Genomic DNA, 72,089 nt, shown 5'->3' with positions numbered 1-72,089 from the left:
GAGGACTTTGCAGTGAACATTACTTGAGATGGAGACATTAAAAACACGCAGACTGAACCGGAGTTTAGGAGCCAGATATGTTGTGACAGTCTGCGTTAGTGTGTGTGTGTTTCAATGTGTTCACTGTGAGGAAGAGGAAGGTGGTGTTGGTAGTGGGTGTGCTGGTGAGGGGAGAGTGGGGTGAGCTGGTAGAGAGGAGGAGGAGGAGGAGGAGGAGGAGAAAGAGGAGGAGGAGGTGAAGGAGGGAGTAATATGGGTGTCAGGGTGCTAGCAGTCTGTCGCCCAAGGCTGTGACATTACCGCACTTCTGCTCCGCTTCAAAAGAACCATATCTAACTGACGACTGCTGTGATGGCTTAGTGTGTGTGTGTGTGCAGCACATACTGTATGTGTGTGTCTAAATGATGCTCCCTGTGATCTGAAATTGGGATAATGCGCTGTGACACACTGCTGAGCGGAAGGCCTGAGACTGTATTACTCCACTAAACCACCACCCAGGGTGCGTGTGTGCATGTGTGTGTGTGTGTGCATGTAAAGCGTAACGCAGATTGATTGATTGATTGGCAGATAAACAGGTTGTGTACAGAAACCATAAGTGGATTCTCTATCGAGTTTTCAGTTTGAGTAAGCTGAGCAGATTTTAGTGTCAATGGACAGGCTGAGTGGTATTGAATGTTCAAAATCAGTTAGTTGCTCAGCTAATGAAAAACCTATAGTTCAGCTAACTGGTTGGATGTTTGTACAGCTAGGATAATGGAATGCAAATACACACAACAAATTAATGCTAAAATATCGGACTGAAAAATTGCAGTACCTCAAACAGCCACTTGGCACTAAAAGTGAGTCATTCTCCATGGACCTCCATGTTTAAATATCCAACATGACAGCATGTTTATAGCTGGGAAGTCTCTGTAGATAACTGTACTCATTATAGCAATTACACTTGTTTTATATATTAACTGCTGATTTATATCTCCAGTGGTTCACATTGGTTCGTATTTAGATTTACACGTCATGCATCAGACATGAATGTCCAGTGTGAAAGTCACCGTCATCTGAAACAGGACACTTCTGTACATCAACACTTTCACATGTGCCAACAACAGAAAATGTCACATCTGTGAGATGGTGATGCTGCCACAGATCACTGCAAGTCCATGATGACTTGAGTCAGATGTGTGTGTCCATGTGTGTGTGTGACCTGCCTGATAATGTGAACATAGCCTTGGTCTGAAGCAGTCATCTAACTGTCAAAGTGACTCACAACATTGTTTTCCTAAATCAAACACTGATTTCAAGAACTGACACTTGCTGCCTTCCACTCCTTAACAGGTGCCATTTTAACAAGATTATCAATTAACAAGATCAATTCAGCTTTAGCCTGACCTTTCTGAGTGTTCTTTTTGTTCAATTCATCCTTTGATGAATTTGGATTTTTTTTTTTAAAGTGTATCAGTGTCCTTTTACCATGATTTGTTTTTATTTGCTTGATCAGAAAGCCTTTCCTTTGCTAAGAAAAGTTTTGTAAACTGTCAATGAAGATATTCCTCTGGTTAACACAGTTCAAAAATGACATAACACACACTCAAACACACAGAGCGGCACCGGCAGGGCTATTAGCACTTCTAAGGCGCTTCCATGTCACTGTGCCATGCTGCTGCTAACAGCCATGACATGCTATCTGAGCACGCTTTCATCACGTGCATGTCTGTGTGTTTGCTTGTCTGCTGCGGGTGTGCAGATACAGTACAGTGCAGCAGTATGTTTGTGAATGTGGATGTCCAGTTACAATTGTGTAAGTGTGTGTGTGTGTGTGAGAGTGTGCTCTTTGCACTCATGAAAGAGTGGTAATTTCACGCGTGGTCAGACGGTTGCATTTCAGCTTTAGCCTGGAGTGTAGCAGGAACTCCTTAACTGTTCAATGACTTTAGCTTGAGGCAAGGTCCGCCTACACACACACACACACAGGCACACACCTATGAAATTACACCCATCTACTTGTTCTGCTTTCATACCCACACATACACACATGCACACGGGCGTTTGTTGCTGTAAGGTGTATGTAGTTGTTTTACGCCAGAAGGGAAGATCACTGCTTTGTCTGTTTGATAAAGCTACAACGTCCATCTCCTTCAAAGAGCGCTGCACTGATCTGATCTGATCTGATGCGAAGTGAGTGTGTTGATGGATTTGACGATTATGGTGCCCAGGGCCACGCTGTAAACCAGGAAGAGGAAAAGGAACGTGAATAACTTGATTAAAGAAGTTAAAAGGTGAGGAGTGTCCTATCAAGGAGGAAATCTACACCTGCTGATATAAATTCTCCACTGAAGCCACGACAGACACTGGCATCATTTAGGTTTTAAATAATAAGCTCTATTATTATTGCACTTTTCATCTGAGGTGTTTCTTTTGTGCTCGTTGTTATCGAAATAAATAACTAATAGAATAAAGTCTTTACACTGTAAAAATTCTTGTACAAAATTTGGGTTATATAAATACATTTCTAATTCTGGAGCCCATCTCCTTCACAAACAAATATTGATCACAGGAGAAAAGCCACTCCCACACACAAAGAGCCCAGGATGAGCCCGCACACGCATCCTTCAACAGCCTATTCTCACAGCCTTACAGTGTTTGTATCCAAATCAGGATAAATGAAGCATCCAACTAACTAAAAAAAACATGCACTTAAAGTAGTTGCCTGAGAATCATTAGGTTTGACTGAAATCTGATCTGGTTCCTTCTTCCTCCTGTGTCAGCAAATGTATTTATTGAGATAATTTAGCCATACAATTAAATGTCATAAAATGACCATATTACATAATATACATTATGTAAACAAATATTTTTTGGCAATATTGATTGCACAGAGGGTGAAATTCACACAAATATGATTATTCTTGTACATCTGGAAACAGTGGTGTATGTTTGCAGCTTTTGACTGGTTAATATGTGCTTTATTACACAATATGTGTAATATATGTGTAATATGTGTTTTCTTTTGTCCTTACTTATTCATTACTAGCTTGTAGTAGTGACAGACCTCTTCAATTTCAGCATCTCTTTAGGTTTTTCAGTGCACGTGTGTTTACTTTGGTGCTCCTAGGACCTCTAAGCAGAGCGTCTGCACACTTTGTGTTGATTATGAAATTTATGTCATATAGACCCTAGCAGATCCTACCCCACCACCACCTCACTGGACACTTCACTCACAACTAAGTGTGTCTGTCAGTAGTCCACTTCTGACCACTTCAATCATTTAATAGCAACAACAAGCTGCAGTGAATAAAACAAACAATATGAAGAGGATTATATTTTCTGTCATGGCCCGCTCAGTGTGACACCTCGGCTGCTGCCAGCTAATAACTCACGCCTGGCTGTGAAACCTCCCCTCTGTCACCACCACTTGTGGTACACTTGTCATACATTCTGCTGGGCTGTCTGATGAACTCACTGTGGGGTAAACCAGCTACCATGAACACTTGGTGAACATCTGACCTGAAGCTAACTATCTAGCACCGCTGCTCGACCCTTTGTTTCATTTCCTGCAGCTTTCCTCTGTTGTTGTTGTGTTGTTGTCTGTGCCACATCTGGCACCGGTGATCCAGTGATAGAGTAAATGAGTCCACATGTTGTGGATGGAACTGGAACACTATAAGAATAAAAAACAGTACATCCTATTGATTTACTACCATTTGAAATAAAGTTACAAATTTTGTTGAGGCTGGACACTGCAGATTCCTCCATGTTTCTAAAGTGCATGTTTAAGTTAATTCCAGAGCCTAAGCTACTTCCTGTGCTTGACAAGCCGCCGTACCTTTGCTAAGCTGGAGAGACTGTCAGTGAGTCAGTGGATGGGTCCAACGCTACTTAGCTAGAGGAAGAGGAGCCCTTCTGATCTCCCAGGATTACGATGTGTGTGTTTGTGAGAGTGCGTGTACATGTGCAAGTGTGTGAGTTCAGGCCCTGGATGGCTTAAGATGGACTGTATATTAGAGTGGAATGCTAAGAGTCTCCGGAGTTTCACACCTTCCTCCCCTCTAAAACGCACCCGGCTAATGAGAGAGAGAGAGAGAGAGAGATGTGAAGAGGGCGAAAGAGAACGAGATGGAAAACACAGACAGCCTGTCTCCCCATCTCTGACGTATTGACATGCAGGCCGTGTATGTGTGTGTAAGTGCATTTGTGCAGTAGTAGGCTGCTGGGTTAGAGGATAATTGCCAAACCGTTGGGACCTGAGCTCTGCCCAGCCTGTCAAAGCAGGCGTGACAAAACCTCCAATCAACCCTGCAGCAACCAGAGAGAGAGAGGGAGAAAAAGAGGGAGAGAGGGAGAGGGAGAGAGAGAGAGGGAGAGAGAGAGGGGGAGAGAGGGGGGAGAGAGAGGGGGGTAATAAAGGGCAGGCTCGTTTTACCATTTGTCTTTTTGTGAAAATGATATCATTCACATTCTCTGCATATATTTAGTGGCACATTATTTTATATGCAGATGCCGTAAAAACCTGCTCTATCTATCTATCTATCTATCTATCTATCTATCTATCTATCTATCTATCATGTCTGGTGGCTTTGGACCTTTCAACCAATTGCTGTCAAGGATGGATTGACAAACCGGCTGAAGAAGTGAGCCGTGATTGGACTGCAGGTGTCTTAATGAGATACGTACACACTCACCTGAATACTATACACACACACAATACATATTTTTGCATGTACAGGAAACATGTGACATTTTTTGGGGGGAATCTTGCAGAAATTATATGAAGCAGCACATCGAGCACAAGTGGATGAATACACTCATGAACACATATATGAAGACACACACGCACATAGCCTGTGGTAGTGACTGAGTCCTGTGGTTATTACTGTAGTGCCGCTAGGCTGATGGTTTAAGGCTAGCCACAGCTCCCTCTCTCTTGCTCTCTCTCTCTCTCTCTCTCTCTCACACACACACACACACAGTTACACGTGCATGTACATGCATACTGTATACACTCACAGGTTGTAAATGTCACCCACTCTCCAGGGATGCAGGCATTTTGCCTGACGTTGGGTTTCTTCCTAAAGTGCTGCAGGGGAAACCTAAGGAGGAGAGATGGAGAGGAAGCTCAGGATGGGTTTGGTGGTTTGGTTTGGTATGAAGAAAATGATTGCAGTGATACAGCTGAATACAAATGACTGATTTTTAACATAAGTGCTGATACTGAAGTGATAGTTGAGTGGGAAGAAAAAGCTAAGGATGAGATGGACAAAGCCAAACCATTTCTACACAACCCACACACAGGTAACTGATTTCAAACAAAGGTGAGGAAATGACACGCCAATGACTCTGCACAAACGTGACTCCTCATCATTTCCGTCTGTTAGAAATAAAGTAATAATAAAAGCTGATTTCACCAGCAGGATAACCCAGAGCTAAGTTTTTATTAGTTTCTGAACTGTAACACTGATTCCTTGGGGAGAGCAGACTGTGGAACCTGTGATCTTGACACTCGGTACGTCTACAGTAAGTGTGATGCAGTCCGCATTCAGTGTTAGATGAGATATCTAAATGTCACTTTTATGCTGTTACAGCCCTGCATGTGAAGCTAAATCGTGTTAACACTAAGTAGCTTACTTTATAGTGGAATATAAGTAAGTCAAAAAACTATGCAGAACCGCTCTGTTCAACATGTTCTCACAAAAAAAATGCACATATAGGCATAATAATACATCCGTCAGATGACGTCATGTTTATGCTAACAGACATATAGCACAACGTCATTTGATCACAGGGCTGATACAGTCCCAAAAATAGGAGGCAGAAGAAGAAACATGCAACACACCCTGGACTTTCACTCAGGCCCCCCGGCACCAGGAGCACCATTTAGTTTTTTGGATGAAATTCTGTGCTCAGGATGAATTATTTTACTGCGTGTTTGACTGACATGCAAACTCAGCCTTTTAGGTTCCCCCTTTTACAATAAAATTCATAGTGTGGCTGTCACCTTCTGAACGTGCGGGAGACAGCTCAGACATGGCAGACATGTTAAGAGGACGCAAATTCTAAAACATTACTGTAAATTCAGACGGAGGAATAAGAATGAGTTTGTTTTGGTCGAGTTGAGCGATCATATCATTGTGTGTGTGTGTGTGTGGACCGAGGTCACCTTCTCCCTCCTCCCACCCTGGGAGTATGTGTTCACAGGGTGTCTGTGCTGAGGGGATCTGGGGTGAATACAGAGTGGAGCCTCACTGGGAATAAGCTGTCAGATGAAACACAGAGGAACTACTGAGAGACACAAAAAGAGAGAAAGCGTGTGTGCAGGAGTGAATGTGTGTCCATGTCTGTGTGTGTGTTTAGGTGTGTAACCATATACAGTGGTATCCTTATGCTTATGGGCCTCTGTGTAATTGTGTCAAGTGTGTGTATGTGTTATCATGTTTCAGTATATGTGTTTTGCTTGTTTGTGAATGGATCCGTGTGTGAGGGTATGTGTGTGTGTGTGCGTGTGCGTGTGTGTGTGTGTGAGTGTGTGTCCAGGGGAGCTATAGTTGAAAGGGAAAGCCCTCACTCTCTACAGACTGACTTCGGATTCTCTCTGCCTTCCCATGAGTTCACTGCAGCGGCCTGCGCACTGGACTTTAAATCTACACACACACACACACACACACACAATCATGTAATATCTACCTCTTAAGCGTCTCTCTTGCACACTTTCAGCCTCTCCAGCTAAACCATGCACTCTTGAACCGTACTTTGAGCTTGTTTGAGTTCATTTGGTTTCAAGGAGCCTTTATATGCACACACACACACACACACTTCCAGAGGTCCAAACACAGACCTGCACATTAAAACAGCATGAGGAGGAGGAGGAGGAGGAGGATGAAGATGAAGTCTGTACACTCACTGCAAGATCTTATACAGGTGTGTAATTTTTCACTTCACCTTAAGACAAAGTCGAGGGTGTCGTATCGGATCAGTCATCAGCTGAAAACTGGACTTACTGTACTCGCCTGCCTCACATCACTACAAAAAATGTCAGATTTCTGGCTTCAAACTTGAGCTGTAAGTGAAATCTTAAAGAAAACTACGGTGTATACTTTTTATGATAAAAGTTAGACTGCACGCAGGATAAAGGGCGCGGTTTCAGTCTGGGGTTTATCTGTTTACTCCTCCCTCGTGGTATTCAAAAGAATTACATTGATCTGGCAACATGTTTTTTAATGATGATTCCTTCATGTTTTACAGATTATCTTGCTTTAATTTTAGTGCTGCCCAAAGTTATTTTTGTTTACTTCTTGTATGTAAATATAACCTGTGAACATGTACTGCCAACATCTACATTACAGGAGTGTGCTAATGCTAATGCTAACCCTGTTGAAATACAGTCTTTGCATGAATATGAAGGAAAGGACATGAAGGATGAATAAAGCTTTGAACTGAATTTTGTATTTATATTTTCCTACATGAGAGTCTGTGTGTTTTTTAAATGTATGTGATTTATTTTGTTTGTATTTAAAAGCGATTAATCATCGGTGAATTTGTACTTACAATGTAAAACATTCTGTGTGTCTCTATGAACAGAGACAACGGAGAACCTTCATGTTAGTAACTGTAAAATAATATCAGTGCTCAGAAAGTGAGGATCAACCTAATTTTGAGAAAGAAATATAAGCGAAAAGGAGGAAGCATTTTTGATAAATACATATAAATACAAATTTACAATCTACTATTAATATTAATACTAGCATTGCTATTATTTTGTGGACACTTTCTGTATGTTAGGACTATTATAATCACAACAACTTTACTTTTTCCTGATGCACATTTCACTCCTAATGTAATGTAATGTAATTGTCATTTGCATGCTATGACTGTAGATGTGCATCACCTACAAAATAAAAGTCATGATGCATCAAATTTTCTTAACACAACTATACACAATGGTGACTTCCTGTCCCTGCTATTCAGTTTCAATTTATTTGGTTGTGTGAGGGTTGAATTTGTGTGTCTCAGATATTCAGCGTGAGTGTGTCTGCAGGCACAGATTGCACTGCACCATCAGGAACTTGTTGGTTATTATCAGCGCATGCAGATGTGAGGAAGAGAAAGAGAAGTAATGATAATGGCACAGCGATGAGAAAAAATGTGTGCATGTGTCCCTCAGGTAAAAACAGGGGGAACATGGAATCAAATCTGAGCCAACATCCTGAGATTGTTCCTGTTGATAAATTGATATCATTAAATATAAATGGCGAGTGTTTCATTCCTGACGCCGCGGGCTCGGAGTGTCGAACAGGAATGCTTTGAATCCAAGGATGGAAATTTCCCCCAAATCATCAAATCTGACAACAAAGGAAAACTCAAATAGAGTGCCTTAATGAGTTAAACACACACTGCTACACACACCCACACACACACGTTCTTGATCTAATGAGTCTTTTAAACATCTTCCTTTTCCATCTGTCTCCTCACACACACACTTTTTGTATGATCAATCCACATCAAACAGTAGTTCATTTAAATATTCATATAAGGTGAAGATGGTTGGTCGGTCTCTCTCTCTCTCTCTCTCTCTCTCTCCAGGTGTATTAATAATTCCCCCTGTCTATCCACCACACAGAGTTGGAGGTTTTTCCCTTCAGACAAAGTTTCTAGAAGTTTCTATAAATTAATAAGAGTGTGTTCTCTGTGAAGCCGGCAGCTTTGAACCCAGCGTATTGATCTTGCAGGTGAGTCGGCTGTGCCGGATCACGACTTCAAACAGAATCCAATGTTCCTGTGGAGAAGCCGGCCCAGCCCAGAACAATACTCACATTACCCCTTCCATATGACTGGTCCAATCTGAGCGGCATGGAAGGGGTGGTGGTGGTGGTGGTGGTGGTGGGACAGACAGGAAGTAGCTGTGCGTGGTGCAGGAGGTTAAGATGGCCGAGAAGGGATTTGGATCATGATGATTTGTAGATGAGAGCAGGACGGTGAATAGATATTGGATGTGATGGAGATGTTGAATTAATCAGAGAGAACTGCCAGGTGGACAGACTCATACTGCTGCTACAGTATCTGTGTTAATGGATATCATGCAGTTTGGATTATTATGGATGGAACAGCTGTCAATGTGAGGCCTCAGTCTGCAATAATACTTCAGCCAAAATGAACTAATATTGTAGGTCAAAGGACATTTCTGAGGCTATAAAATAAAAAAAAGTATTACATGTTTATTTTCTCTTAAATAAATATACTTTTTAAATAATATTTAAAAGCTAGCTCACAACAATATTACCCATCATGCATTGTAAATTGTCTAATCTTCACTCATGTGGTTTATTTGTTAGATAGTGTCTTTAGCAAGCTGGCTACAATGCTAACATTGCCATCAGGCAGATCTCCAGTCAGCTAAGTAGATGCATAGACAGTTACATTAAACTATACACTTAAAAAAGTTAATTCAATCCATTAATTTGAAGTAATTACACTCAATATTCTGTTACTCCTGAACACAAGATAGTTATTATATAGCTAATAATTTTAGCAGATTCTTTTTACTACAGAACTATAACTATAAGTGTTGAAAAATGATAATAAAGACAATATGTGCTGCCAAATATTCATACACACATACACACATGCATCTGTGAATGTAATATTAATCCAGGTTAATTAAATGATATGTCATATATGATACTTTGCTGGAGCGTTTTGTTTCCAGTTTAATAAGCAACAGGTAACTAAGGTAGAATTTACTAAAGTAGAATTGTAATTATGAGATCTAAAAGTCACAACACAAGAAAAAAAGACACAAACATGCTATGATGTGAACAGTGTCAGTGTTCAGTCCTGGATGTGTGTGTGAGAGAGTCAGACAGCGGCTGTGTAAGTGCTGATTAGCGATTAGCAGGTCTTGAGGCTGACGGCAGAGCTGATCAGTATTTCCTCCGTGTCAGAGCTTTAGGGAACAAATCCCAACATTAACCCGGCTCTCATCTCAGCCTGCCAGCCATAGGCCGTACATCCAGCTACAACCGCAAGCTAAAGCGCGTGAATCCTCCTCAGACGGCGCCTCATTGTTGTCTCATTTGAAATCAAAACCACATTTGATCATAAGAGAGCATCTAATGTTGCTCTCAGCATCAAAGTTGATGGGCTGTGACAAGCCATATTTAATAACAAGTCTAAAGTTTGTCATAATCCGCCTGACAAAAATGACATTTAAGTAGTACCCCTTGAGGGAGAAGTAAGTGGATTCCTATAGTTCTATAAAAAGCATTAATCCCCTTATAAAGCAATAAGTAAAGCAAAATGTTCCTTTGAAAAGCTGATGTGTGTCTCGCAAGACACTCACTGACATACAGTTAGTCTAACTTTGGCTGTAAGTGCACATCATAAGGCGTCTGCACTAGCAGCAAGTGTAGAGACCTGAGAAGGCTAATATAAAGGCCAGAGACCCTGCTGCCGCCACAGTAGAATTTGCAATGCTAATTTATTTTTAAACTGAAGTACAGAAGAGTAGCTCAGAGAAATCTGACCACTGGAGGACTCTTCTGCAAAGCAGCACCATCTGCATGGACTGAATAAGTAATATAATTAGTGTTTGACCTCAGTCTGTGTTCCAGTTATTCACAGAAACCACCAACACAAAACTACTGAACTGAAATTTCTAATTCCATGAGAGTGGAAAATGTTACAGCATATTTTTTACTGCAATTATAATGGGCTTTCTGGATTTCAGTTTTCATGTTCATGATGGAGCAGGTGCATCATCCTAATAAACCACAGTGATGATTGGCTGCTGCCACCTGTGTGCCTATAGCAACACAAACTGAACTCACATTATAATGAACACAATAATTATTAATGTGCAGGATAGTCCCATACACTTCAATAGAATCCGTGCATGTGCTGCTGTCCTCCCTCATGCTTTTTCATATTAGGATGAGGCAGCACGTGTCACCACGGCAACTGAGAAAATAGAGGAGAAGCTTGTCTCTTGTACCATGAGGCTGATGTTGACTTATCTACACACAAGCAAACAGCATCTGAAATCCAGCCAAAATGTGAGGGGTTTCCGCAACAGATACAAGCCGCAACCTTTCAGTAAAAAAACAAACCAGAAAAAAACATTTCTTCCATTTCTGAGACTAAATTTTGTATCTATAGTGACGTGTACATCACATGACAGATCAGTGGATGCCAATTAAGATATGATATAAATATATATATAGCTCCAGTTTTCAAATATACCAGTGTCAAAGACTTTTTTTCTCTGTGTGTAAATGTTCCATTGAAAACCATTCGATTGTCTTCTGTCAGTGTAATTTTCTCAGACATTAAGAGTCTGATGTGGTCTGACAGCTTTGTGGCTGAAGTCTTATTGGTAGTGATGGGTGTCAGTCTTCACAGGAAGCCCCGCCCATGGAGGCCAGACCAAGTACAGCCAGTGGAGCTGCTGTCAGCCGCTCATCACTCAGTCCTTTTCATGTTTGCCTTTTTTCTGTTTGTGTGTGAAAAAAGTGTATTCCAGCACACACACACACACACACACACTGATAAGGCCCCTCTCGTCTTGAAGCTGCTTTTTTTTCTTCTTTTTGGCATTTGTGTGTTCTCTACACACACCGATCCGTCCACCAGCTCCTATGTTGTCAGCCAGGAGGGCAACATCAAAGAGACTCTAGCTGTGGGCAAGAGGAGCCAGGAGACAGTGGTGTGGGCCTGCAGAAGCAGCTGGAAAGCCAAGTGGCCACGGGGAGCCTGGAGAACGAGGTGGGCCTGGAGAACGAGGCAGGTCTGGAGAACACAGTGAGCCTGGGGATCTGTGTGCAGCAGACTGTGGAGTAGAAGTTCAGGTCCAAAAGGAGGCCGAAGGTGGTCCTGGGGATGGAGGTCTGGCCTGGAGAGGATGATGCAAGTCAAACAAGTCAAAAACAAAAAATTAAAGGTAGATGTTGGAACATGGAGGCACTGCTGTGGCTGAAGTTTGTCAGAACCCTACAGTGACACTCCTAAATACAGATGTTCCTTTAAGTGACAAGTAAGTGTTGCATGTCATCCCTTATTCTTGAAACAAAGCCAGAAAAAAAGGGCTCCGGTCCCTGTAAACAATCCTCATCCTCCGTGAGATGATGTCCACGTTTTATTGGCTGCAAGGCGGAGGAGAGAGGAGGGCCTGCACGAGATGATGGGAGGCGGGCAGGGTAGCAGGAGGTGGTGGTGGGAGGTGGGCAGGAGAACACAGGACTGCCGCTGTTGCCTCTGAGGCAGAGCTCGGCTTCTTGCTCTCATCTGCCCGTCAGAGCCCTCCTCTGAGCTGCCCGTCAAAATGATGGACGGCTGCCGGTGGATGGAGAAGAGAGGTTTGAAGGCGACCAGCCTGATCGCACAGTGTTCTCTCTGTTTTGTCTGAAGGAGACAATGCTAACTGTAACTGCATGTGTAGCAGGAAAAACTCCATCAGTATCAGGGTTTTCAGTATCATGTGTTTCCCCCAGCCAGCCAGGCTGATAAATGTATCCCTTTAACTTTATGGTATGTTTAAAAACAAACAAAAAAAACCACTTATTTCCTTTAATTTGTTAAAAAAAATGAGCAAGATTAGCTTAATTGTTTTTCTTTTTCAACTCCATTTTGATCTTCGCTCTGCATGTGTGTGCTGATGAGGCAGAACCAAGATCCAGGAGGAGAAAAAAAGTCAAAGGACAGATGTGTTTATATCAGCTTTTCTCTTTCACAACATCCAAGGATTTCCCACAAAACAGTGTACAAATAGTTAATAAAAGCATCCAAAAATGACTCTGTTTCTCTGTCATGTTAGCCACCAGTGCTAATGCTAACTGCCTTATTTTTCCTTTATTCCATGTCATGTCAAAACACAACAGTTTAATTTGACTGCATGTTACCTTAATGTTGAACTGGGTGCACTCATATAATTTAACACTAAATAAAAAAAATGTTACAGATTAAAAGCACATGTGTGAAATTCTTCACACTTTCTCACATGAATGTTGAGATTCCTTTGTTTACCATCTGTCAAGCACTGGACTGGCTAATGATAATGCAATTAGTGAGTGTGTGTGTGTGTGTGTGTAGGATCAGTATTCTAATGAAGACAGACAAAAGAAGTCTGTAGCTCAGAGCCAATTGGACAGAGAGGAGCAGAGCATCAGAGGCAGAGAGCCGGTGAGGGGAGTGAGATAGTTGGGGGGGGGGTTAGGGAGGGTTCAGGCTGGTGGCAGTCACTGCCTCAGGCAGGGTTTTGGGGGTCAGGCCCCCCCAGACGGCCACACTGGCCCCCTCCCCGGGGCCCCGAGAGGGCGAACACCAGGACCACGCCAGCTAAGGGAGGGGGCGCTCAATTAGGGCAGCATTCAAAATTTTTATCCTCGCCCTTCAGAAGAGATGGCCACCTGATACCTATACACCTCAAACATCCTCCTCCACACCCTCCACCCCACCGAGCACACCCACTGCTAATTGACACCTGAGGTTTTGAACTATTTTAAAGCTTATATTTAATGTTATGTAACACTTTTGTCAAAGTCAAACTCCTAATTATCATACTGTCTTGAGAATCATGAGACAAATATAAATATAGAAATTTCTTTACATAATCTCAAAAATAAAGAGATGTTTTTTTAAAAATAAAACTACATTTTGTGTGTGAGTTAAAATGGTTAATAGTTCCACCAAGTCTACAGTGCTGATTGAAAGAAGGCAGATGATGATGATTATGATAGAATAGAATAGAATAGAATGCCTTTTATTGTCACTATACACAAGTAAAATGAGATTAAAGCCGTCCACCAGTTTCAGTGCAAAAAAGCAATGTATAAAAAGAGATGTATTAAAGATATTAAAAAAGAGATATTAAAAAAGATATTAAGAAAAAATATTTACAATATAAACACAGAAGTTAGTGCACAGTCCTGGGAATATAAATATAATAAGGTACAAACTCCATGCTCCCCAAAACAAACAGGAAAAACAACCAAAGCTAGCAGGCTAAAATGGACATACTGAAGCTCAAAGTAACCTACTGTTTTAGTAGTAATCACATTATCTAAGGTAACATGTCCAGTGCATTTGTAACAGTCAAAGTTTTATCACGTCCTGGTTCACAGGAGAGAAACAAACAGCCTCCTCTCTATGTTTAATCTGGGTGTGCAGCACCGCTTATGATTCAGACAAAGCATCAATTGAAGAAAATTGTAAATACATTCATGGATGAATTTGCATCACAAACAAAAGTTCATCCACAAACTCTTTTTGATAGTGAAGAAATTACTGGTTTAGATCTCTAATGTGCTGCAGCACTATAACACGCTATCTGACCAGGAACATGCTAACACTCATCAGGACACCAAAACGCCACATTTGGTCGATAATACACCCCCCACCAGATAGGACTCATGGTTATGTTTCTGCTAACATCACATGTGGACATATTTTTGGAAAGAAAACATTTTACCTTTGTATTAATGCGACATATGATCGTATGGCCTACATCATCTTATCATAAGAGCAATAAAGCTGCAAACCTCCCAGTACAGAGCAAAATGGGGGCTGGACTTTATCTCTGGAGTCCTAGGATTGACTTCTCAGATGTTGTTTTTAACTGCCGCTGGATTTTGCATAAAAACCGGCTGGTTAAGGTGAGACGTTAAAAAAGGGGTAAGGGGCTGGCAAATTGAGGAAAACATGGTCGCCATAAGGACAAGTCTACACCCACATGAAAACCTACAGACATGAGAAAATACGCTCACTGCTTCTGTTTCTTACAGGCAGAAATATGGACCTCTTCAACGTTTTACTGGTGAGGACAGACTGGAACTAGAACCAGATAAGCTTGACTTTTTTTCTATGAGTATTTAAAAGACTACCCTTCATTAGTTTTACCACAAATAACACACACATTTCTTCAGCAATTTCTCACTACACTGACTTAAATTTCTTATGCAGCTACATGCTAATATGGATGTGTGTATAAGTAGATTTCAGGTCATTTCAGGAACACTCTCCAGCACATACCAACGCTTCCACGGCATCTCCTTACAGCTCCTCTTTAGCTGCTGGTGCAGTTTGCTCAAATGTTTCTTTTCCTGAGGTTACTCAGAGGTGTGTATGTGTAATAGATTTTTTTAGGTGTGTGGTGCTCGGAGTTTTTACTGAAATCCCCTCCTCATTGATGAATGCACTTGCCCTCGCAGCAGCTCATCAGCTCTCTTACCATTGCAGTGCCCCATATTAGCAGCATGCACTACTATTTTTTGTGTGTGTTGATATTTTATGAATCGGCTGCATTGGTCACCCCTGTAATGAGCAGCTCTCCTCGCTGCACTGCTTTTCTCCTCTCATGATGATGTTGAAATGGAAATTGTCTGTTGTAGCCTATTTGCTTTGGCCGGCGTGTTGTCTCTGAGGTGCTCCTGTGTGTGTTTATTTGCATGTTGCACACACAAAGTTGCATAATTAGCAGTAGCATTAGCATGCCTAACATCTCAGCTGCTGCCCCACAATACTCTCAGGAAGAGGCCTGTTGAAAATCCTCCCAGTAACTGTCAATCTCTCTCTCTCTCTCTCTCTCTCTCTCTCTCAGCCTTTCATGCATCATTGAAAAATGCACCTAACTGCCAGTGTGCAAACACTTGAGCTCTTCTGGTGTTTCTCTGTGAACTTTATCATCCTTCTCTTTATTTTGATGAGGGCGGCATGTTTTTTTTGGGGGGGAGGCGGGGCCGTGCTGGATGGAGGCTGTTAGTCTCACTGTTGCAGGAGATTTTTGTGTAATTAATTGGTTCTTCTGGGGGTCAAGTGGTTTCATCTCATTTCAGTCACCTTGTACATCAATCAGCCATGTCTGCACCTGTTTCCTGCTCTCAGCAGCTGCCAACTGGGCCTCCCAAACGACTATTGATCCCATCAGAACACGCACACACTCGCACATACGCACACACATTTGAAATGCTTAATTTGTATCTGCTAATTAAATTTGCCAGAGCTAGCCTTGAATATTACAGAAGTTCAGCAGGGTTTAGTCTTAATTTGTGTTTTTTTTCCAGACGACACAACTGACATCAAAGGTCAAACTGACATTATAAGACACAAAATATGAAGTTACATTAAAAATGAATAAAGCATGGAGCTCTTACAGCAGAAAATTATAGATCTGAGGCTGGATGCAGGGTCAGGTTATCAAGGTTTCCAGTTATTTGATGAACCTGCAAGGTTCTGTCTAATATTTTATTCTGTATACCATAAATTCTCAAATAGATGCTTGACCCTTGGTTTATCTGAGCTGAAGAGAAGAGCAGGAAAAGTTTTATGGCCTCGGATGACAACAATCATGGCCCGTAGTGCTGTTTTACATGTTCTTCTGCATGCAAGAAGTGTAATTTCTTAATTTTTATTTTATTTTTTTAGTTTGTAGGCCTCATAAAACTCATTTATGACAAAATATCATATCAGGATATAAATGTGATAACATTTTATATTTGGAATATCAAAGATCTGCACTTCAGTCTGACATCTTGGTATATCCCTTTGTATATTATGCAATGATGGATATGGATATAACTAGTAATGAACAACATATGTAGTTTTAAAAGAATACAGTGTGGCTCCTCCTCACATAACACTGACAGCAAAGAGTGTACTCTTCAGGTTTTCCATTATAAGCTAAATCATGGCACCCGGGTGTGTAACAGAGTGGACTGGAGGACCAACATGAGCGTCATCACCTGGGCTGTTGTCTACTGTCAGAGAAGCAGCCTGCCTGAAACCGTCACTGCAACAACAACTAGAGAGGAAGACTATGAAGAAGAGGGAGTCAGTAATACATATTGCTCTCCATCGTGGACAAAAGACGACACACACAGAAACTGCAGCCTTTCTTTCTTCATTCTGTTTTTGCACAGCTACACTCTTACTGTTACATACGTGTCCACACAAAGGGGTTTACACACACACACTCCTCCACTGAAGAAAAGCTTTTGTTAAGGATTCAACAATGGGCCTGGCTCTAAGGTTAAAGGTTAAGAGGGGTGACCCACCCTCCAGCATGCAGACATTCCTACACAGTGTGGAGGATTCAGGCCTGCGACGCCTGCGCACACAGACTTTACCCTCAGAGGGAAAGTTGTCATTAGATGTAAAAAAGAACAAAAACCAATCTGTGAAGCATGTTGATCTTGTCTTGTCAGGTGAAAATGTTTACTACTGATGATGTTACTACTAAAAAAAACAAACAAGTAGAATCTACACCAGTCAATGCATTTAATGAGATATAAAACACAAAGACTCTGTGGAGTACAGAGAGAACACAAATTTTGTCAGCTCAGTTAGTTGTTAGTAGGGATGTCCTGATCAGGTTTTTTTGCCCTCGAGTTCGAGTCCGAGCCGTTTGATTTTGAGTATCTGCCGATACCGAGTCCCGATCCGATTCTCTATGAAGGCAAATAGCAACTCACTCGTTGCAGCAAAACCTGTGTCAGCAGCTCATCGAGGTCTCGAACCAGGACCTCTCGCACCCCTACCCATACCCCTACACTACAGGACACAGGGCCACCCTGCACAGAAGGCATTAACTTTGAGAGCCCTAATAAATATATATCCGAGTCCTGATCGGGAGGTAATGTCCGATTCCGATCGAGTCTGAAATCACGTAATCGGGCCCGATTTCCAATCACGTGATGTTAAAAGAGATACTGTAGCAAGATGTCACCAGAACAGAGAAAAAGAAACTGGAGGTTAATTCAGGTTAAGTGTGAGGAGGAGAGCAGAACTGGTGTCCGACTGTGACCTTCTCTGCACTTGTAGCTGTACCTGAATGCCCTGCAACGGGCCTGTGAGTTCAGGTGCAAAGCATGCTGGGATGCCATGGAAATATCTCCAAGGAAAAACTCTTAAATTAGAGATTGTCAGGACATACTCCCTCACACACACACACAAACATGCAGGCATGGAAAACAGCGCGACGCGTTTTAAAGCTCATCTGCAAACTGATTCTGTCAGGGAGACTTAGTGACGTGCGGCTGCCTCCTACAGCTTTCCTCCATAACGGCACCGGTTGGCATCGGCGCTCTGCTGTCCACCAGGGAGAAGGAGAGGCGGCGGGCTCTAAAATAGAGCCTCCCTTGGTTAAATATTAACACTCGCCTTCCTCTGACAGAGAGCAGGCCGCCATGTCGCCTTCCATCTCCACCACAGGGAGATGCAACACAGCATAGCACTCAACCGCACACAACACACAAGTATGGACACATACACAGGAAGTTGTGCTCTGGAATGCTGATGCTGTTTTTCCAACATTACAAAGAACTTTTTCATCTCTCTTCTGTTTTATCAAAAGAGCACCTAAATCCACAGTTTTGGAGCAAAAAAAACTTTCTGCAAATATTTTTCAGCTTTTAATATCTTTAATAAATAAAAGATCAAAATCTCACTCACTTCTTTCCCAAGATCTTCTGAAGCAGCTGTCATGTGACAATAAACATCATGTGATGGGTTAGCAGCAGGGTGAGCCATGTTTCACTGCAGGTTCACACTAACCTGCAGCTTGACTGTAACCTCTCTCAGAGGAGCACACAGCAGTGAGAGAGGTGGCCTTGGAGAGTGTGTGTGTGTGTGTCATCCTCATTAGTGGAGAGGTGATGGGGAAACAGAAGAATTGACTTATCTGACAAGTCAAAGAAAAGCAGTGTTTGCAACATGATGCTTCACACTAGAGACGTATTGAATACAGTGTCCTTTTCAAATGCTCCACAGACAACACATCCTCGCAGCGCAACATTCCGTCGATAAATGCAACACATAGTTGCATTTACGCTGAATAGCCTGAATCCAGCCATCATGGGACGCATACAGCTGCAAGAGTTTTGTGCTCATTTGAAATCCTGTTAAAGCTCAGCTAAAAACAACCTGTTACAGACAGACACCTCATATAGTTACACAACCTGTTAGTCTTAGTGGCCGATGAGTTGAAAAAAAAATAAAAACTGAAGTTATTAAAGCAGACAGAGAGAGATAGGAGAATCATAAAAACACAGACTTCAAAAAGCATTGTTGGAAACAGTGTACACACACACACACACAAACATCCCAGCAGTAAGGTATGGATTTGGCAGAGGTATTACGCCTGCATGTTTAATTCATAACTGTTTTCCTTCTTTCTCATCAGAAACATAAAAGAGAGAGTTTCGCCTGGAGAAACAACAAAATGGCTGAACTCATCGATACACTGACAACACTGGCCTGCCTATTCAGCAGGTACATGCAGGGAGAGGAGGCAGAAATGCCAAACTTCATAAGAACATTTTATTTTATTGGTGGCCCATGCAATATTGTTTTTATTTGTATCCTTTTATGTGGGATTTTATGATTATGTTATTTTTATGTTCTGCCCTAAGGAGAAAACAAATACAGAAAAGCTCTTCACAGACACATGAGAATTCTCTGCATGTGGAACGACAGAGAGCGGAGCGGAGCAGACAGAGAGCACTGATCGTGGATAAGCAAGAGTGTGAGGGTTTTATCACTGGTTTGGGCAAAGTTTTCTCTTGATCATCAAAATCTTTAAAATCTTTCACTCTACAGTGAGGCAGCTTCACTCAATATCAATTTGTGTTGAAAAAAGAAAGAGATTGATAAAGCAGTGCGTATTATCCAGTCTGATATACCTGTAAAATGTGACAGCTTATAAAATTTTGGATTAGCTTAAAAATGAGGGTTTTTTTAAGATTATTTACAACAGGAAATATTCATCCATCTTTAGTAATGAATGTGAGCATCGTTCATAATGGCTAAGTAGCTAATTTGGAGGCACCGTGTGTATTGTGCCTTTATTTTTAAACACTGTGTGCATGTTAAAGCAGTGAGAGATGAAAATGTGTGGTTTCACCTTAAGGACATGGTGCAGTATGGTGCGGTTAGGATTGTAAAACCCCCCTAGCCTCAAATTTAAGAGTGCTTTCACATCTACAGGCTTTACTCCAATTCAATGCAGTAAATGAGGCGGTGGAAAACAACTGGGCTGAGTCCATACAAACAGGTGATGTGCGTGTGAATCATCTGGTGGGAAAGCACATAGAAACCAAAGCAGGGTTAAAAGTCCACTAGTGAGTATGTGTCACAGCCATAGATTGTATATAAAGGTGGATGACATGACTGCTTCCCAAAAAATAAGGGCAAAACATCTGGATTGCCCCCTGGTGGCTGGCTGCAGTATACCACATTATATTATATATCCTGCAGCAGACACATCTGTCTGCTTTAAAGTGCTGGATTGTGATACACTAGGATTCTTTTTGCTGTGTGAAAACAACAAATAAGGGTAAAACAAACACTCCAAGTCTCATGTGACGTGATTTCAATCAAATCTCCATTGTTTTTAAAGTAAACTAAAAGGAGGCTAATTATCCTCTTGACATTCAAGACAGGTCCAGGTCCAGGCCAAGTCTGTATTCTGTATTTCTTTGGTCATGGGCCAACCTCCAGGGACACTTCACAGTCTCTATAATACAACATAATAGGGTCAATGATCTGAACACTATGATGTAGTTTATTAAAGCTCCAGCACTGTCACAGAACATACACAGACTGTGCAGTGAGCAGTCTGACATGTGAACAAACTTAGATCTTAGACCGATGGTGTCTGTCACCCAGCTCTGCTTAAACATTAATTTAGGTCAGCACTCCACAAATGAGCAGTAACACAAGGGTCTGTTAGAGATTACATGTCCATGATCATAGCAGTTATGCTAAGGCAACTCCATGATCACTGTTGCCCACCAGCCCTCCACTCAACTGAAGGAAAGTTCCTCTGCAGTTTACCAGGCCCCTCCATCCTGTCTGATTGCTGCGATGTATCGCTTCCATTACAGACTATTAGCCTGGCTGAACAAAACTGCGCACTTCTTGGTTGATTCATCTCATCGCTTGCCTGTATCTCCAGCCAGCGTTGGCCTTCATATATGTGTGTGTGTCTGGCTGTAATAGTGAAGTCATTAAAAGTTAATCAGAGATGCACCATTGCAGGAAGAGTGAGGAAGAATTGCCTCTGTCAGTGGCTCCGGGCACAGGAAATCATACCAGAGAGAGAGAGAGAGGGAGAGAGAGAAAGGCAGTGATAGAGACAGAAAAACACAATGAAGCAGACAGGCTGAAAGAGAGAGAAAGTGTGTCTGCATGTGTGTGTGTGTGTGTGAGAGAGAGAGAGAGAGAGAGAGCGAGAGAGATCCTCATACTAATGAACCATCACTTCCATGTCTCAACCGATGCCCTCCGAGTCCCAACATCTGTCCCACCAAACCAAGCCTCATTATGACACCCCTCAGCAAACCCCGCCCCACCACTGCTGCACACACACACACACACACACACTCATATGCACTCTGGGTCACATCTCGTTGAAACACAGGATGATGGTGGGAAAGTCTGCCCCACTGTAGTTGTCACATCAGATCTACAGCACGACGGCCGAAGGCATATGCATGGTGTGTGTGAGAGAGAGAGAGAGAGAGAGAGATGTGGGAATGTGGGTGGGTGGTGGTGGTGGGGGTCTAGGTCTGGGGCTGTGCCTGAGGGCCTCGCCTGCGCTACAAAAGACTCCACTCAACTCCGGTTAGTCCCCCTCACTAGCATATCAGCACTGACGGACTGCACACACATATAAATACACACATAACCTCTCTCTCTCTCACACACACACACTCACACACTTCAGCCATAGTTGCTCTAAATAACACTTTTCTCTAACTCATTAACAGTGTTGCATGAGTGCAAACAGCACCACAATAAAGTCATAGCCTTTGTATCGTGTTTGCTTTGCATGTGTCGGTGTGTTATGTGCAGCTTTACACTTATGAGCACACAGGAAGCTGCTGATGAGTGTGTATAAATGTGTTTGTGTGTGCCGCTTGCTATCACTCTCTTGCTAGGGGTGACAGGTTGGTTGGGGACTAATGCAGCGCGACGGAACTGAATGTGGCCTCAAGCAAAGCAGCTGCCTGCAGCCAGTCCTCATCTGAGCTGTCAGATACACACACACACACACGCACAGCAGAACCCATTCAAATGGAGAGAGAGAGAGTTTAGGATCCACACACACTTATAAACACACTCATGAGCATTATAACCCCATCGCCCCTACTTTTCTGCTTGTGTGGCTTCCAGACAATAATGGCTCTGCCTGGATAAGGTGGTGGACATGACATGCTGGCTTTGGCTGCTTTGACTCTACACTCCTCTGTGTGCTTCCTGGGAACCACTGAGCAAGTCAAAAAACCTCATCATCATGGGCCGTTTTTGTAAGAAAGAAAGCTCTGCTGTATGCATGCTACTCAGTGCTGCAGAGTGATAATTAACATTTTACCATACAATTAAATGTATCAATAGTGTACAAGATTATACAGTATGGTACAATGTAATACAAAAATGATACACTATTGTACAATACATCACAATAATGATCAATACAACACTGTATGATATGGCACTGTAAGTATGCAAGATGATAACACACTAGGTGACAATGTACAACTGGGTACTACAGTATATGGTGCAATACAATACGTAATACAATATAGTATGCAAGGGTAAAGTACAATATAAAACAATACTATCAACCAATCAATCAAACTTTATTTATATAGCACCTTTCATACAGCATACTGTATGAAACACAAAGTGCTTTACAGAAATGAAATAAGACCCCCTGACACACACACCCAAAATACATACCATGCACACACACACCTGCACCCATACACACTTCTACTTAAATTAAAAACAAAATCAAAACAGGATAAAAGGACAAAAAGATACGGACCAAGGAAACGCCATCATTATTATGATCATTAAATAATGTTGGAGAGACAGGTGTGTCAGCCTGTCACCACGGTAACAGCCCTGCCTGCCTGTCTAAGTTGGAGACACAGGTGACTGTTAAACTCCTTTTAGTCCTCTCAGGGCAGATCCCATGTATTTTAATGGGGTTGCACCCTCTGAACAACTTCTCTTTTTGTCCAAACTGAAGCCTTCAAACAAAAAATAAGGACACCGTCAGAATCACAAGAAGTAGCTCTACAAGGTATAAATTTTATGTCTATGATGTCAAAGATGTGGAGATGGCACCGAGTTAGAAAATATGGCAGCTCTGTTTCTCTGTTTTTGGTTTTACATTATGTCTTAATGGAAGAATGACCGGCCTGGCGTGCGGAAAGGATTCGGAATTTGAAAATTCTGAATACAAGTTTGATAGAGCAGCATCTAATGAGCGTAATATTTGAAAAACTATCATTTTAAAAAAAAACTTGAAGTTGACCAATGTCCTCTGTGAGATGAACATTTTAATAGTTGAATGGCTGAAATCGGTCAATGTATGCTGAAGATACGCTGCACCAAAAAACTTACGAAAAAATAAAAAAGAAGAACAAGAAAGAGGGTGAAGAACAAGAGTTAACTAAATATTGTGTGGTATGATAAGGTACAGCATCATATATGGTGTGACACAGCACTAACTGAGACCATGTGTCACAGTGTGAGGTCATAAGGCATGATATGAAATGACAGGTACAACACTATACCACGTGGTGCGGTACAGTACAGTATGATACAGTACATACATGCAACACCATATAATACAATGCTGCACTGCACAAGTCAATGCAACACTTTATGAGAACATATGAAAACAGCATGAGCCTGCACAATGTGACACAATATGGTGATATGTTACAATAGAAACCTATGGACACTAAATGAGAACGTATACAAATATGAAATGAGACAACACAGTTCGAGACAATACTGTACAGTGTTGTATGATACGACACACTAAAATGCAACATGGCAAATAAAGATGAATGCAATGTGGCAGTACGGTGGTGTTTGTGCAAAATGAAGAAATATCCTGTTTACAACCATTGAAAGAAGCAACATTTTTTCATTTATTTAGAGAAAAGTAAAACAGACACAATGTCTTGTCTTTCCAACTTTTTTTTTCAACAATCACGTAACAATCACTCAGTTGTGACTTGGAGGTTTCTGTAGGAGTCTTGATAGTGTGATTATAGCAGAACACTGTTGTAAAGACATGTCACACCATAGTCTGTTGCAGTATGATAGAGTGATCAAGCTGTGGTTGGTTGAAACTATATAATTTTTTCGCGTTCGCCCCCCAGCTTTGGACTGTGTTTCCTTCTGTTATTGCTGAGCAGTGGGCTCCAAGGAACAGAAGTGTAATGAAAAACACACTGCCGGCCACAGTTACCCTGCAACATTGCCTCTAATGTTGCTCATGGCCACCAGCAACTACTACTCTCTTAGCTTAGACTCCCTGCTTCTGGTTGACCTATATTTAGCCCCGGTGGGTCCTCAGTGATTATACTAATCTCTTCAGAAATCCACCATTCTCTCCTGCAGGCTGCCAAAATTTGGCAGCGGTCTACATTGGATAACAAAGCAGGGTTTCCCTCAGACATTAACCAGGAAGTAAGTGGCTTTGTTGAAGGGTTTTACATCTAAGATTAAAGCATTAAAAAAACACCTCAGTTAAGAGGGGGAAAAAATAGGTTTATCTTTCAGATTTGAATTAATTTAACCAAATTCCACTCTCTTTATCCTGAGGATACTCACACACACACACACACAGAGTAGGTTCAAGTCAAAATGAGTAAAGATTTGCTGGTGATGTGATCAATACATCAATATCAGTCCAAACTTTGAGGATTCTCACCTCATTCTTTAAAAGATTCTGTGACATTTTTATGTTTTTATCTTTATCTTTTGTTTGGCAGAAATCTGGGGGGCAAATCTTCCACTTTATTGGGGCTGACGTTCAACTACCCCCATGTTTACATCAGAGACGGGGTGGTTACCATGGAGATGGAGTGCCCCTCTTAACTGGTGCACTCAGGAATAATGCATTGTTGAACAGTGCCTGAGGCTACGCGCACACACACACCCATACACACACTAATCCTTAACATCTGCTATAGCGTATGTGTATATGTGTGTGTGAGTGCATATGTGTGTTTGTGCAGAGGCATAAAATGCACATCAGTGCTTCACTTGGCAAATTCATTGATAATCAGAGTTAAGGTGGACTCCATTAGGTTCATTGGTATTTGCCTACAGCAGTATGCACATATACTGTACGACAGGGCGAAGCATGTGTTTGTGTGAAATGGTCAAAGTCATGGAGGCAGTGAGGACTGACATTTGTGAGCCTTTTCCACACTACTGCTGCTCCCTCTAGTGGATGGTGACCCTCACTGCTCCCAAAACACGCATGTAAGCGTATACACAGGTGCACACAAATACATAGGACAAAATGAGACAACAAAGGTGGGCATTTGTAAAATTAATTTTGTATCCAGAGTGGTGTGTGCTAAAAAAACAAACATACAAAAACAGATATTCCTGTACTGAAGGAGATGTGACTGGCAGTTTGGAGAAGATCTCAGTACAGGCTTATTCAAGAGTCCAGACAGATCCTGTTGGGAATCAGGTACTCGTCCTGAGGCACTGTACCTGCAATAATTACCCTGCTCTGGAAATAAGTTCATAAGGGACTCACAGCACCAGCTACAAAAAAGCACCCATAGTATGGGCAGGCTCCAAGGACAGAACCAAGCCTATTAACAAGTTTCAGCTCGCTTCTGAGGAGACGAAGTTTACCTCCACTGAATGCAGACTTATCAGTTGAAGAGTAGAGTGAAATATGAGACATAAAAAAAGCCACTTAAAGAATGGAGAGTTGTTTTAAAAGTCTTATTGGGGCATCTGGAGTTATAAATGTCTGAGGTGTGGAAATGAATCGACCTCAACTGATGGAATCAGACAAAAACAGAGTAAGATTCCTGCACAACAAAAGCTGTTTAACAAGGGTAATTGCTGCCTAACATTTACAGAAATCACATATTTTATGCATGCAAGCTACATTTAGTTGATGCATTCCTTGTTTGCAGCCTCTCAGAATCAACAAAACTATCTTCTTTAGTGTGTTGTTATTGCTTTGCCGACATTAGGCTGCTCCTTTCATGGCAATGAACCTTGTTTAAATTTGAATGTGAATTTGAATTTTAGAGGATAAATGAGGGAGGGGATGAGGGGTGAGAAAAAAAGAAAGTGGGGAGAGAGAGGGAGAAAGAGAGAGGTTGTCAGTTGCCTGTCTGTGTTTAATGGAGGTCCCTGGTGTCGCCCTCAGGCTCCTTCACTTCACAATTAATGGAGGATCTCTCAGGGGAAAGCCATGCTTCTCAATAACACCTACACACACACACACACACACACACACACACACACACACACACACACCTAGCTATAAACCTTCTGGTTTAGCTGAACTCTGCACCAGAGCACTGCCTCAACGTGAGCCTCATCTCCAAGTTTGTGCTGAGGGTTCTGAGCAGCACCATCTCCCGGTTTCTCTATTCAAACCTTGAACTGGGTCTGTTTGTGTCAGCACCACCAGCTGCTGCACTGAGCTCCACACAGTAGGGATGGCAGCAGCAGCGGCGGTGGCGGTGGTGGTGGTGCTGAGAGATAGTATGGAGATGAGAGAGGGAGGGTAAAGGAAGGAAGGAGTGAAATGCTTTTTCCTCAGAACTCAGGGTTGATTATATCTCCGCTCTGATCTGTCCGCTTTGGTTTTTCTCCCACATCTGCAGAGGAGCAGCTCCCGGTGTGGCTTCATGTGTGTGTATAATCACTCAAAACACGCTCATAAAATAGTGCAATAACAAGACACGATGTTGCAGGGATAGTAGACTACCCATAAAATCTGTTAACTCGGCCTTCAACATTTAAAAATATGCCATTTAACAAGAGGCTGAAAGTGTGTTGATGTTACTAATGCAGATGTCACCCCTGTCACCACAGTTTATTAGCAGCAATTTGACACAAGCCCTTAGGACCTCTGTTGCCTGTTGGAGGAAACCCACACATCAGAGAGGAGGATCAATTTACCACAGTCTTATTCAAAGTCTGTTTGTAAGTTCTTCCTCCAAGAAATATAATTTTAACAAAGATTTAAAATCAAAGAAAAGCGCAAATACATATTTTGCAATTTACAATTATTAATGTTAATATCTACCAGTGACCTCCAATATAAATAATTCTTCGAAAATAATGCAATAAATAGATCTTTAGTGAAATATCTGGTGATGAAAGCATTTTCAGGGTGTGTCTCCATTACAGTTGTAGTTTTTAATGCAGTGGCTCAAGCTGTTCATACAATGAGGTTTACATAAGATTTAAATCCAGATTGAGATTAAAAGTAATCTTGAACTACGGTAAATTTAAACATGATATAATCTGTGAAATAGGGTCAAATTTTGGTTTATGTTACAAATAATCTGATTAAGACTGTAGGCTAAAATTAAATTAGGTTTATAGTCTATAGGATTGAAAGTTAGATTAGGATTAAAATTACCATATGATTACTGTGTGTATAGGAATTCACAGGAGTCATTTTATCAAAGACATAAAGACTAATCAAGAAATTCAGTGAGTGTGTTTTGTTTTTAAGCAAGAGAATTACACTCAGAATATGAGTGTAGGTGTCTGTAGGAACTGTTCATATTTATACAATAGTTTTTGTTTGCCCTTGACATTGTTAGTCTGAACCCTAATCCATGAACTGAATATTAAGATTTTTTTAAATTACATTAAAATATGCTAAAAAAGAGAGGATAAATCTCATGAATTGGCAGAATTTGTGATGTTGAGGCTACTCTTAATTTAGATCTCAGTGTTTATGATGAGGATTTTATGCAGTAATTATATTTAGAACCATGATGGTTCCCTTTGATGCCCTGAGATGCCGTTTCCTGCCAGCCTCCCACCCCTGGACAGCCAGTGCGTGCGGCGCCCTCAGATTGGTGTGCTGCGGTTGTTCACCTGGACACCATAGCTTTTTTTTGTCATTTACATATTCATCCAGTGGCTCATGAACATTGATGAGCTGGCTGCGGGCGCTGCGGGTGCCCAGTGGCTGCAGGGCATTGTGGGAAATTAGCCGCATCACTAATTGTGATCCACCGCCCCTCGAGTGTGTCAATCAAAATCAGGAAAGATGATACTTTTGGGGGCACCTGTAGCTCCGAATATGTATGCATGAAGAGACTGGGAGACTAGAGGAAGGATGAATGTGTGGATGTGTGCGTACATCCAGGGCCACAAGACCACTCTGTTACCATGGTAACCTCTACCATCAGAGCACAGGAGGCTAAGGCCCACGATCTCAGAGAGAGTGATGGAGTGAGGCAGAGAAATGAAATGAGCTATGGAGACAAATGAAGACGATGTGTTATCTGTCTATCCATTGGTCTGTCTGTCTGTCTGTTTCAGGCAGTCAGTCCCATCCTACACCTTTTCTTAACCTTACCAAAACAAAAACAACAACAACAAAAAACACACAGAAAAAAATGTAAACTACTTCCCCCCTCAGATTGTTGCAGGTTTTTTTGATGCACTGGTGGTACTGCAGCTGATGCTTGGAGGCACAGCAGAAAGATAAAGAGTGATACTGGTGTTAAATATCACAAAACACAACAATGTATTGTACGTGTGGCCCATGATATGTAACTGAAGAGTGTATGAATAGTTAGGAACATTGGTTGGAGACAGGCTAATCCCAATGTTCCCTTTATCAATTTGGTATTGTCTGTTTGTAGGCCTACTTTGTTTCATTCAGTTAACGGTAGCAAGGTTGATAGCACTGTTGCTAAAATGACAACACACACATTTCAGTTCCCTGTCTCTTCATTTCCTTTGTGTGACACCCAAACCATTTACAAGGTAGCTATATCCAAAAGCCAATGATGGTACTGGCACCCAGCAGACAGCCTGTTTTAAGGTCATCTGCATAGTGTTCTCTGACAGGATGTTCACCACAAAGATGTACAACCACAAAAATCTGGACAAGAACGAGGCGTAGATGGTTGAATATTATGTTTACAACAAACAAGTCTACTGAAAAACACTTTCATTTAAGCCTTTGTGACAGCTGCAGCAATGCAGGAGGACCAACAACTAACAAACACTACAAGACATGTCTGCAAAGCTCTGCATAGCAATGATACAATTGTCTGAGAACACTCCTAAAACTAGCTATACTAACTAAGTTGTTTTGTGGTCAATGAAAACTGAAAACAGTAAGAAATTTGAGTGTAAACAGCTGTAACTATTCTCATTTGAGTGACAATAAATAAGCCTATTAGCATCATGAAAACATAGGTCAGTGTGTCTTGTCTTTGTAAACAACCACTGTGATTGTATCTGATCTCCACATGTAATATGTGTGGTTGGAAGCTAGACTCATCACCACGGCAACTGAAAATGGAGGCAGCAAATAGGTTTTGCGAAGTGTGTTTTAAACCGAACCAATACGTTTACCTACTCATAAACTTAACCAAAAGTTTTTTTGAATGTCTGACCAGAACCACTAGCGATGTTTGTGGCGTTCAATAGCACTTAACTTATATAAATAAATAAAACATTGCCACCAGGGCACATCTCAATGAACAGGTGTATGGCCTGCTCCTGTGACATCAGGCCAAAACCTGACGTTCTGTTTCACTTGTGAGGAAGTGTCGCAGTAAACAGACCTGTGACTGACTGCCGACGTGTCTGAGTACGACACACATTTATTATCTGTTTAAAGGATTCACCACCACACACAAAAGAGGAAAAGCACATTAACACAAAGTACACATCAGTCTTATCCTTTAATCTACTGCACTCTGTAACATCTTTCAAAAAAGATGTACATAGTTAAAATCTTCAGTAAGGTGTGAATAAAAGAAAACTTCCTGAATTAAGAATAAGAACCTGCTGTTCTGCCTTCATTATTAGTTACACATATTGATTGATTCTTCCTGTTGTGAGTGCACGAAGGAGTTCATATGTAGGGCAGTGAGCAACGTTTACACAGAAGTGTAGACATGCTACAATAAACAATGCATTAAAATATGCATGCAGTGATCCAATGTGCATCAAACACCACAACTATTAGAGGTTAACAGTACTGTTATGTTCATACTATTCATCTCTGTATGCCTTTAACTGTAATATTTCTTCCTTAATACAACACCTGAATTGAGATTGCACCATCCCTAATCCAAACAAAAAGATATATTTATGTCAAAACACTAAAAAACAACATGACATATGTTAAAGATGTGCTAAAATTACACGCCATCTTGCATTTTTTTTACCACTGGATGTGACACTGTTTGACATGTCTGAGTGTGGAAGTGTGAGTGTGTGTGTTCAGGAACAAAAGCATTCAGCGTTATTTCACCACATCTCCATCTCTCTTTTCTTTTTTTGCTCTTTTATTTTTATGTTTTTTGAGTGGAAGTTTCCAGAACTGCGTCTTGATGAATTGCATGGCCCGGTGTTGGAAGTGCAAGATACAACAGTGTATTGCAGCTGAGTGAAGTCATTAATATTTCCTCTGTATCAATATCACCGGTGGAATGGTGTGTGTGCAAAAAAAGTGTGTGTGCTTCAGATTGACAGGTGGATGATCTCAGTGAGTGGAGCACCCTGGGATCGACTGCATAATCAGGGAGACAAAGGAGCAGAGGAGAGACGAAGAGAGAGAGAGAGAGAGAGAGAGTGTGTGTGTGTGAGAGAGAGAGAGAGAGAAGTGCAGAATAGTAAAATTCCCAGAGGGGTGAAGGGTTGTGTGCTCTCGTCTCTGTTTATTTCCCTGCACTCGTTTGAAATGGTTTGTGTGTGTGTGTATACGTTTGTCTAGGATTGTGTGTGTGCTGGTATATGTAAACCATCAGCCTGTGTGTGTGTGTGTGTATCAGGTGTTTGATGGTTTGCAGCAGTAAATGGGTTCATTGTGAGAACAGCAAAGGTTCCACATCAGGAGACTTCCCAGGTAATTATACAGGAGCAGTCAAGTAACACACACACACACATCCCTCTGTTACGGTGTTGTTGTGGTGTGTTTGCCAGTGTGTAATGTGGGTGTTTGTCTTGCCATAAAGCAGCATGCCTGTGATCTCAGGTGCATGCGTTAGCGCTGTGGTTGACATCCACGCTAGATGTTACACAGTAAACAGGATTTCTCAGGCAGCGGACGACTTAAGAGAACAGCATCTGAGCTTATGGCCGAACAAAGGCTCAAAGCCGGAGGAGTCTGTTGTAATTGACCAACTCTGCTTTCAAGTTGTACAACATCTCTCTCCTCTGCTTAGTTTGTTACCGTTTCATCTGCACCTTTTCTGCCTCAGATCTGCCTCTGTTACGTTTGAGGATAAACAAGGAGACAACAGAGTAAGGCAGCTGGATTTGACAGTAGGGGGAAATCAATATGGATAATGGTGGCCTGTGAGGGACAAACTGGTGATCTTTGGGCATGTTGCAAGAAAGGAGGCGTTCATTTTGTCATATTCTGACAATGTAGTGACACATTTGATGTATTGATGCAGTTGAAGTTGTGTTTACCATCAGGTGTTTTCACACAATAGGAAGTGACAGCAGTCAGGTCAGACCACAGTGTTGTGTCAGTTTAAAGGAATAGTTTGTCATATTAGCTAAAAGAATTAGCTGTCTCATTGTGAGAGCTAAAACAGAAGTGACTGTCATGTTTGTACAGTGTAGCCAGAGCTACCACAGCTAGCACAGAGCTGTCCAATGGTAACACAACAGGCCTTGCCACATGTTTATGTGTGTATGGACTTGGTGGAAGTAATCATAAACCACATTTTCCTTTGCATCTTTGAGGAGAAATGCTGATAAATGCAGAACTGTGAATATTTCTCTCCATTCATTTCAATGGGGTTTACACTCATCACTGTCCTCTATTGCTTTTTGTGGTCACATTTCCATCCATCTTCTGATCCTGCTTTGTTCTGTAGTACAGGGTCACAGGAGGTTGGAGCCTGTCTACGAGTGAGGGGTGCGGTACCCCCTGGACAGGTCGCCAGTCCATCACAGTTTAAACAATTTTTTTCTTTTCTTTTTTAGATAAATAACAAAGTTTATGAACTTTTGCATCTAAAGATTAGAAACAGTAAGAAAAACGGGCATTATGACCACACAGGTTACTTCAATTGTTAAAAAAATACATGATGTCAATATTCAATGATTCTGCTCAGATAGTAAAGAAAATGCTGAAAAGAAACCAACTTCTGATGCCAAGAAATGAATGTTGGACTAGCAGAGTATTAGGCAGGGCAGGAGCTGCTAAGAAACACTGGGAAAAAGTGTGGGTGACGTCATGGAAGGTTAGTCTATCTTTATTTACAGTGTTTTTTCTCCACATAAAAATGGAAGTATAAATTTGCAGCTTTGTTTGTATGTAGCGACAGACGTTTCTACAGAAGGCCTATGTGAGGCTCCTCGTGGTCGCCATGTACCAACAGATTTGTTGTGTTCAACTAGAAACCAAAAAATAAAACTAAAATAAAAACAGGCTGCCAGCTGGACACATTGTACAATTGTGTCCAGCAATTGTTGTCTATTAAAAGATGTAAAACAACCAGATGAGAAGTGTGTGGAGCTATTTCTTGGCAAGGACCAGCAGAGACTCAAAGTTACTTTTGAAAGCAAATACATTTACTTCAATTCCCAGACAACCCAACAGAGAAAGGCATGTTTGCAGTTGGACTTTTTGTCCGTATTTATCTTTAGAAGCAGCTGGGTTTTATTACTAATAGACAGAGTAAGGTTAGCTGTGTCCCCTCTGTTTCCAGTCTTTGTGCTAAGCTAACCAGCTACCAGCTGTCACTTCAATTTATCCATAGAGAAATGATCACATATCAAAAACTATGCATTGATATTAAATGTATTTGTGGACATTATGGTAACAGAATAGTTTGATTCTGGCTTGTACTGTAAGTCACAGTTTTTTTTCTACTGCTACAACAGCAAAATATACAGTAATTGAAGGTTTGACCTTGACAAGTGTAGCAAATGTCATTAGTTTGGTACCATCCATAAGTGGAATACCTCGGCTCCAACATTGTTCTCACAACGTCCCACACTATTAGTGTTTTTCTGACTATCTTCATGCTATTATTACTCAGGTAGAATATGAGAAAACCAGCAAACTGTGTGCACTGTAACAGCTTTACAAATACCTCAGTGTTACAAAACACACCTGCTAGCTGCTGGGAAGTCTCACTTTAGCAGCTATGTGTAGCATTCCCTGTTTTTAGCACACAGAGTAAGACCATGGATATGACTAGTGATCATTTTTACAGTGGAGCTCAATATAAAGTATATAGTAGTAATGTTTTGGTCGGATGGTCTGTGGTCAAACACATACAGCACACACGTCAAAGCTGAAGTTCTTCATTTTGCATTTATTGTACATACAGATCATATTCAGGTGAGTTTGCTCATTAACAATAACAGGAGCTGTGTGAAGGTTGCAGTATAATGGAACCCTTTTTTCCCCACATTACAAAAGTGTATTTACTGGAGAGTTTGCAGCCAGATGGTTTGATTCCTAAAGATCGTCTTTTAGCAGTGGTCTGACCTCTGCTTCGTCCTGCTAATTCAATCTACATTGTGCAAACGTCGTCTCTCACACACACAATATACATTCAAATGGCCCTGTTTTAAAAGATTACAGAGATTACACAGGAATTACACGATCAAAGTCATTGAACCTGCACACACCCGCCCCCTTGCATGAGTACACTTACTACCTTTGAAAATGAGAGAGTCAATGTGTGTGAGTGAGTGAGTGTGCCCTCTCTTTTCTCAGAGACCTGCAGGTTAATCTCCCCTCAGGCTCCGCTGCCAAAGCGGCGCACTCTGCTGGCTGGGACAAGAACAGCAGAAAGAGGGGAACACTTCTTCATGCACAACAAAAACACTTTGTGAAAAGATGTATTTTGACATTTTACACCAGATTATTTTATATTATTGTTGAAACACTTTCCAGACAGGCTGTAATGAAACTCTCTCTGCACATTTTTAGTAGCCCTGATGTTATGTTTAGTGGTTCTGCCAAACACAACACTACTTTGCTTTATACAAAAAAAAACGATATAATATAATCTGTTACTAAATTAAGACACTTAAATACCCATGAGTTTGCATTTGAATTGCAGTTAAAACAAAAATTGCATATAGTTTGGTTAATTTTGTAGATGTTTGAGATCTTTGGGTCTTACAAATAATGTAAATACAACCACAAATCAATAAAAATCTAAATATTTAAAAAATATTTTTATTCTACTTCTTTATGCGCTGAAATAATTTATTTGTTTTTTTATTTCTTAAATATGATGTGAATATTGTGTTTTAGCCTGTTAGATATGTTACCTCGTGCTATTGTATGGACAAAAATAGTGTGCATTGATCATTGTGTTGAATTGTTTAAATAAATATGTTTTTAATTGATTCTGAATATTTTGCAGAATTATACACATTTTGCAAGGTCAGCTGTCTTCACACAGAAAACAGAGAAGGTGCGTTCACGGCCAGATTAATTTGTGGAAATTATACTACTCCAGTTCAAGTGCAGAGTCAACATTTGTATTCGATTTGTACAAAGTTTCAGTCTTCCAGCAGGACTCAGCTGAAAAGGGCTGCATTGAGAATAAAGTTAAAAGGCCAAAGACCCACTTGACTCTTGACATTGAACGCACCATGCAGTAGAAAAGCTTCTATTAGAGCCTGAAGCCCCTTCTTAAGAAATTAACCACACGTGCCTGCACTCTTCTAACATGTGATTAAATAGACTCAATTCAGATGCATTATCTATCTAAACAAACAGCAAAACAAATGTCAGAAATGATTCATTCATTCATTTGAAGCGGGATTTTTCCCCTGCCTGTTGCATCTCATGCACCTACAGGATATCAGAATCTTTAAAGGTTAAAAGGGAAAAAGATGATGAAAATCTGAAAGTACATTTTGCTCTGTTTCCTCCCATCTGTGCATTACACACAAAAAAACTAGATGGGAAACAGTCAAAAGACTTTGAGCGTTCGTGTGATCTTCAGGAGCACTTCAGAAACTCTTGAAAAGAGAAGTTAATGAACATCGATCGACACACACGCAAACAGACACACACACACCAGGCTTACTGATTCAACAGCTGCTGAAGTTAAGTTTTACAGATCAATTTTATAGCTTCGGTTACACTCGGGTGATGGCTGTAATCGTTTATTAAGAATACTGTTAATCGTTAGATGAATCGATGGCTGCAAAGATAGACGCTACAGAGTCTTACAGGCTTTATTTTTTTGTTGTTGTCTGTTTTCATTAATGAATAGAAAAAGACGCCTCGTCCAGGTTATTTGCATGAAGAGACAGAGAAATGTGAGGGTTTGTTGTTTCTGAGGATTATCTGTTGGTGTGTGTCCGTTGGCGGCAGATTGTCCTTTTCTTTGTTTTGTTTTTGCGCAGCAGTCTGACCCGAACTCAGCCTCTCAGTTGACTTCAGGAGTAGGCTAATTGCACCGACTAAGAACAACAATTAAAGACGCTAATTGGCAACACAAACTGACAGTGATACCAGGTAGCAGGAGTCTGAGTGCCATGGTGCATTTAGGGACTTTTTTATTTGTTTTCCTGGAGAGATGCAGGGCCCTTGAAGTATCCTGAATGTCCTGCGGCTCTGTGTGTGTGGGGGGTGGGGGTGTCACCCCCGGGGCGATAATAATTACTAAGATATATGCAGTTGACAGGACTATTTATATGATATTTTAAATCCCTATCTAAGTTAAATACAGGAAGCAGTGTCTGATTTTGGACCAATGAGCGCCCTGCTGTCCATTTAACAGCGACCACCTGTTTCCAGCCTCCTCACCTCACGCACTGCATGGGGAGAAATTAATTTGCTGCAAATCTTGAAGGCTTAAACAAGACAAGTGACGCCCCGGCCCCTCCCCTCCCTCTCTGCAAACCGACGAGTAGTAAATCCCCACAATTAGCAGATCCATATTAGCATATTAACCTGTGCGCTTCCTTCCGAGGCGCATCCTTTATCTAGGTCAGACATTTTCTTAATTGCTTTTGCTGTAGACGGACGACAAACATCTTCTGGGTCGTTTGTTATGGTTGCTTTTCATTGTCGGTCGTTATTTTCGGGGTTGTAAAAAAAAGGTGCACACAGATAAGGCCTTTATACAGGACGGAGTTAACGGACGCTCATGCGCCATATGAGGCCAGTGTCTGACCGGGACTCATTCAAATCGAAACAGACTCACAAACAAGGGCCAACGCATGTTCACAGCTTTGTCAAGTTTCCCCTCAAACTGCAGACAAACAGAACTGAAATGTGTGAGGATCCTAAACGCATCACTGCTGCAATCTGATACATTACACTTAAAGCAGTCTTATAAAGGGATTAGTGCGTACAATGACAGCAGCAGACTGAATGACTGCAGGCTATATAGTGATCTATTATGGATAAGTTGTGGTCCACTATTAAACCATTTAAAGCAATCAGGTCTGATCCGAGGAGGGAGCAAACAGAGAGGACTGACGCGCTGTAAATGCGTGGGAAATGGAGACTATTGTGTTTTTTTTAGAAGTTATTTATTTGATTCTGCATCATGAGCTACATTAAAACAAATGGATTTAATGATTGGTGCCACCAAAATCCGCCAAACTAAAGATTCAATGTTAAAACGAAGGATATTTGTTTTATTTTTACATCGACATGATTATGCAAATATTCCTTGAAATATTAGGTCACATCAAGTGCTCCAATGCCACATGGCGCTATTAGCTCAAACCCTAATCTTCTGCCTCTCCATGCTGCCTTACTTCCTGACACTTGCTCTAGAAATATGGGGACAGGGGCCCCCTTTTGCTCTCCCCAGGAGGAGCAGCGGCCCATCCACAAAACCTCGGGGCTGCTCTAAATTCTCGCCTCTGGGCTGTACTGTGCGGGTTTTTTTCGGGGCCTTTTCCCTGCCTCGTCAGGCGGCAGATGGACTGGCTCCTGTCCGGGAGATCAGCGCGCATCTGGTGCGGCGCTCCCAGCCCCCGGTGAAGCTGGGCCACTGGTCGGCATTAAGCCCTATTAGGCCCGTCTACCGTGCAACTGGTGCCTTGGGTTGGTGGTGACGGTGGCCCCTCTGCATACAAGCAGCTGAAAAAGCTCCTGATATGAATAAAGTGAGTGTGATCTGTTATGGACCGCGACGTTTGAAAAACACACTACATTTGTATCATCTGTGCATCTACATCCTGATCATGACGTGAGAGGAAACAGGCTCACATGTCAGGATGACTCTCTGCCCACGGTCTGATCAAGCCTGCCCCCAACCTTAAAAACCAAAGTCCCACCTGGTGAGACTCTGCGGCTGAATCTGGTCAGTTTTTTTAAGGCTTGCGCTCCAAAATAAGAATCACATGATCCCATTTAGAGTTACTTATGGTGCTTTAATTAAAGCTCTCTCAATCTCTCTCTCTCTTTGCCCGGTGGCCTTCTCATTCATCCCTCCTCCCCCTCCTCCCCTATTTCCCTCCCTCTTCCTCTCTCTCTCTCTCTCTCTCTCTCTCTCTCTTAAAACCTGGCGTGCGACAATCGGCCTTCACCGGTCTCGTTGTGCAGAGGTTTCACGTCGAGCCTCGAGGCTAAACAATCGGTATCGGTTAATTAAAATATAAAAGGCCTTGAGAACTTTTTAAAGGAGGCTATTTAAGGCGGCTTCTGCTCCGCCTGTGTCTCTCTACCTGGACCGTTTGTGGGTCTATAGACAGTCCAGATCAAAAAGAGAGGATTTCACTTACCGTAAGCTTAAAGGGTATTTTTAAGCAGTGGGAAAAGGGGAAATTGAGAAATGGCACCATAAAGAAATGTAAAAACAACAAAACTGCGTCTTTTATTATTATTATTATTATTATTATTATTATTATTATTATTATTATTATTATTATTATGTCGTTGGGGCCGGTGGGGACAGAGAGCAGACGCATGCAGGAACAGATGGGAGGGAAAATAGTTGCTTAATTAAAGTGCGAGTCAATCTCGGCGTCCCGGCGTCAGCACGGTCACAGTCTGCACTTTAATAATATCAGGGAGTCGTTACAGCTGAGTAGGAAAAAAACATCCAAAACAAGCCTGATTAAGGCTTATCTCTGCTCTCTCTCCCTCCCTCTCTCTCTCTCCCTCTGTGTGTGTGTGTGTGTTGGCTGGCTTGTTTTGAATGGCAGGAAATCAGACAGACAGACAGACAGAGGAGTAACTCTCCTCCTTCAGTTTCCTCTGCAGGCTGTGTGTGACCACAAGCTTTGGCTTTTACGTTTTGTATTTCTGGCCTCAAGGCAAGCCAGCCATAGGCTGCGTCCATGTGTATATTTAAACTCATTATTCTGTGGATTGTTCACTCACACTGGCTCTGTGCACCTGTTACTATTATTTTGGATGTTTATAAATCTATTATTGTGTTAAAGATACGATCTGATCATCTGATTTTAATTATAATAAAGCTTTTTTGTTGTTTGAATTTAAACAACACAAAATCTGCCATCTGAAAAAAAAACCATCACAGCTCCGTTCAGCTGGCCCGGACCACCCCGAGGGCGCGTGCTCAGGTGAGTTACAGCACGAGCAGAAAGGCGGAAAGAGAGAGAGAGAGGGAGGGAGAGTGAGAGAGACAGAGAGAAAGGGGTCAGGATGCTGACCGAGCCATGGAAAAAATACATTCACAATAATAATAATAATATTAATAATAATTATAATAATAATAGCACCAAGCATGCACGTGCCTTAGATATAGCCTACACTGCTAAAGCAAAAAGGTCTCGAGCCGGTAACACTCATAGTAACCCCTCCTCCCTGAACAAAAAATAAATAAATAAAAATAAAAAAAGAGAAATAAAATGAGGCTAATCGAAAGCGGTTTCCCATGTATGCGTAAAAACAACTTAAACAATACTGTTTATTTCAATTGTTTGCAGCTAACAGTAAATAAATCACATCATAAATACAGGAAACGTGTTTAAATTGGATTCTATTCGTTCATGATCATATTTATTATTATTCTAATCTAATCTTCTGTCGTTACATCGAATGAAAAATACGAGCATTCATGTGTTTCCTTATGAAATCATATTGAAGTATTTAAAACAATGAAAATCCATTCAAATCCATCTGATGCATGCAAAATAAAATCCTTCCCCGTTTAAATGACGTTAAATCCACCAGGCTAAATTTGCTGTAACAAAAGAAAATCCATATTTAAAAAAAATGATGTTAGAAATTATCAAAATAAAAATATTTCAAAGCAAACTTACATTTCCGTTGAAAATCCGTAAATGTATGTTTTTGTTTTTTACTCTAGTCGATGTGAATTAAAAATAATAATAATAAGACGACGTAAACCGAGCGGAAGACCTGGTGAAAATACAAACGAGTGAAAAAGAAAACTGTCCAGAAAAAACGTAGAAAATGTTGAAAGAAGAACTTGGTTCCTTATTAAGGCTGAAGATACAATATTTATTCCGTGTCTCCTGGGATGCTCCGCTCCGTCTATTGTCCTCCCATTCCTCAGTGCTGATGCTTAATTTTCAAAACTTCTATATTACCAAGGGACCTACGACATCAGCCGAGAAATACCCTGCAAGTACAAAATCCGTGAGCCAGCCCCGTCCGTGCAGAGGGGAGACGCTCGCGTTCCGCCTGCTTTCTACCGTTACCGAGAGCGCGCGAGGGGGGACTTTTCCATTTCTCTGGCTTTTTGAGGATTTTAAGGCATTTATTATTATTATTATTATTATTATTCGATCGGGCCACAGAGGAGAGAGGGGAAAAAAACACTGGTTACTTTGGAGAAAGCACAATGTCAGCAACCTTCCCCGGACTTGTCCACGACGCAGAGGTAGGCTCATTTATTTACTTATCCAGCATTTAATTTCAGAGATTACAGCAGAAGAAGGGATCTAGTGTACATTTGGAGATGCGCTCTCTCTAAATGGGACGCGTGGATTTTTTTAAATAAAAAGCCACAATATGCATGGAAAAGAGAGAAATGTGTCAGGCTGCCGATAAAAACGGGGCTTTTTTATTGAGTGTGTGGAAGCTGTGTGAGCCGGTAACAGTGTGATTAGAACATTTTAGGGCGGAACACTTTCCGCTGTGTCTCACTCTGCTTACCTCCCATCCGGTGTGAGCGAGAGAGAGCTGGGACAGTAAATTTGCCAGCAGCTCGGTAATAATAATAATATATAACAGCACGCCTTTAAAACGCTGCGAGGAGAGTGACAGGCATGCCAAAGGGAGGGGAGAAATACCGGTGGCTCCTGTTGCCGCGCGTTCGTTCCCCTCCCGGGCGTGTGGAAATGACATCTCCTTCAGGTGGTTTAAAGTGGGAAAAAAAACGCTTTGAGTGTGTGAGCTGTGTTTTGTGAGTGTGTTTGGGAGGCAGAGAGAGGAGACACCGGCTGATGCTAAATGACACGGCTCATATATTTCCCCGTCTCTTTATTATCTCGTAGATACGTCACGACGGATCAAACAGCTACCGGCTCATGCAGCTCGGCTGTCTGGAGTCCGTGGCCAACTCCTCGGTCGCCTACTCCTCCTCTTCCCCGCTCACCTACCCGGCACCGGCGGGGACGGAGTTCGCCTCACCCTATTTCTCGGCCAACCACCAGTACACACCCCTGCACCACCAGTCCTTCCACTACGAGTTCCAGCACTCCCACCCAGCCGTGGCCCCGGAGGCCTACGGGCTCAACTCGCTGCACTCAGGCCAGTACTACCAGCAGATCCACCACGGAGAGCCCGCCGACTTCATCAACCTGCACAACGCGCGCTCTGCCCTCAAGTCCTCTTGCCTGGACGAGCAGCAGCGGCGCGAGCTGGGCTGCCTCGACGCATACCGGCGCCATGACCTGTCGCTGATGACGTCACACGGCTCGCAGGCCTACGGTGTCGGTATGCACCACCCGGACCAGAGGCTGCTGCCCGGCGCCGGCCTGGGCCTTCCTCCACCCGCGTCGGACGACCTGCAGGTACCGGCGGCCTCCATCTCTCTCTCTCTCTTTACCCCGCTTATCACAGTCCTCCTCCCGGCCTGAGCTCCGGCTTCCCCCCGCACCTCCCTCCTCCTCCGTGCTACAATAGGACCCAGTGCCCCACTGGCCTACTACTGAAAAACTTTCCCCCCCTATTGTAGCAGCCACACACCAATTCCAAAATATTGAACAGAAAGACAGCGTCAGATGTCTGTCTGTCTGCCTGTCTGTCCCTGCACCTCCACCAGAGGACCCTGCCCCACTCTGGGATGAATAATGGCGTGTTTGGAGATCATATTGAGATGATTTTTGTTGCCAAAGCAAACGTGACTGTACAACAACAGTCTGAGTAAATGTCAAGTCCACACGGCCCCGTGCCTATGAGAGGCTGGCCTCTTTCTAAAGGTTAATTGACTGGCAGTCTATACAATCCTATTGTGAAACCCACCCTTTATTTTTCCACCAACACACGTGACCCATATTTTACATAATTCTTTTCGATGTAAAGAAATGGTCAAGATGAAAACACAGACTCGCACGGTCCATGAGTCTAAGCGTGTGTGTGTGTGTGTTGCCCGGCTGTCTGCTGAGGCAAAGAAAAGCCGCTGGTTGCTCTATTCTCCGGTAAAGAGGCGGATTAACGGATCGGGGTTCAGGGCACAATGGGCAGCTCGAGCACCATAAAGCACCGTAGTTTATCCAATTACAGACTTAGCGTCAATCAACTTTGTTACTTATGCAGCGACATCTGAGCTGCTTACAGCGCGGCTCCACTTAAACACAATTTAACACAGTGACACATTATTTCAGTCGAGTTAACTATTTACGACATTTAAAAAGTGAACTAGTTTTGATGTATTATTAAATATATAGTTTTATAATTATTTATTTATCTCTTAATTTTAGTTTTTATAGGCTATTATTTAAAAAAAAATAATGTGCCCACATAGGTCTATGATATTTATTAATTACATTTTTCAAATTTGAAATATATAGGCTATGGATCAGATTAAATAATATTAATTTAATTTAAGAAACGTAAAAAATATTCGATATTTTATAGGTACTGTAATAAAAATATATTTTCTTATATAAATTACATGAATATTTACTTTTTTCATGTTTTATTTTCCATTATTTCATTTTTAGAACTGCTTTTAGGTGTCATTTTTTAAACGTATGTGCATATTTCTCGTGGTAAATATGATGTGTAGGGCCTACTTTAAGGTGCAGGGTTGACCTTTTATTGAGCAGAAGAAAGAACAGTCTCGTGAACCTGCAGCCTTTACACGCGGCGGATGTATGAACGGGAACAGATGCGCCTATGGTCTCGTGCAGCCCGGTCGCATCTTTGAGCGCGTTAAAGAGATTTTCATGGCGAACAAAAGCAGCTGCCACACCTTTCTCCCGTCACTAAGCTAATTCATGCAAGACCTCTGCGTTTTGTATATTGATTTTATAATCACTTTAGCTGCGGAGTAGAAGAAAAGGAACAGAGCTGGAGCTGGTTAAGAAGGAGCTACAACAAGCGGCCCCCTCCTTTTCTTTTTTTTCTTTTCTTTTTCCCAGGTTATTCTAATCGTGGGGCTTCTGCGTGGGCCAGGCCTCGAGGCTCGCACGGGGGATTAAGTGTTTTTCTGAATAAAAAAGAGCGTGTTCTCTTTTCTTGATAACATTGTTGATAGCACGCGAGTCTGATATGGACCAAAATGGCGGCGCTAACAGGTTTCTATACGTGCAGGCCTGTGACGCGCGCGGCGCGCGCACACTGACTCCCCATCCCCAACAGGTTGGTGGCTGTAGCGCGTTCTGGACACCGGAGCGCACTTGTGAGTCTGGATGAACCGCGCTGTCCTCGGCTGTTGCCTGCAGCCTTTCAGATAAAGCTCGCTTCTGGGTGAGCCGTGAGCTGCATCCTTTATTTTCACCGTGCCCTCAATTTTCCTGAGAGTCTGCTGACTGAGGAACACTTTCTAACAAAAAAGGCTGCTCAAAGGGCGCACAACAGGGCCACACTCAAGTGGCATTTTAAGGTCATTTAAATAAGATTTAAGGGTAGTTTCCAACCGTGGGCATCATGAATGTGACACTAAAAGCACATGTTAATGATGAACTATCCTCCAAGCTGCGTTCTAATCATTTATTGGTAGAATGAAGTTGATTCCTTTTTTTGTCTAAAGCAGTAAAAAATCTGAAGTGATCTAACCTCCCTGCTTGTCCTAATGAGTGCGTGTCTCCACAGGGCTCCGTGGAAGCTCAGTGTGGGCTCGTGCTGAATGGCCAAGGGGGCGTCATCCGGAGAGGTAAGGGCCCTGTTTGTTCCTGTGTTGTCGCTGTTGTTGTTGATGTTGTTGTATATACCGGAGGCCGTGAGCGCTGCGCGGCTCGACACGACAAGACAGCGAGGAGACAGACAAACAGGGGGAGCACTCCTCTCTTGTCTGCTGTCAACGTGTTACAGCAGGCGCGGGCACACTTTCTCGCCCGTTTAAACGCCGACACACTGTACAAGCGCGGGGGCAAGTGCTCCCCACTTCCACGGACTGTCATTCAAAAGCAAGTCACACTAAGTTCACCTGAGACAATTACAATGTCAACAAAGCCACGAGTTGTTATGATGGGCCTGATATTGTATCCCATGCAGTTATATTTAGAAAAAATGTACCATCAAGAAGAAAAAATGTTTGATTTTCCACCACATTGCTGCAATGATAATAATAATAATAATAATAATAATAATAATAATAATAATAATAATAATAATAATAATAATAATTCACAGCAGGGGTGTGCTAGCAGTTAAAAAACGAACTTTAATATAATAAAGTGAATTAAACCTATCACATATAAAATGATGCTTTAGCTGATCGTACACATCTGATGACCTTCTTATAAATTATGCCATTCTGATGATTTTTCCTGTGTATCACTGTATGTAATCCACAGTTAAATCGTGCAGTAATTGTTGTGTGTTTAATCTTGTGGCCTTTTATCAAACAAGCCCATTTCTCAACCACTGGGGTTTTTTTTAAACCGCCGTAGATCTCCTTCTTGTTTTGTGTTTTTTTTAGTGGGGACTGTGTGTAATTTTCCACCCAGAGAGTGAAGGCTGTGTCTCGGGTTTAATTTTTCATCAGCTCTGCCTAGGTGTTGGGGCTTTTCCCTCGGATTGACGCGGGGATCCCTTCGCTATCACTTTCGGTTAATGGTGCGCCGTATTTGGCCCTGAGCTCAGCCGCTGCAACCATCACAACCAATAATCTTTGCTTTACCTCCCGCTCCCGTATCGATAGCTTCTCTCGCCTCGGGCGGACGCTTTGATATGCTAATGCCGAGCGGGGCCCCGGATTCAGCCGAGATCATATTAATGTTGTTCTTTCTGACTGCGGCTTTGGCGGCATGAATATTCACATAACCTTTTTCAAAAGAAAATCACTCAAGAAATGCGGATCCTACTTAGGAGGACTCGTCTGTGTTTTTAATCACCCTGATATCCCTTTTCCAGTTCAGCTCTAACAGCAGCCTCACAGATCAAGCTGATCTGTCAGACGCGCGCCCCCGCTACTAAATCCCGTGCACGCACGTCTCTCTTTTCTGTCAAGACATTGGCAGGCTTTCTTTTTTTCCGGAGCTATAAACATTGTTGTTAAATATGAGGAGAATGGCATTTGGCCCTTGTCTCTTTTTCTTTAATTTTCGTGGCAAACTCGTAAAAGGCGCTTGATTCCGCGTGTGATCCCGCCCGCCGCTCGCGCCGCAGCCCGAGGCTACTCTCCGTTGCTTAAATACCGTTATCGCCTCTGGGCCCGCGCGCTCCACTGACTGCACTACCGGCAATAGCTCTTTTCGATTGCCCTTGGCAACATAAAATACAAACTACTTTGAATCAAAACATTTTTAGGGGAATTAATATGATGTGAACCCGCAGCTTTCAGAGACGCGCGCCTCTGTCAGAGCGCGTGAGTCTGACAGACAGGTTAGCCTGGTTTGTGTCACACACACATACACACACACACACACACTGACACGGGACACGCGCACAGCACACACATATTCAACCAATAGCATCAATCGATTCCCTCGACCTGCAATCGTCCAAATCTGACAGGCTGAGTGTAAGACAAGTTCCACTGTACAAAGTGCTGCCCGCTGGAGTACAACAGGCTTTTGTTTCCACACCATTGTGATGTCACAGTGGGCTGTGGGCAGGAGTGAAATGAAAGGTGCTGTCCACGGTGCTGAACCTGGGCGACATGTAACTGCCCACAAAAAATATATATAGCACATTTGTGCTGATTGTGAATAATAGATTGTCAGAGCAGGAATATAGGTTACAGCTGCTCATATAGAAGGCTTAGTTGGTGGCCAAATTGTCCACAATGCCCCCAGAAAAGACTGGCTCATGCAGCAGCCAGTCATCGCCTGCAGCATTGTTCTCTCTTTGGCCTAAATGGCATCCTTTTCCTCCATTTCATCATATCCAGCATGGCCTAATAACAAAGCGACACACCCTGCTGTTAGATTTGATAATGAGGCAGATGAATAATAGAATATAGCCTACAGTACATCAGACAGAAACCTTGCGTTTCAGCTGCTTGGGACGTTAGTTCAAGTGAAAGTTTAATAATAATACTCAAAGCAGTCGATATATTCCAGGAGGATCCAGTAACACTGATTCAGATGCAATTAATAATGTGAAAGAGCCTTCACTATCGTGAACTGCCATCATTTATTCACACTTTCAGGAGCCTCAACAATGAAGTTGATGGTTGGTAGAAGGTGATTAAAAGGAGGTTTTGTTTCTGCCTCCTGGGAGAGCAGCAAACAGTTCACACATACAGACAAATATTGAGCTGGAATATAAATATATGTACATAGTAAGGAAAAGCTACATGTAATATTTAACTAGTGGGAAGGAGTCTGAGGAAACACATTGCTTATGATCAGATGATTATGCACTGAGTGAGCATTTACTAATTATTACTAATTATTACTTTTTAAATTAATAGAATATTTAATATTTTGTGTCCAAAGTGAAGAGTGTAATTCTAACTCTATACTTATAGTGAATCAATCTTTATTAGAAAGATGAAAAAATAGTCCACACCTTTTAGTGTGGGTTAGGATTGCTGGAAAAGCTTCCTGTACATCACAATAAATCATCAGCAAAAATAATACATTTGATTGATCAGCTCCATTACTTTAATTCTCTGCATCATGTGGGATTTTTTTTGTGAAAGAAGAACCTTTGTTAAGGTGTACTCTGTGAACAAAGGTGCAAAACAGTCACAGGGTATGCATGCCTGTCCCTGAGGCACACACAGAAAAATCCATCTGCATGTTTTCTATGAAAGATGTTCCATATGGTTTGTGAGCATGGTTAACCCAGACCAAAATGTTCATGTTTTCTGAGTCGAGACTGTTCAAGGTCTGGATTGATTTTTACTAGATACATTCAGTATAGACCTGAAAACAGTAAAAGTGCAGAAAGGGCTGCAAAAAAACATGCACACTCTCCATCTTTTTCCATCCATTTTACTGCATTGCATTATTTTCATTTATTTCAGGCCCATCCTGGCATTTTAAATGCTTGTGCTTACACATTAACTCTTATTTTGAAAGGGAATCATTTTAGTGAAGTATGAAATATTTAACTCAGCTAGTCAAGATGATACAGCTGCAGAGTATATTTCAGAAAAATATACTATATATATATATATATATATATATATATATATATAAGCTATAACAGAAAGAAATCAGAGATCAGTTTGTCTTATTTTCAGCTAAAGAGTGTCTGTTTTGTGTCTTTTCATCTTTATTGGGCCTCTGGCCCTCTCAGATTTATACTTGGCCCCACAAAAAATGAGAACGTGTCCTAAAAGAGTTTAGTGACCTCACATGAGGTGCATTGTTTAGGAGGACATACTGTACAGTCTGATGGCTGAGTGGACAAAATAATTCAGGTTTTGCCTTATGTCCAATGAACTGTGGATCATTCGAATAAATACTATAATTGCAGTTATATCCCTTTCTGAAGCACAAACATTGCTGTGAGAGTTGTAACTCATGTGTTGTGTGTCTGTGTGCAGGGGGGACGTGCGTGGTCAACCCCACGGATCTGTTCTGCTCGGTACCAGGCCGACTTTCGCTGCTCAGCTCCACCTCCAAATACAAAGTCACCATCGCCGAGGTGAAGAGAAGACTGTCCCCGCCAGAGTGCCTCAACGCCTCCCTACTGGGTGGCATACTGCGCAGGTCAGTGCCACGGTGACAGTGCAGCCCTGTTTAAAATCATTTTACAGTTACTACAGTTCTCCTCTCATAAACCACAAACCCACTCTGACAAGTGGCCTGTACAGTAATGTGTTTAAGGCAAAATGTTTGCAGACACTTTATCTCCGGAGAGTAAAAGACCTGAATTTCATAGTTCTTTAAACAGCTGCACGGTTATATAAGAACAAAGAGGTGAATTTGTCACATTAAACAACAACTAGTTGCATAAAAAAAGACTCACAAAGGACATTTCAGTGGTAAAATTAGCTTAGGTTCCAATGTTTGTCCCCCACCCTGCATATTCTCTAACAATAATGCTGAAGTGAGAGTGATGGATTTGGAGAGTGAAACACACAGTGTGTGTAAATCTGGCTTGGTGAGCATTGGAGAGCGCCGCCTGAGTCTTTGTAGCCCTCAGATGAAACAGAGGATATAGAGCAGCGCCCACAAAGACTATTGTAGGCGAGAATGAGGGCTGGGGCTGCACGCGCCGCCATGCCCAGGGAGCCAGAGGGAGGCGAGACCAGGCCAAAGCATGCCAGGATCAGAGGAACCAGAGGAAAGCAAGAGTTGCCAGCACTGTATTATTGATGAGGTGGAGAGAAAGGAACGAGAGAGAGTGAGGGGGGAGGAGAAGAGAGAGAGAGAGAGAGAGTGAGCAGAGAGAATATGGATACAAGATGAGGCATCAACAATGTGCAAATAGTGATCCTTATAAGAAATTACTGCAGGAAGTGGAGCTACAAAAACAGAAAGTTGTCATGAGTGAAGCAGCATGATCCAAAAAAGAAAGTTTTAGGAAGGACAAACAGCATGCTTAGGGGATTATTGTTCCTCTGTTTTCCAAAATAGAACATCTGTCTGTGATGTGAAGGAAAAAGGATCTAACATATATATGAGTGTGTTGACATGTTTTAATTTTTCACTCTTTGATTTTGTGTTTGTCTAATCAAAGCAAATCTATATGCAAGACTTAATTTAATATATTTCTGTAGTAGTAAATGATTAGATGATGAATGCTGCTGCGGCTGATATGTTCAGTGTTTTTTGCCTTTGTTTAATGATGTGTGTTATTTACTCTGCATCCCCAGAGCCAAGTCTAAGAATGGAGGCCGGTGTCTTCGTGAGAAACTAGACCGTCTAGGCCTGAACCTGCCAGCAGGACGGAGAAAAGCTGCCAACGTCACACTGCTCACCTCCCTGGTGGAAGGTAAGTGCTTCAAGTCTTTTCAGTCTCATTTCATATTGAATGTTTTAGCGTTTTTAGACCCATGGGTTTACCTCCTCCTGTGTGTGTGTGCGCTCAGGTGAAGCACTCCACCTGGCGAGGGACTTCGGCTACACCTGTGAGACAGAGTTTCCCAGTAAGGCGGTGGGTGAACATTTGGCGAGGCAGCACAATGAACCGAAAGAAACCAGCGCACGCAAGAAAATGGTTCTGGCTACAAAGTAAGTTTTCACAAATGTAGACACGCGTAAACAAAACATAATAATGAGATGAAACTCATGAAAGCTTTCATTCTGAAACTCTCTTTTTCAGTATTTATGTACGTCAAACAATGGCTTGCTTAGTGGCTAGCTGAGGTTACATTAAAGCCAGTGACATTTCATCCAATAGCAGAGACTAGTACTGACTGGGACAAGTGTCCATTAACCAATAACAAGCGTCCTTCCCTCCTTGCGCATACTTCATACATGCCATGTAACAATAAAGTCTATCTATTTATCTATCAGCCTGCAGGGGCAGCCTGTGGGGCTGAGAGATGAAGTCTATGCTGAAGTGTCAAACTTAAGGGGTTCAGGATCTGGGTTTCTGTAAAGCACCTCGAGACAATTCTGATTGTAAAAAGTGCTATAGGAATAAAATTCAAGTGGATCGCAGTTCCCCCTGTAGACTCTAGAGGCTGGCTCCAAAACTGTTAAAAGAGAAGCCGTTACAGTGCATTGTAGGAGGCAAGATTTTCCTTTTTCTTGGTTACCATGGTGACCAGTGACATAAACACAGAAGTACACATCAGTCACTTCAATCCCATTTGAAAATTTGTGACATTCCTCCTGGCAATTAAAGATGTCTTGTTAACAAATATCTCCTCTCTTTCTTACGAGAGGAAACAGCACACTGTTTTCCAGATAAGTTGATTTCTTTCTGATAAAGTCATCCCAGCAATGATTTCAGCTCTGACACAAATCCGCAAAGACAGCCTGGGCTAGAAAACCATTCAGCTTCAGCTCTACATCAGCACACTTTCTGGTATAATGTTGTGAAAGTGCTTTTGCTTGTTTTTTGACAATGAACCTATCTTTCTCCTGCATGTATTCTTCCATGAGCTGTTTGCTGGGAGGAAATAGACTGAATTCATGTGTGGTTTGATCCAAAATGATGAAGATGGGTGCAGTAGAAAAAAAATGTGCTGTAGACAGATGGTAAACCCTCACTCCCTCCCTCCCTCCTTCTCTCCATCAGGCAAATCTGTAAGGAGTTCCAGGACTTGTTGAGCCAAGATCGTTCTCCTCTTGGCTCCTCCAGACCGACTCCCATCCTGGACCTGGACATCCAGAGACACCTCACACATTTCAGGTTAGGAAAAAAATTAAAAATGTTGTCAATTTACTGAGTAGCTTTCTTGCACAGCCTGGCTCTGTGTTTCACCACCAACCTCTGCCATTTTGGAAAGATGCAGCTGTGCAGTTTGATACTTGGCACAAATGACAAGAGGAGGAGGGAACAGCGCCATGTTAGCAGAAATGTCACATCTATGGCGTCACTATTTGCAGAATATACAGAGTTTTATGAAACCTCTGAAGGGCAATGTAGACGGCTGGGCAGAGAGTTGTGCAAATACGGCGACAGATTGAACAATAACATCTCTGTGACTGATAAGAGTCTGAGCAGAGGAAAGATCTGGAAGAACCTGGATGGAGGGCACGCTTTATTAGTTAAAAATTAGTTAAACCGATTCTTAAATGGAGTATCGTCATTGGCAACTAATATCAGCAGATAGGTTGACACCAGTGCTCACTGTCTCCCCACAGTGGATGCATTAAATTAAATGACATCAATATGTCAGTCAGCATGTGAAAGCATCTGCAGTGCAGAGCTCCTGCTTGCTCATGGTAGTTGATGAAAAACAGATGAAGAGCTGTGTTTAGAACCGTTTTGCTGGACTACACAAACTCCTTTGAGGATCTCCAGCTCCATCAAACTTCTTTGGTATTGTCATCATTCTGATCATTCTTTTCTCTTCCTCGACAGTCTGATCACTCACGGGTTTGGCACGCCGGCTGTCTGCGCAGCTCTCAGCACCTTCCAGACAGTCCTGAGCGAGATGCTCAACTACCTAGACAAAAACTCAAGCGGGAAAACAAGTGGACCCGGCGACCAACAGATCAACAACAGCTCAGAAAAGACGCAGCTCCGGAAAACAGCCGAGCCCCAGAGCAAAGACGGAAAAACAGAAAAGACTGAGTAGCCCCCACCCACCTGGTCCCTGTGCCTTGGAGCTCTGCATTTAGGAGTGTGTGAACTCTCAAAGAGGACATCTTCATTGGGACAGTTCATATTTATTGTTATTTATTTATCTTATGTTGAAATGTAATGCTAACTGAACTGTCCCAAACCAGACATCCTGATGTGTGAGTGGAAATAACACATCCTGTGTAAGCATATGTGTGTGTGTGTGTGTGTGTGATGACAACAAGGAGCTTCGCCATGGAGACGGCTGTGACTCATCCAGGACTTTTATTTCTTTATTTATTAACTCTAAAAACAGGAAGTAAACATCGCAGTTTTTCAGGACAGGGATGGTAACTGCCAATACACAACATCAACAACAACAACACAAATGACACACATCTTAATCTTTTGATCTTAATCCAACCAAATCAAGGTGGATATTCTGCAAAAATACAAAAACTGCAACACATCCAGAGGTTCATTTAATATGTTCTGCTTTAAATTGTGAAGGTTTTGTCTCATTTTTCAGAATCAACAGATGAATCCTGACCCAAACAACACACAGACAAACATACACACACACCATGTACCTGCAAGAGCACTTGAAACAACACCAAGGAGACATATTGATGTTTTTTTTACGCCGTACAATCAGTGCCATATCAACCTGTCTGGGTGGAGTGTTTCTGGATGTAACACTCATTGTACGCCACAGCCTGTGGAAGGCTACACTGTAGTGTGTGTGTGTGTGTATGTGTGTAGGATATAAAGAGAATGAAAGTGAGAGGCAGAGAGAGAGAGAAGGGTCCAACTCAGCCATTTTGTAAAAGGTGACTTTGCAGTTGCCGTTGTTACTCTTCCCTGTGCATGTCTATCTTTGTACACTCCCCAGATCGCAAGATTAGCCGACACGAGCTCTGCGACTTGCTCATGAACATTTGTAAAGATATATATAAATATTTAAATTACTTTTCTTGTAGGCTTTCGACTATATATATGTTAAATCCCTACCTTCTAAAATGCTGGTGTTCAATAAAGACAGTTGCTACGTGTTCTACAATTTGCTTTGAGATGTGCTACACACACGCACTCAGAGGGGAGAGGCAGTAAATCAAAGGCAGTGACTGTGAATTATCCATATGAGGGTTCAAATTATGAGAAGCCAGAGTTCCTCTCTGATGTTGTGAGAGGAGGTTCTACCTACAGAAAAGTTCAAAGGCCTCCTTTGTGCACACGGGCACGTGTGTTTTCTTTCAGTATGAGCGACTTCTGTCAGGCTTTTCTGTTTATTTATATTTCAAAACAACAACAAAAAACAATCTAATGATAAAACAGAGAGAGGAGCAGCTGCCTGCTGGCATCTCCATCCTCTCTGCAGGTTCTGTTTAATATTCCAGTCATTTAAAAGGAGGTCACGTTCACTGCATAATACAGAAACATATAATCAGACAGGATGCATGTACTGCAACACTTGCACCGGTTTGTCGCCCTGAATCAGGTGTGAGCGAAGCCTCAGGTGGAATACGTAATGGCGGCACAGAAAGATGTAAAAGGAAGGAAGTGACACACGTGCACAATACAAGTATATTCCCAGTCTGGCTGTTATTGTTTGGACTGGTGTTTGACAGATGGTGTTATTCTCCAAATATGCACACCTAAGGTGTGCACTACGCAAGGCAAATGCTGCAGATTTGAACATTTTTAGCCTGACAGATATTTCAGTCTGCTGATATTATCAACCTATCTGACATATTAGCTGATTTTATTTTAACTAATCATGAAGCAGTAAAAGATGCTCTTGGTGTGCACGGTTACATAGTTTGAGCTGCTTCACCTCCACTGTTTATAATACTGTCAGCAGTGTCTGCTGCACATGTAGCAGCATCACAGCTGAGCAGTGCTGGTGCAGTCAGTCACATGATGTCCTCATGATAAGTTTGTAGTGGAAAGTTAATAAACAAGCACACTTTTCAATAGAATTCTGTCACTTTTAACTATATACATATATTAGTAATATCAGCTGATCCCAAACTTTATTATTGGTCCAGGTCTATTATTTAAGACTTATACTGCCAGGGTTTCCAACACATATAACAATGAAATGATTCAGGTTGCCAATCACTTATCAATAAAAGTTACATTGCCATCTGTTTTGGTTCACTTTCTTCCTGGCAGCCGTCTAAATAAAAAGTAAACGAGCTACAATAAACTCTAAAAAGACAACAGTCAGTGTTTATCGAACCAGCATATACCAGTCTTGTTGACTCGATGCAGTGTCATCTCACTAACTGCATAACACATGAACAGAGATGTGATATGACACAAAAAGTAATAACATGGTGGTTTTCTCTAACACTACATTCACTTCATTTGAGTGCAGGTCTGTGCTGTAGATAAATGTCACCAACCACAGCTCTGTGCTGCTTTTAATTTGTAGCAGCTCTCACAGTGTAGAAGATGGAAGATACCTGCTGTACGGAGTATCTTAAAGACCAAACTAACCCTCTATAACCTTGACTATCAAACACAGCACCTTCAGCGCTGAAATGCTTCCCCTATAGCTCTGAAAACATCAGTGTCCTAACACCTTGGACTAAGAGTCCAGTGAGAAGTGAAGGAGTGTCTTCTTCTCCTTTTGCAACTTGCAATGGTTTGTCACACATAAAAACCCACATTTTTAAACTTTTTTTAACTAAAATATTCTAATGTCTTAGTTTTGATATCAAGAGATGAACTATCAGTATTCATGCTAAGATGACAACCAATAGAACTGACAATATTATCCCATCAAAAGTAACTAAGCCAGAGTTAAACTGATGTTTGTTTATGGTGAGTTTATTATGATATACAGTGAGGAAAATAAGTATTTGAACACCCTGCTATTTTGCAAGTTCTCCCACTTAGAAATCATGGAGGGGTCTGAAATTTTCATCATAGGTGCATGTCCACGTTGAGAGACATAATCTAAAAAGAAAAATCCAGAAATCACAATGTATGATTTTTCTTTATTTGAACACCTGTCAATCAGCTAGAATTCTGACTCACAAAGACCTGTTAGTCCGCCTCCACTCCATTTATTATCCTAAATCAGATGCAGCTGTTTGAGGTCGTTAGCTGCATAAAGACACCTGTCCACCCCATACAATCAGTAAGACTTCAACTACTAACATGGCCAAGACCAAAGAGCTGTCCAGGGACACCAGAGACAAAATTGTACACCTCCACAAAGCTGGAAAGAGCTACGGGAAAATTGCCAACAGCTTGGTGAAAAAAGGTCCACTGTTAGAGCAATCATCAGAAAATGGAAGAAGCTGGATGGATGTCACTCTCCCTCGTACTAGGGCTTCCTGCAAGATCTCACCTTGTGGGGTCTCAATGATCATGAGAAAGGTGAGGAACAGCCCAGAACTACACAGGAGGAGCTGGTCAATGACCTAAAAAGAGCTGGGACCACCGTTTCCAAGGTTACTTTTGGTAATACACTAAGATGTCATGGTTTGAAATCATGCATGGGTTAGGGTTAGGAAGGTTCCCCTGCTTAAACCAGCACATGTCAAGGTCCATCTTAAGTTTGCTGATGATCATTTGGATGATCCAGAGGAGTCATGGGAGAAAGTTCTGTGGTCAGATGAGACCAAAATCAAATATTTTGGTCTTATTTTCTCTAACCGTGTTTGGAGGAAGAAGAATGATGAGTACCATCCCAAGAACATCATCCCTACTGTGAAGCATGGGGGTGGTTGCATCATGATTTGGGGGTGTTTTTCTTACTTTATTGTTGATCAAGGTTTCCTGCAGGCTGGAGGGACTACTGTCTACAAATCTGTTCATTGTTATGGTGTAATATGTTATGGTGGAAGAACATTCCCTTAGATTTTACCCAGAAAGACAGAGGTTGTATTGCTTCATGAACCATCCCAGAATGTCACTTTTGTTTTTTAGAAGTTATTTGTTTAGAAAAACTTCTCTGATCTGCAACAAGTTTCTCTGCTTCTTTTTCTTGGCTAACACCCCAACCCCAGGAAGGTCATACAGACACATCAGTAGTCTCAAAGGCTGAAAAACGTCTACTGTGACAAAGTAAGAGTCTGAAGAAAAGAATCACTTACACAATATTTCTCTTTTATCAGCAAATACAAAACCGTCTGTTTAAACTTAAACTGTTACATTATCTGGAAATGACAAAAGTGCCAAAACGTTCACACACATTCCACAAAGAAAAGGGGTTTCTTCGTTGAATTGAAATGATTTGTATTCACACTCAGCAGCATTTGGCTGTTTTATGCCTTAAATGTAGATATGTTAAAACAATATGTTAGATTAAACTAAACAGATTTTTCTGCCATGTGATCAGCTGCAGCACTTCACACAGACACACACTGAACATCAATCAATCACATCTACAGTATGAGTGTATACACACACACACACACATAAGCCTGACATAATCACACTGACATGTGTGAAGATATAAGAGCGATGAAGCAAAGCAGCTCTCTAAATTGGCTCTTTGACGGTAGCTGCATCTCACTGGAGGGTATGAACACAAACATATATACTGTACACACCCACACATACACACAGAGCTGCACATATGCAAACACAGAGCTTAATGGCACGTTTGTTGGTTGTAACTTTTGTGATGAACATGTAAGACATCCCTGCTGACCTCACAAGATCAACACTAGCAGTAAAATAAAAATCAATGTGGAGTTTGTGCAAACTGACAAGAATGAATCACAAGTTTGACAACAGCAACGCATAATGTGATGAGGCGGCCAATGCATTATTCACACAGACTATTGATCATATTACAATGCAACGCTTACTTATCAGCACATTAGGCATCAGAGAGTATTTTCTCTTTTCCTTCTCAGCCTTCAACTGTGCAATACTTTTATTTATTCATTATTTATGAATAATTTCAGATATTTTACTCACAGTAATGGTTAACATGCAGAACACACACACCGCTAAAGAAAATGTACAGAAACACACACTATGACTGCAGCCATTTATATTATAGTGAATGAAACAGTCTGAGGTCTCAGTGGGACTATAACTCCAGGCTGACTGAGCCCCACAGTCACGAATACCAAACTCCGCTAACTTCTAAGCCCCCATCCCTCCTCTGAAGATATAACCCCCCCCCCCCTTTCCTCTTCCCCCCCTGCTAACACCTCTTCCTCCTCTGTCCTGATCCCAGTTCAGTCCCAGGAACCTTAAAGGCCTCTGCTGCCGTCCCGACTGTCCCTGTCACACCCCGAGAGCTTACACACACACCCGCAAGACTCCAAATCCAGGAAGACAGAACACACTGTTCTCCATTAAAAGATGATCAGCAGCTGCTGCTTCTGTGTGTGAGATCCTGGGAGGGAATTACATAAAGTTTGGTTGACATGTTAGCATGAATACAAAACATCAGATTTGTTCCTTTTACTCCAACACCCCTTCTGTGAAATGTTGTGGCAGTAGTTACTGATGTGTGGGCATTGTTGCTGAAATTGAAGCAGTTTCTAAGTACTTTAAATTAAAAGTATTTTGTGGCTGTAACTAACATCCATCATTCAAACTGTGCCTTCATTTATCAAATCAGCTCTGGTGCTTTCTTTCTGTGGTGTTCTAGTGCGGCCTAGTGGTCAAAGGGTGAACTGCAGCTGCCTGCAACAATATCTTTCACACAGGATAAGGTTTATAAAAAGGAAGTACTGAACGTGAATATGTAATGATCATCCCGGTCTCTTCTTGTTTAAGTTGTTTTTGAAAATAAAAGAGGACATTCTGCGCAGTGAGTTACTATGAAGTGTAGGTTTACCTTACAGATACACGACTGAGAATTATAGGAAATTGGCTGCTTCTTTTCCTCAGAAATATGTTTCATTGTGAAGCAGAGAGGTGCAAAATGGTGTAAATCCATGAATGCTTGCAGAATTACAAAAGAAAAATTAAATAACTAAAAAAGAAGAATGTGGTTCATTTGCAGATGGCTGCGAATGCAGAGAGGAGCACACAGAGCAGCATTTGTGTGTGTGTAATGTATGCCGATACATCATGTGTCAAAGCCCTGCAGGACAAAAACCACAACCATGCCTCCAGACTTGCAGACTGTCAGGACATCTGTTATTGCTGACAGTCATATGTCCTGCCATGTGTGTGTGTGTTTGTATATATATATATATGTGTGTGTATGAGAGAGAAGATGGGTGGATCTTTGGCAGTGGGTCATTGAAAAAAAAAAAAACATTGGAACAGCCGTGCTCCTTAAACATTGATGTGTTTTTTTTCCTCCATTAAAACATCAAAAGGAGCTTAAACACGGTAGAAAACACACACACGATTAGAGTGCAGATAACGTCATGTAAACTATGCATATACAATATACCTTTGCAGCAAATCAACTCAATTTTTAGCTCAATGTGCTCCAAATTCAGCATGTGGAGCAAAAATCAGTATAGATGTGTGGGTGCATGTGCGGTCTATGGACACTAGGGGGAGCAATTTACACACACACGGATCATTTCTCGCAGAGCTGCAGTACAGGAATTTTAACAATTAAGTGCCGTACATGCCCTCTGTTTATTTTATTTATATCTCTCTTTAAGAGACAATGAGACACAAAATGATGGCTGATTTTTATTTTTTATTTATGTTTATTATCTGCTTCATTCATTGAGAAAACCCATCAGACATTAATACATATAGGAATCAGTCCAAAAGTGCAAACAAATATTTAGTCATATAGTTCCTTTTATAGTGTCACGTGATGGCAGGAGAGTCACTGTCTATCATCTAGACCTGTAATTATACATTTACAATACATAATGACTTTCAAATGAAGCCCATGCAAACTAGTATTTTATCAATGTTTATCAATGTCAAGTAAATCATAAACAATGATTGTTGATATGGTGACTGTATTAAACTTCAGGGCTTTTCAGTTTCATAATCACATATGAAAATTGGCTCACACACCTACATTATCCACTTTATTAATTTCAACTGATGCATTTATGTCTAATTGTCCACATGTGTCCTTAAAAACAAGGCTGTGTATAAGAGGTGATGTCTATTTAAGTCAATGTTAAAGTTTTGTTTTTGCATTCATACAGCAACCACATAATAGAAGATCAATATATATATCACTCTAATTTAGAGCTGCTTTATAAATAATGTATAGATGTTTGTGTGGAATAATTGTGTAGATGTGCCAATACAGGTGCGTAGAAAAAAAATAGTCTGAACTGGCACGTGGAGAAAATAGGGAGCTATAAAGTGTCATGTTCTGACAAATACGTGTTGTGTGAGATGACATATGAGCCAAAAAAGTTGCCTAAAAGTGAGCCCTATAGCTGCTGATTTCATTTGTTGCCTCATCATTTAGTGATTTTTGTTTGTGTTCCACAGTGTTAAAAATAAGCACGTTTATATAGAGTTAATGTGACTGTTAGCGTCTGAACAACACAGCACATGAAAGGCTGTAGTGTTGTTGTTTTATCATGTAATTACAGAGGTACATGATAAATAAAACATGCCTCTGTGTGTTTGTTTGTTTCTCACCATATAAAGCAGTCTGCTGCTGTCACAGCCGCCCTATAGCTCTTCTTCTTCGTCTCCTCCTTCACAGTGGTGGAGTCCTTAAAGGGGTTCCCCATTCACAAAGCCTGGAATTACACAGAGGGAGGAGGGAGGGAGGGAGGGAGAGAGAGAGAGAGAGAGAGAGAGAGAGAGAGAGAGAGAGTTGAGACATCCCTTCCTCACTTGGCTGCATTCGGTTTACCGACACCGGAGAAGCGACCATGCTGTGGAAACTAGTTGAGAATGTCAAGTATGAAGATATTTATGAGGTAACGTTACTGTCCAGCTGTTTGTGACTTGTGGAAATAGACTTATTAGACTTATTGTACATGGATTTGCAGATGAGGCCGGTGTTGAGTGAAGGGAGGCTTTTAGGCCTGGTGTGTGTTTTTAATGCAGGGATGAATTGGTGTGTATATGAGAATAATAATGTGGATGATTGGAGCTGAGATGGTTTTGTGTTTGTGGTTATGGTGCAGCTTTTGGTTAATATGATGAAGTGGACAAAATATTTAACACAGCATAAAGCTTGTAATTCTCCTTTTTTAACTAAAATGTTAACGTAGGATGACAGATATTTTAAATATGGGTCTCTTTGTGTAAATCCGTGTCATTTTATTATAAATTTAAAGGCAGTTGTCAAATAAATCTGAACAAAAGTATTTTAATAAGTCCTAAAAATAAATAGAATGGTATATTAAAAATAGATCTATTACTTGGAGGAGTGTTGGGTCAGAGCAGGGTCCTGGTGTGTATGTAATGTGTAAATTATTTGGCTTTTATCCTAGATCAATAATTAGGATTTTAAAAAAAATCAGAGAGGAGAAATTTAAAAAGAAGAAATATTGCTACACTGCGCGCGGGGGCGAGACGCACTCCACTCGCGCTGAATGGGCTCCAGCACAAAGCACGAGAAGGAGGAAGAAAAAGGGCAGCTCGTGAGGCTCCTTGACTCAACCCGGTGGGAAGCCCTCTTGTCTCGTGCCGCACATGGCTTTTCTCCCACGGCGCGAGAGAGGGGAGGCTGTGATGTTGTTAAACAAGCCATCCACGGAGGCAGAGAGGGGCCGCTGGAAGTTTAATCGCTTCTTTTGACTTGTGACACCATTCACCCCTCACGCGCCCTGTAGTGTGTGTGTGAGTGAGAGAGAGAGAGAGGGAGAGGGAGTATTGTTTTTAACAAAAGGCAGCTGCAGCACAACTTGAGTCAGCTTGTGTTTTTCAGAATGTTGGATTATATGAAGAAAAGTGTGCAGACGCTGTGTTGTCAAAGTGTTTCCACGCAGTTCTGCTTTTGCGCAAAAAGCGCATCTGAAAAGAACCTGTCACCCTGCTGCTGTTAGTTACGTTCCACAGTTTATATTGACAACCTTTTGCTTTTGTTACGACTGAGTCTGGTGTTTGTGCAAAAAATGGTAACAAAGTGCGCATTATTGCGTCAGACTGTGCCATAAAAAGGCCCCCACGGTGTTCTTTGGGTGATTGGGGGGGCATTCCTCACGGGTCTGGAAACCCTGTTCGATGCTCCTGTGAGAGAGACTCCTCTTTTCTGTCTCCTGCTGTTCGCTCGTCGTTTCGGCTCTCCACGGAATTTAAACGTCACTCACGGTTGCGCGAAAGGCTTCACGCTCCATGTGTCGCCAGTACCCTGCCTCGCGCACATTAATATTCCTGTAAGTCTCAGTCATGAATAACAATTACACCGTATACCGGGGATAGAGGCGGGAGCGCGGTGCTCACAGTCAGAGCGGCGGCAGCTCCGGGCGGAGGAAGGTTCTGCATGGAGTTGTAGACCAGGCCGTGCCTGCAGATATCGCGCTTTAACCTGGAATGAGTTTGGCCACCTCCATCCAACACTAGCCTTCCATTTCACCGTGAGCCAGCTCTGACACCGACAGAGGCTTCACAGATGTTAGTTCATTCCTACTCCACTGCGGTGAGTCTCCTGCCTTCTCTCTGCGCTCAGAGTTCCTTTGCGCACACAGTGAATCAGTGTTGCTGGCAGCTTTTAGTTGTGAGACAGTGTGAATTAGGCTGTAACATTTTTTCCTCCAGGCTCATGTGTGTTTTTGTTCAGGAGTTTCACTCCCAGTTAGGCTACTTTGGCTCCACCACCAGAGGCAAAGCAGCCTAATAAATGCATCATGATCACAGGCCTCCATCTGGCTTCATTTCCTTCAAATCTTCTGCATGGAGTTGATTTTCTCTCTCTTCTTCTCTGCATCCTGTTCAAGGATCGGCATGACGGCGTCTCGAGCCACAGCTCGCGCCTGTCCCAGCTGGGCTCGGTGTCGCATGCGGGACCTTACTCCAGCGCACCGCCGCTGTCTCATGCGCCTTCCTCGGACTTCCAGCCGCCATACTTTCCTCCGCCGTACCAGCCGCTCGCTCACTACCAGAGCCAGGACCCGTACTCCCATGTCAGCGACCCTTACTCCTTAAACTCCCTGCACCAGAGCCAGCAGGGAGCATGGGGCGCGCGTCAGCGACAGGACGCCGCCGGGGACCGGATGGACAGCTCCGCTCTGCTGGCGCAGCCTCGGGCCTCGCTGCCACAGCTATCCGGGCTCGACCCACGGCGGGACTACGGTAGCGTGCGGCGGCCTGATGTGCTGCTGCACTCCGCTCACCCGGGACTGGAACACGGTATGGGAGACGGACTGCTGCACGGGCTGCACGGAATGGAGGACATCCAGGTGAGCGGATGATCACCACGAACTCCTACTTTACTATAACCGTCCACACAGCAGGGTATGCCAATTTAATGATTATGAGCAGATATTATAATCCTTATTTAAAAAATTATATTTAAAAACACATATTCACGTGGAGCAGCGGATGGGTAATTGCTGACAGTTGTGTCCGCGTGTTTCTCGTGCCTTCAGAGTTATAAGGTCAGTGAACTCGGAGCAGCTCCCTCAGGGCTGGACTCTCACAGCAGCTGTAGCTTGAACGCAAAGAGCCCACAGCCAAACAAACGGTGCCTTCAGAGACCCGAGACATCTTTTTTTAATGGAAAAGATGCTGACACACACACACTGCATACTGTAGTGACATTACTGCATATATATATTTAAAGCAGATTATTATTATTATTATTGATATTTTTAACTGGATATTTAAGGCTCCCCCTCATTTATATGAGGTTTATTTTGCCGTTAATATATTAAATTTTCAGCAAGCCTATAGGCTGCCACAGACTTGGTGAAATGGGTTTTATAGTCATCTGTGTGAGATCTCATCTTCCCCTCGTTGTTTCTCCCTCAGGGCACAACCACCACGAATTGTTTGCAATTTAACCTCCTGAGTAGATTCTCATTTCTGGGTTTTACGCATATGTGTTATACATTTATTAACACCATACGTGTATTTGTTTTCATACGTGTTTTTATGTATTTTTTATATATATACGAACGTGAAGATATTTATTGACAGATATTTATTTGACAACATGACGAATGAGGCAGACGGAGCTCCTTCTAATCACGTCACGATGGATGAAAACACGGACGTGATTAGAAGGAGCTCCGTATGATTGACCGACTTGTATACATATTCATACTTTGTAGACATCTGCTTCAGTTCCGTGACAGATTTAATCGCTAAAATAACCTTTTATGTGCTTATTAAAGGGTTATTACAGTGTTTTAATGGAGGCTGTATTCATTTGTATTTATCTTGGTTCTAACAGACCACTGACGACACCAACGGAACGAATATACTGGATCAATCAGTAATTAAGAAAGGTACACACACACACATACACACACACAGTATCAGTATAATACAAATATATCTTTCTTATTTAAAAAAATGTCATTTTGGTTTACGGCATTGCGCGCTTTAAGAGCAGACATCTTTTCCTGGTTCTCTTTCTCCTTGGATCGTTGTATATTGTACATTGTTATATTTGTATATTTTAATTTATCGTAAACCAGATTTATGACATAAGGTAATCTCCTGGCCTGGTCTCACAAAATGTCTTTATGAGCAGTGCAGAGACTCAAAGACGCTGCGTCTTAGGTGAGTGGAGGTCATACAGGTCCCCCTTTTTATTGCGGCGTTAGAAGCAGAGCTAACGATCCTGCTGCACTGACTAGCAGGCAGTGTGTCGCTGACAGGCTGCCATGCTGCCGCTCTGATGATGTGCGGTGATTTAGTTACGGGATGTTGAGCGACTGAGCTCCCCGCGGGGCATTTAAGCCGCTGATGTAATAAATGGCACCGCTCACACAGATCTCGTGAGCTCGTTTAGAGCTAATCTGCGGTATTATCCCCCGTGGAGCCATCAAAAAAACCCTCACACTGGCCCCTTATACCCGCGCATCCACGGGCCTGGCTGCTTCTTGTTTTACGCCATTAACGCGCGCATTAACAGGCGGAATGAAAGGAGCTTCCAATGCTGCTGGTGGGAGTTAAACCGGCCGTGGAGAAAAGACGAGGAGGTGGTTAATGCGATTTGAGAACGTGAGCCAATCAACAATCGATAACGCTGTAATGAGAATGTCTCGCGACATTAAATAACAGTAAATGCCCTGCACGTGGGCGCTTCATTAGGCCATGCCCGCCCTCTGAGTGCGCGTGGTCTCACACACAGACTGAGAGATATTAAAACTTCTGAGCATCAGCAGGACTCTCACTGACATCTTCCTCTTTCAGTCCCCATGCCGCCAAAGAACGTGGGCTCCTTGATGCTCGGTAAGGACGGCCTCATTGGTGGAGTGACCGTCAACATAAATGAGGTGTTCTGCTCGGTACCGGGCCGCCTGTCGCTGCTCAGTTCCACCTCCAAGTACAAAGTGACCGTAGGGGAGGTGCAGAGGAGACTGTCCCCGCCCGAGTGTCTCAACGCCTCCTTGTTGGGGGGCGTGTTGAGAAGGTAGGACTGCAGCCTTAAAGCATGTTGACGTACACTGTAGTGTTCCAGAATGTATGAAAGAAGGTTGCTCATTACATATGCAGATGCGCCAATAATTACGCACCGTGCCACCTTAGATTAACATTAATAAACTCTCTGGAGCGCAAGCTTTTCTGAGTTTTATAATCATATATTAAGTGTTTTAAATATGTTGGGTTCATTTTTCTACAGAGCGAAGTCTAAAAACGGTGGAAAGTGTCTGAGAGAAAAGTTGGAGAAGATCGGACTGAATCTACCTGCTGGGAGGCGCAAAGCTGCCAATGTCACATTACTAACATCTCTTGTAGAAGGTGACTAATGCATTATTGTTTGGAGGTGTCAACTAACAATGTGTATACCAACCACCTGCCCATTTCCTTTCCCTATAGGCATTTATAAGTGTCATAACTTTACCATGTCCACCGTGACCACAAGTTACGCACGAACAAAAGTTTATGACTTTACATTATTGATCAGTTTTTCCATAAATGGCTGTAAGAATGAAGTGATTAAAAATAATATTGTTGATCAATCATAGAGATATGATCAGTACATTAACAGCTTTAAAAGCTGGGCCTCCCCTCTCTTGTGCGTAATTGCGCATTTGGCATGTGGGCCTGTTTGTGTCTTTAAATGACATGCTGTCCAACGGGATATGAAATAGGATATTTTTTTTCATTTATTTAGCTTTAGTTGTTTTTTTTTTTAACAGGATGTGTGGTGTTGCTCACATTATGGCCAACGTGCAAATCTATTTCTATCACGTTTATTATGTAGAGAAAAACTAATTATTTTTACGTTTGCTATTCTTTTTTCGTTATAAGTGTGTGTGGAAAAAACACAGGACGTTCTTTACCAAATTAATGTGAATCGTGAAACAAATAAACACAAATAGCACGTGGGAGAGTTTAAGCCCGTTTGTGTGTTTTGTAAACCTATAAGGTCGAAAAGATGTGCAGCTTTAATCTCCTGTGGTTCTACTAAAAAAAAAAATCAGTGAAATACGTTCTGAGTCGAACATTTAATCTCTGCATGTCTGGATTATGTTTACCTTTCACCCTCAGGTGAAGCAGTGCACCTGGCTCGGGATTTCGGTTACATCTGCGAGACAGAGTTTCCCACCAAAGCCGTGAGCGAGTACCTCAACCGGCAGCACGCGGACCCCAACGAGCTGCACACGCGGAAAAACATGCTGCTGGCGACAAAGTGAGTTTGATGGAGCGTTTGATTAGATTCTCTCCCTTCATAGACTTTATGAGGTGTTTTGTCTTATAGACTGATCTGTAACATATGAGATTAAAACATGTACTGCTGAATCATAATTTCAATTAATAAATTAGGGCAAAGTAAAGTGGGGAAAAAGAGGGTCCAAAAACAACTATAACGTTTCAAGCAGTCTAAAAATAGAGGAAATAAAAAGACAACTAGAAGATAAATGCAGTCTGCTCAGATGATCTAATTTCTTTTAATTTTGTATTACATAACGTGTGTGTGTGTGAATTATATCTTCCTCTTCTGCACATTTCTGTTAAATTAATTTATTGCAAAGCTGTGTCCAACTTTTTTAAGGAACCCCACAGGCCATTCTATACATTTTAGACATTTAGGGAAAAAAAGATTTTCTTAATGAATCAAATTTAAGTTAATTCCAACCTGGCTGATACCAAAAATAATAATGGTTGAATTTAGCATTTCAGAAATAAAAAGAAGCCGAAGAAACAACTAGAAACACATCACCTTCATGTTTTGATTGTTGTGGCTAACACAATCATTAGACACACACAAACCCGGACTTTGACCTCTACTTCTGGCCTTAGAAAAGATTAATTTTATTGACTCTCCTTATACAAACATTTATCCATATTTATGGCTGTTAAACTGTGGAGTTGAGTCCAGGATCTTCTGATTACTAACAGCTGGACAGATGGATTTTAGGTCGATGTGCACTTTTGGATATTTTTGCAGTCAGCTTTCTGCTAATTTACGAGTTCTCATTTGTTTCTCTGACTGTGAAGGTTGTAAGCATCTCCTAACAAAGACCCCTTCAGGAAAGCTGGTATTTTTAGCTTGCATAAACAGTGTTGTCTGCTGGCCTGCACTGCATAAAACCATCTGCGTGGTGCTCAGTATGTAAGGTGTGTGTGTGTGTGTGTTGGTGGTGGATGTCTGATGCTCAGATTTAAACCTGTTCCAATATACTGTGCATGGCTGCTGCCTGTTTGAAATTCATTATTTAGCAGTGAAGTGTTTCAAGTCGTCAGAAAACAACAGTGAGAGCCTTGAGTGTAGCCCGGGGTGGCAGCTTCTCCTCTCTATACTCCCCTAACCCCAGCTGGGCTCGGCCTGCACAGCCTGTCACTCATTTGCCGGAGCTCTGCCCTTAGGCCGCTTACAGGGTGTGAGTGTGTGTGCAATTCTGTGAGTGGTTGAAAGAGAGAGAAGGAGGTTTCTTGAATATAAAATATGGGCCTTAAACCAGAGGATAATTTGCTGAAATCAAAAGGTGATTTTATTTTATTTTTGCACTTTATAAGGTAATTATAACTTATTACCTGCAGTGCTCTTAATTTGGAGGGCCCTAAACCTCACTGCGCTGCCTTTTATTTTATTCTGAAGTGCTTTGTGTTTTGTCCATTATGTGCTATTTGCATTTTACATTGAAATTTAGTTTTTTAGTATTTCTTTACAATGTAAATAATATAAAATACAAAGGTCTAACAATCAGGAAGAAAATTATGAAATATGAATTATTATATGTGCAATAAAGATACATAGTATCAACTTTTTGAGATGTAGTGTCAAAATACTGCAAGTTTCTTTTTGTTATGGTTATGTTATTGATATGATCAATGTACAATAAATAAAGTGCAAAAAAACTGCATTTAGTTCAAGAAAAAAAAATCATTTTCAGTGTAGACATTTAAAGAAATGTGTTTTTAAGTGAACGCAGCACTCACGCAGTGAACTCAGAGTTCTTCTTCCTCTTGAAGAGGAGTCTGGAGTCATGTTGCCTTCAGGAGCTACTGTAAGAATTTCATCACTCTGGTTGACTCCATCATCTCCAGCTTGATGACAAAACTATTCACGTCATTTATTGCCTATGGTTCCCTAACCTATTGCAAACCATTCACAAAACAGTGTGTTTTCTTTTGACGGCAGATACAAGGATTAAGAATCAATGATTTTCTTCATCAGACAAGTGCTGTTATTCTCAGATACTTGTTAAAAAACGCCAGCATTCAACTGTTTCAGTGATGTCCTTTGCTTGCTGAAGCTTGATCATCCTCTGTGTCCTCTTGCCCTCATACAAAATGTGTTTTTGACACACATTTTTCTCAAATGATAGACTATAAGAAGTGCCTCTTAATGCAATTATAATTATTTTTCCATTATCTTATAGAATGATAAGAATTAGCTGTCCCGTTAGCCACAGCATTAGTTGGTCATGTTAAACAGACTGATGAGGAGCTGTGCTGTGTGTTTTGAGGCCATATTGTCAATGATGAAACTTCTGTAGGGCTTCAATTCAGTTCTGCAAATCTTACTTATGGTTTTCATTTAAGATTCAACAGGCAACTTTTTCAAAAACCTGCCGCCTAAACCTCGATCCTTGTCCATTTTCATCAGAATGCCAACAGATCATACTATAGGTCAGCTATCACAGGAAGTTAACAAAAGTCAGCAGTGAACAAAAACTGATTTGTTCTCTAATTATTTTAATTATATAGTCACTCAAATTACATGTAACTATAGGCATGGCCACACTGAGTGATACATGGGTTGCTTCTGTGGCTGCCCACCTGCCTCAGCTCCACATATGCTCTACCTCTTTGCCTGTATTTGGAGTTTAGGCTGTGATGCTGCCAACACAGTGACAGTCAGAGCCTCCCACAGAGACTCCAAATGCCTCTTTGGAAACGGTCACAGACGCTACCTCCATAGCTATGTATTGTCTCTGTTTCTACCATTATTGCTATACTGACTAAAAGAAAAAAGCTTTGCTACTATAAATCCCATACATACATCCACCGTAGCCTGGATATTGATTTCTATGGTCATACCTCGTGCTGGTGTTTTTGTATTCTTTTTTGTTCCCTTTGTGTCAGTATTATCCTGTTCTATCTGTGCTTATTTTATTTCAATCATTTTTCCTAAATTACTTCTTTTTCCCATACTTTGGGAAAAAAGTACTTCAGGAAAATCTGCAGTCAATGCCACAACAGCTCAGTATGATACTAACAGGAGCGGACTGTGTCAGATTTTGGGTTTTAGGTGAAAATGTTCCCCTGGACTTTTGGTATGAACTACAGGATCTACATCAGTTGGTTTACCATTGCATAACCTACCAGTGCATTGCAAATTCCTACTAAAACTGAAATAATGAAATTAAATTAAGGTTAGAGCCACTACAAAATCTGAGGCCCTAAGGGATGTGGCCCTCCCTTTCAGATTGTCTACACTTTTCCAACAATAACATTCTCAGGGCCTTCCTTCTGATGGCTTGTGTCTTCTCCCCCTGCAGACAGCTGTGTAAGGAGTTCACAGACCTGCTGGCCCAGGACAGGACTCCCCTGGGGAACTCCAGGCCCACCCCTATCCTGGAGCCCGGCATCCAGAGCTGCCTCTCCCACTTCTCCTTCATCACGCACGGCTTTGGTTCGCCCGCCATCTGTGCTGCGCTCACCGCCCTGCAGAACTACCTCACTGAGGCTCTCAAAGGACTGGACAAGATGTTTCTCAACAACCCGCCCAACAACCGGCATGGGGACGCTGGCAACAAGGCCGGCGACAAAGAGGAGAAGCAGCGGAAATGAAGCAGGTGAAAGGAGGGGAGTGATGATGGCGAGCCGATGGAGAGGGAGGTGGACACACACACAGAGGGGTTACACCTTTACTTCTAGCTTTACACCACTGCGACTGACCTGCCACACACACACACAGCTGGGGCTGAGGTGGAGAAGGTGGATGGAGAAGACACCTGTGAGCCAGTGTCAGAGAGCACAGAGGGATTTTTCATCTGTGTTACGTTCTTTTCATTCCCCCGAGGACATGCTGGTTACTGTGTTACATCCATTTCGCTCCCCCTGCCTGCATCCTGTGAGACTGAGATGCTGTGAGCAGCCAACAAACAACATGGTGTCTGTGTGTGCTTGAATGAGTGTGTATGGGTGTGCTTGTGTTTGTGTTCACACAGAAAAAAAAGCATTGTGGGTTTAGGTGGCGAGCATCCTATCTGTGTAACAGGTCTGTCTGGTTATTTAACACAAGGAAGGAGGGTGTTAATTTATGTGTGTAAATATTTATTTATATTAATTTAAATGGATGGTTGTGTAAATAGGTGCGCTTTTGAAGTAGGCCTATTTATCTGTGATTTGACCTTTGTGAGCCGGTGGGGAAGGGGGAGGGGGGGCAGGACTCATCCAGTGTTTTTCTTTTCTTATAGAGCTGTTGTCATGGTGCTGATGATGGGTAGACATGCTTCTAATTGTCCAGTGATTTCATTTCTATCATATTGATAATAAACCATGTGTTTTATTATATGAGGTGTGCAGCCCGCGCCTTTTCTCCAGGAAAATTCTTCATTAACGGATCAAAGGGGGGTCAAGTTCAGTCCATTTAAAATGACCTCAGTGGCAGTTCCAATTTAGTGGAGGTTGGAAGGTTTGGACTGACTCTGACTTTTTTTTTTAATCTGTAATGGATCATATGCACAGGCCTGACATCTTTGCAAGCAATAGTGAAGTAAACAAAAATGTATTAATACTATTTAGTTTATTTCAGCAAATAGCATCCAAACATTTTATTAAAGCAGTTTTGTGATTATTTAGAAAATACTATAAGGAAACACTAGAAAAGCTGGTTAAAAATGTGTGAAGAAAAAACAATATTTGAATATAACATACAAAAATATTTTATCATTCCATCTATACTAATGTTACTTAGTTTAAAAGGGTTCATTTAATTTGATATATATACATATTTTGTGTCATCTGTGAAGTTTGCAAGAATATAATATAATGTATGTGTTAATATTATTATTATTACTATACACTATTGCTCTGAAAGACTTGATGGCAGGCAAAGTCTAGACACACACACACACACACACACACAGATGGATACTGTTTTTTTAATTGGCTGTATTTTACAGCCAGTGAGGCCCTCCTTCCTGAGAGCTCTCTCTCTCTCTCTCTCTCTCTCTGTCACACACACACACACACGGGCCGCGCAGGGGAAACAGAATCGTGCCTCGCGGGCCGCTTCGGATCTACAGCCTGTGTGCTAATGACGACTGAGACACACAAGGAAATGCACAGAGAGAGAGAGAGAGAGAGAGAGAGGCAGCGAAAAGAAGCTAATGAGAAAGAGACACACACTGAGAGAAAATAAGGAGAGAGAGAGAGTAAGCGAGTGTCCCGCGGGCTCCCTGTGACCCGTGGAGTGGAACGCTGCGTGACGCAGGTGCAGAGTTCAGCACCCGCGTGTCCGCGAGCGATTCCCGCTCAACAAAAGGCAGGAAGCTGCTGAGCGTCGGTGGCCACGAGAACGACAGGTTGGCCGAAAAACTAAACAAGCCAAGGAAAAGAAAAAAACAACAACAACAAACGGCGTTTGAACAAATTACATAAGGTCCTCAATCTGAGTTTAATGAACATTTGATGTCAACCTGCAAAATGACAAATAATTCAAAGATAAGTGATGCTATTTTATTTAGCACTGCATGTTTTTATTACAAATTGAAAATAGAAATTAAAACCAGATGCCTATAGAACAAACAAATATCCACTTTAAAACCATGCAAACACCAGTATTTGCCAGTCACTGAGCTGCAGACCAAAACACTGATAATCTCATAGGGTAAATTGTGCTGCAATGCTTCAGATTAAAATGAATACATTCAATAATTACAATAAATCAGGAATATGTGAGTAAGATTTTAGACTTAACTCAAAACCCCACAAAAAATGACAGGCAATGGAATAAAAATCAATGAACTCCTGTCAAATGAGAGAGCTGATGTCACTGGTCAGTGCAATATTTCTCTCCTCATGTTACATGTTGCATGTTTGTGTGTTTAACTTCAGGCTGTTTTGGCTAATCCAGGCATTCACAAATACATGTGCAAGGTCACGCAAAGGTCAGGAGATCATTTATCTTGGATTTATAGATTAAGATTATATTTATTTAGATTAATAATGAAAGGTTAAATGTTGTATTAGTTATGTAGCTATATATAACTGTTAATTACAAGAATTGCTGACTTTTTAACACATTGTGGTTACCGCAATGACATTTTACTCACTAGTGCTATACTATACTAAATACTGGTCACTGCTATGGTAGCTAATTCGATGCACCTTTTCAACTTCACAAACTTTGTCACTTTACAAAAACTAGTGGGGTATAATTACATATATAGATGATTTATTTCCATCTGTTTTACAGTAAAGTTTCTGTTCAAGACCTGTGTGTCCAGCTGCTATCACAGTCACATGTATGAGTAGCATGCCATCCAGTGAAAAAGATGAAAGCACACACATGATAGGAACAATATGGCCCGAGTGATGTGACAGTTTTACAGACCTCCAGGTGTATCAGTGAAAAACACCTAAGACCTGTTCTCATCAAGCAAAACTGCAAACTTCCACTTTAAAGGTCAAATTATTTCAAGATTAAGTATCAAATTCCAGCTTCTGATGCAGTTCTCTTATTCACCTACCTGACATTTGCAAACCTTTCAAGATAATTGTAAATAACCGTGACTCAAGGCGGCACAATGTCACTGTGATGTTAGAACTCTAACATACAGAAACCTCCAGTCTGGGCCAGAAACACACAGGAAAGGTTAAGGTGTGTTTGTCACTGCAGCCTTAAAAAAATCGAAAGTTTCTCAGTTCATTCTTTCTGGGTTTTTGGGGCTGATGCTTCCTGGTACACAGGAAGTGAGGATTTCCCTCACTTCCTGTGTACCAGGGAAAGATCAGGATACAATATGAATCACTTGTGTTTGATGAATTGGTACTAATGGGAAGCAAAATGTATTTTTATGAGAATGTCACAGGCTGTTACTTTAATGAGAGGACCAGGGGAAGGTAATCCAGTTATGAGCATCGACTGAGCTTATGAAGACAATGAGAACATTTGATAGAAGTAAAGTATTAGAGCAGCACTGACAGTCCTTTCTGAATGCAGTTATGTTTGCATCTGTCTGTCTGTCTGTCGTTTTGCTGGGAAGTGAGAGAGCAGGCCCCCATCAGCAAAGCCCCTTGGCATTCTGTCACGCAATGGGCTGTAAAAATGCTTATCCAACACACACACACACACACACACACATACACACACACTCAGGTTATCCAGCATGCAGACAGCCGAGTGCCAGTCGGGAGTAATTCCTGCTCGGGGCACTGTGCTCCAGGCAAGGCAGGCGCGTGCTGGATATTTCATTATTCATTAATTTACTGTTTAACAAATCCTGTCATTACTGAGTCCGAGTCGAGTTCACACACACACACAAAACACACACTTGCAGCAGCAGGGGTGTCAGGCATGGCAAATCTGCCTGTTTGATCCCGGCCTTCTCAACAAACGGGGAGAGAGCCATGAATAATAAGAAACGCGAAGCCTCGCCGGAACGAGGGAGCGTGACACTGTCTCACAAAAAGCCCTTTAGCGTGGAGCAAAGCTCCGCCGGGGCCTCACCGAGGGCCCAGGGTTCATCATATGAAAAGACAAAACAAACAGTTGGCACAGCCATGATCGATATGAAAGGCAAAGCTCCCCCACACACACACACAATAAAAAAGTGAATCAGTCATGTTTGACAAAAGATGCAGCACTGTTTGCTTTCTTTACGCGGAGGTGTCTAGCATGGCTGCTGTTTACTGCTTTCACCACTGACTCCACTAATGGGATAAGGATTAAAGCTGTGAGTGTGTTTTTGGCTCAAACAACCCA

General features: G+C 41.9%; 2 protein-coding genes across 7 annotated transcripts; both read left to right on the top strand.

Moving 5' to 3' along the window:
* Window positions 1-39,755: 39,755 nt before the first annotated feature.
* Window positions 39,756-50,678, top strand: tfap2d (transcription factor AP-2 delta (activating enhancer binding protein 2 delta)). The gene is made up of 8 exons (XM_028397712.1): window positions 39,756-39,794; window positions 40,411-40,929; window positions 43,175-43,235; window positions 47,025-47,190; window positions 48,300-48,418; window positions 48,516-48,657; window positions 49,673-49,786; window positions 50,462-50,678. Exons 1-8 carry the CDS (start codon window positions 39,756-39,758, stop codon window positions 50,676-50,678), a joined length of 1,377 nt encoding a protein of 458 aa, XP_028253513.1.
* A 7,752-nt stretch (window positions 50,679-58,430) lies between these two features.
* Window positions 58,431-67,948, top strand: tfap2b (transcription factor AP-2 beta). Of its 6 annotated transcripts, none has more exons than XM_028397329.1 (8): window positions 58,459-58,506; window positions 60,472-60,933; window positions 61,929-61,983; window positions 62,341-62,372; window positions 62,914-63,116; window positions 63,327-63,445; window positions 64,199-64,340; window positions 67,657-67,948. In XM_028397329.1, exons 1-8 carry the CDS (start codon window positions 58,459-58,461, stop codon window positions 67,946-67,948), a joined length of 1,353 nt encoding a protein of 450 aa, XP_028253130.1. The 6 variants fall into 6 exon arrangements, with proteins under 6 accessions (XP_028253135.1, XP_028253130.1, XP_028253131.1 ...); XM_028397331.1 differs by lacking the exon at window positions 58,459-58,506 and adding an exon at window positions 60,147-60,173; XM_028397334.1 differs by lacking the exon at window positions 62,341-62,372 and having other exon boundaries at window positions 58,431-58,506; window positions 62,897-63,116.
* The last annotated feature ends 4,141 nt before the right edge of the window (window positions 67,949-72,089 follow it).

This window comes from Parambassis ranga, chromosome 24 (genome assembly GCF_900634625.1).
Source record: "Parambassis ranga chromosome 24, fParRan2.1, whole genome shotgun sequence".
Taxonomy (NCBI): Eukaryota; Metazoa; Chordata; class Actinopteri; family Ambassidae; genus Parambassis; species Parambassis ranga.
This window is presented reverse-complemented; position numbering and strand designations above follow the sequence as displayed.

Bases quoted from the DNA above. Each gene is read 5' to 3' on its own strand.
- tfap2b (XM_028397329.1), top strand. From the start codon at position 58,459: ATGCTGTGGAAACTAGTTGAGAATGTCAAGTATGAAGATATTTATGAG. The intron at 60,934-61,928 runs GTGAGCGGATGA...TGGTTCTAACAG, and splicing joins ACGGAATGGAGGACATCCAG to ACCACTGACGACACCAACGG. The intron at 64,341-67,656 runs GTGAGTTTGATG...CTCCCCCTGCAG, and splicing joins AACATGCTGCTGGCGACAAA to ACAGCTGTGTAAGGAGTTCA.
- tfap2d (XM_028397712.1), top strand. From the start codon at position 39,756: ATGTCAGCAACCTTCCCCGGACTTGTCCACGACGCAGAG. The intron at 48,658-49,672 runs GTAAGTTTTCAC...TCTCTCCATCAG, and splicing joins AAAATGGTTCTGGCTACAAA to GCAAATCTGTAAGGAGTTCC. The intron at 49,787-50,461 runs GTTAGGAAAAAA...CTTCCTCGACAG, and splicing joins AGACACCTCACACATTTCAG to TCTGATCACTCACGGGTTTG.